The sequence below is a fragment of the Triticum urartu genome, chromosome 7, assembly GCF_003073215.2.
Source record: "Triticum urartu cultivar G1812 chromosome 7, Tu2.1, whole genome shotgun sequence".
Classification (NCBI taxonomy): Eukaryota; Viridiplantae; Streptophyta; class Magnoliopsida; order Poales; family Poaceae; genus Triticum; species Triticum urartu.
In genome coordinates this window covers 50535866-50607954 of record NC_053028.1, presented here as the reverse complement: position 1 = coordinate 50607954, position 72089 = coordinate 50535866, and the positions used below count along the sequence as shown (strand labels likewise).

General features: G+C 46.4%; 4 protein-coding genes across 4 annotated transcripts in view; 2 read left to right on the top strand and 2 right to left on the bottom strand.

Moving 5' to 3' along the window:
- The first annotated feature begins 12890 nt into the window (after positions 1 to 12890).
- LOC125518323 (wall-associated receptor kinase 2-like) lies at positions 12891 to 21080 on the top strand. The gene is made up of 3 exons (XM_048683201.1): positions 12891 to 13809; positions 13926 to 14069; positions 19823 to 21080. Exons 1-3 carry the CDS (start codon positions 12891 to 12893, stop codon positions 21034 to 21036), a joined length of 2277 nt encoding a protein of 758 aa, XP_048539158.1. The 3' UTR covers positions 21037 to 21080.
- A 17357-nt stretch (positions 21081 to 38437) lies between these two features.
- Positions 38438 to 40364, top strand: LOC125524916 (putative UDP-rhamnose:rhamnosyltransferase 1). The gene is made up of 2 exons (XM_048689944.1): positions 38438 to 38956; positions 39040 to 40364. Exons 1-2 carry the CDS (start codon positions 38525 to 38527, stop codon positions 40081 to 40083), a joined length of 1476 nt encoding a protein of 491 aa, XP_048545901.1. The 5' UTR covers positions 38438 to 38524; the 3' UTR covers positions 40084 to 40364.
- Positions 40365 to 48830: 8466 nt separating this feature from the next.
- Positions 48831 to 50877, bottom strand: LOC125521830 (4-hydroxyphenylacetaldehyde oxime monooxygenase-like). Its single transcript, XM_048686892.1, has 3 exons — positions 50332 to 50877; positions 49717 to 50163; positions 48831 to 49621 (listed from the first exon to the last, which is right to left on the bottom strand). The coding sequence occupies exons 1-3, from the start codon at positions 50815 to 50817 to the stop codon at positions 48998 to 49000; spliced, it is 1557 nt and encodes a 518-aa protein (XP_048542849.1). The 5' UTR covers positions 50818 to 50877; the 3' UTR covers positions 48831 to 48997.
- Positions 50878 to 71147: 20270 nt separating this feature from the next.
- LOC125523482 (hexose carrier protein HEX6-like) overlaps positions 71148 to 72089 on the bottom strand; it is a 1935-nt gene continuing 993 nt past the window's right edge. Inside the window, exon 1 of the mRNA XM_048688517.1 lies at positions 71148 to 72089. This exon is cut by the window's right edge and continues 993 nt beyond it. Coding sequence (XP_048544474.1) covers positions 71389 to 72089 — 701 coding nt within the window. The 3' untranslated portion in view covers positions 71148 to 71388.

Here is a 72089-nt window from a genome sequence, read left to right as displayed (position 1 = left end):
GATTCGATCGTCGGTATCCAATACCTAGTTCAATCTCGTTACCAGCAAGTCTGTTTACTCGTTCTGTAATACATCATCCCGCAACTAACTCATTAGTTGCAATGCTTGCAACGCTTAAGTGATGTGCATTACCGAGAGGGCCCAGAGATACCTCTCCGACGATCGGAGTGACAAATCCTAATCTCGAAATACGTCAACCCAACATGTACCTTTGGAGACACCTGTAGAGCACCTTTATAATCACCCAGTTACGTTGTGACATTTGGTAGCACACAAAGTGTTCCTCCGGCACACGGGAGTTACATAATCTCATAGTCATAGGAACATGTATAAGTCATGAAGAAAGCAATAGGAACATACTAAACGATCGGGTGCTGAGCTAATGGAATGGGTCATGTCAATCAGATCATTCGACTAATGATGTGATCCCGTTAATCAAATAACAACTCTTTGTTCATGGTCAGGAAACATAACCATCTTTGATTAATGAGCTAGTCAAGTAGAGGCATACTAGTGACACTCTGTTTGTCTATGTATTCACACATGTATTATGTTTCCAGTCAATACAATTCTAGCATGAATAATAAACTTTTATCATGTTATAAGGAAATAAATAATAACTTTATTATTGCCTCTAGGGCATATTTCCTTCATCCTCACCACCGCCCTGTTGTCCAGAGGCGCCGCAATGGAGTCAGGTGTGTCAGGATGTAACTTCAGATACGCTTCGGAGTAGGCCTTCTTCCTCCCCGCGGTCTTCTTGCCGTAGTACTTGGGCTCGCCAGGCTTGGGGTCCTTCCGCGTATGGGCGATCCCCCACGCCTGCATGTGTGAGAGCGGCCGCTTCAGTTTCTCCTCCTACACCACCAAACAGAGGTTAGTCATACATAAGAAAGTGATGGTAAATAGAAGAAGAAGAATGTTTATTGGGGTTAGTCATACATTAACTGCCTTGTGGAGATAGTGGTTTCGGTTTCCCTGAGCATGTACTCCCTCCGTCCCTCGGTTAGCCTTATTTTTGGTTCTCATAGCCGCCCAGGCTCCATCCTCATCACACCAAAGATCCACCAACGCCACCCAGGACTCGTCTTTTCCATAACACCAATTTGGACACACCTACATAATAAAAGCATAATGGCATGTAGGTATGTCCAAATTGGTGTTATGGAAGCATAAAGCATAAAGCATAATGTACCACAAGGTAATGAAAGCATAATGAAAGCATAATATATGAAAGCATAATGAAAAATCTTTTATACTTACCGCCAAGAACTCGGGCCTCTCCAAGGTAATGCCCATCCTCCGCGCTTCTTCCTTGGTCATCTTCACACTAAGAACGTCGTGGTAGTATGTGGAGATAGCCACATAGCGCACCTCGTACTGCATCTGGCGGGCCTTCTTCTTGCATTGGCGCAGCATGATCTGGTCCGCTCTAGCCCTGTGCTCCGGAAGAACTCGATAGAATTTCTACAATCATGCATGAAACAAGAATGGAAGAAGCCATGAGTTAAATCATTCATGAAACTAGAATGGACTTGTGCTTCTGAAGAGAACTCACCCAGAAAGTAGTGATCACGGCCTTGGCATGGGTCTCATGGTCCGCGTGGCGGGCCGCTTCCCAGTGGTCCCAGCTCGTGGCCAAAACCCGACGGTCCGGCTGCCTGACTGGATCTGGACAGTACAACCCCGGCCAATATAACTTCAGCAAGACGGTGATGACGCCATTAGGAATACGGACCCCTTTAGAATATATCCAGTTGCTGCAAAAGAATGAACTATTAGCATGTGACAAGCAAAATAAATAACAACCGGAATAAGCATGTGACAGCCAAAATAATGAACCACTTACTCTTTTCCCGTGGGCTCAATGAGCCACTTCTTCTCCTCAGTAGCAGAAACCTGCTTTGGTAGCTTTGCGTTGCCACGCAGCCACCCCTTGTTGTCAACCCCCTTCCCGTCACCACCATCGTCCCCGCCACCACCCTCCTCCTCGCCTGCCTCCCCCTCCCCAACCTCCTCCCCAACCTCTTTCTCCTCCTCCTCCTCCTCCTCGCCTGCCTCCTCCTCCACCTCCTCCTCCTCCTCCCTAGAGTGTACCTCACTAGAGGAGGGTACCTCACTAGAGGAGGGCCTCGAAGACAACACCCCTAAGTCGGTGAGGGTGCGCTCTTTCTGTCCGCGACCCCCTGTAGTGGCTCTCCCCCCAGCACCTCGTCCTCTAAAGGCTCTCCCCCCGCCCCCTCCTCCTCTAGGGGCACCTCTCCCTCGACAGCACCTCCCCGCTGTTCTCCAGATACACGTCTCGGCAAATAGCCGAGAGAATGCGCTCCGGAGAACAATGGGAGGCGCCGCCAAAATTCTGTCTCGGAACGGGGTAGAACATGGAGAACATATCCAATCTACACATCCTCGGGCTGTCCATGGAAAACGCTGGACAATCCGAAAGAGTTGCGGTGATAAATATGCAATTGAATGCATATTAATCGATGCAACCCTTTCGGACGGGAGACGCCTAGGTTATGCCAGTTGACTTGAGAATGAAATCTAGTGATATGAAAAAATGGAGGAGATGGACTTGTAGCTCACCCTCGGCTGTAGAGGAAGTAGTCGAACAGCAGAGGGATGCTCAGGGGGACCAACGCATCGTACAACGGTCACTCCGATGAAATGCGACACCACAAATCCTGCAAACTCCACCGCGACAAAAAATTTAGAACATCACAATCATCATCATCATCTCAAAAATCATCGAAGCATAAAAAAAATATCATCATCTATCATCCACATCATCATCTAACAATCATCTATCATCGGTCATCATCATCATCTCAAAATCATTGAAGCATAAAAAATCATCATTATCTCTCCTCATCTAACAATCATAATCATCTAAAAGAAATCCATATGAACAAGTTATGAACATCACCATTTTTCTCAAATAAGTATTCTTTAGCAAGACCATTAAGTGAAAATAAATATTTCATCATTGATTTGTAGCAACACCATCATGATCAAAATACCACCGTGCAAAAAGTATATAATCACACATCACATAACAACATTCACACTTCAACTTAAAAAAAACTCATATTGCTAATAACATCCATTGATCAATATTTTGCAAACTAACTACATCTAACAAATATGACATAGATTCCATCATCTATGCATTCATCCACCTAAAAACAGTACCAAAACACTAAAAAGGAAGAAAAAAACTCACGTAGAGGGCCGGCTGGTCGGGTCGGAGGAGAGGGGCGGCGGTGGTTGGGGCGGTGATGAGCTGCAGCACAGGGAGGGCCGGTTGCTCCAACCGGCCGGGAAGGGGGCGCCGGACCCGCGGCCAGAGTCGAGCCCTTGCGGGCCGGTGCGGGCGCGGACGGCGGCGACACAGGGCGGGTGCGGACGGGGCGGCGCGGGGCGAGGAGGCGCGGGGCGGGGACGACGTCGGGGCGGGGAGGACGTCGGGGCGGCACGGGGGCGGGGAGGACTGCGGGGAGGCGCAGGTCGGGAGGACGGCGGCGCGGGTCAGGGCGGGGACGACGGTGGCGCGGCACGGGGAGAGGGTGGCGGCGACGGTTGGGGGAGAGAAACGAGTGGGGGAGAGGAGACGTGCAGCGAGTGGAGGAGAGGAGGGCGTGTAGCGACTGGATAAGGTTGGACCTAAGCCGACGGCTTAGCCGTCGGCATAGGCTTGGTCCCACCTGCCAGCGACAGAGCCGAGTGGATAAGGTATGAGATATGCCGACGGCCTAGCCGTCGGCATAGGTACTTTGCATTTTTTTTATTACGACATTTTTTTAAAAGAATTACGGCATATTTGTTTTTTGTAAATTCAATTATTACTATTTTTCAGTTTCCAATACTAATTTCATTAACTTAAATGTACAGAAAACATATATCGATTGCCCCCCACACGGGCCTTCTTCCGTCGTGTCACGGAGAGGTTAGACGGGACGGGGTACCTGTGGGGGGTAGCAATGCCGCCAGGTGTTGCGGTGGGCCCTCCTACGGTTGTGGAAATGTGTAGGCAGGCGCAGGCACGCGTCTCCGGGGTGTGCCCCCTCCCCCCTCACGGGCGTCAATGTCGTCGTGCCCCGGAGGGGGGAAACGGCCATGTCGGGCCGACGCTGAGGGAATCTTGGGGTGGGTTGTGCCGGGACTGTGTTGGGGGGTGTAGCTATGGCTGGGCTATGACAACAAGGTGAAAAGGTCCACCGGTCAAACTACGTCCAGCGAAAGTCAAAGGGATAGACCCGGCGGTTGTTTGTGTCAGGGTTAGACGGGACGGGGTACCTGGGGGTAGCAATGCCGCTAGGTGTTGCGGTGGCCCTCCTACGGTTGTAGAAGCATGGTGGCAGGCGTAGGCACCCGGCACACGGCTAGTATGAGGTCCCGGAGCGACGCTCCGGTGGCATTGCTACCCCCCTAGGGCCCCCGTCCCGCCTAACCCTGTAGTGTTTGACCACGGGATCTACCCCTTTGACTTTGCACGGACGGGCTTTGAGCAGTAGACGTATCCACTCGGTTGTGTAAGGTCAGCCCATAGGAACACTTTGGAGCAACATCCGGGCCAGACCCACGGCAAGATCCCCTCCGTGTGGACCCGACACGTCCGTTTCCCCCCCTCTAGGTGTCGGCAGCGGCGGCGTCATCCGTGAGGGGGGGGCACACCCCGGAGATGCGTGCCGCCTCTTCGGACATGCCACCACACCACCCCACATGTATGAGGGCCCGGTGCGACGCTCCGGTGGCATTGCTACCCCCAGTGCCCCCGTCCCGCCTAACCCTGTAGCGTTTGACCACGGGATCTAGCCCCTTGAGTTTGCACGGACAGGCTTTGACCAGTGGACCTCCCCACCCGGTTGTGTTAGGTCAGCCCATATGAACACTTTGGAGCAACATCCGGGCCAGACCCACAACAAGATCCCCTCCGTGTAGACCCGACGCGTCTATTTCCCCCCTCCAGGTGCCAGCGGCGGCGCCGTCCGTGAGGGGGGGCACACCCCGGACACGTGTGTCGGGCGTTTCCAACCGCCACAACACTTCCAGACTTGTGAGAGGCCGCCTACGCAAGATTTGGCAGCATGCTAGCCCCCGGAGGCCGCCGGCCACAGCGGTAGACGCGCGAAGGGCAATCCGCGTAGAGGGAATTTCTCGGATACTTCTCCATCCCCCAAAATTATGAAAAAATACCATCGTTCCTATAGCACATGTGCCCATGTCGTGCAAAAAAACTCATGATTTTATCGCGCTCTGAGTATTTAGTAATATTGATGCCGCATCGTTACCACAGAACGTCTACTACCGTGTCATGGCCGTCCGTGAGGGGGGGGGGCACGCCCCGGAGAGGCGTCCCGCCTCTTCGGACATGCCACACACCACCCCGCATGTATGAGGGCCTAGTGCGACGCTCTGGTGGCATTGCTACCCCCCAGTGCCCCCGTCCCGCCTAACCCTGTAGCGTTTGACCACGGGATCTAGCCCTTTGACTTTGCACGGACGGGCTTTGACCAGTGGACCTCCCCACCCGGTTGTGTTAGGTCAGCCCATAGGAACACTTTGGAGCAACATCCGGGCCAGAGCCACAGCAAGATCCCCTCCGTGTAGACCCGACGCGTCCGTTTCCCCCCTCCAGGTGCCGGCGGCGGCGCCGTCTGTGAGGGGGGGCACACCCCGGACACGCGTGCCGGGCGTTTGCAACCGCCACAACACTTCCAGACTTGTGAGAGGCCGCCCACGCAAGATTTGGCGGCATGCTAGCCCCCGGAGGCCGCTGGCCATAGCCGTAGACGCGCGAAGGGCAATCCGCGTAGAGGGAATTTTTCGGATACTTCTCCATCACCAAAAATTATGAAAAAATACCATCGTTCCTATAGCACATGTCCCACGTCATGCAAAAAAACTCATGATTTTATCGCACTCCGAGTATTTAGTAATATTGACGCCACATCGTTACCGCGGAACGTCTACTACCGTGTCATCGCCGTCCGTGAGGGGGGGCCACGCCCCGGAGACGCGTCCCGCCTATTCGGACATGCCACCACACCACCCCGCATGTATGAGGGCCCGGTGCGACGCTCTGGTGGCATTGCTACCCCCAGTGCCCCCGTCCCGCCTAACCCTGTAGCGTTTGACCACGGGATCTAGCCCTTTGACTTTGCACGGACGGGCTTTGACCAGTGGACCTCCCCACCCGGTTGTGTTAGGTCAGCCCATACGAATACTTTGGAGCAACATCCGGGCCAGAGCCACAGCAAGATCCCCTCCGTGTAGACCCGACGCGTCCGTTCCCTCCCTCCAGGTGCCGGCGGCGGCGCCGTCCATGAGGGGGGCACACCCCGGACACGCGTGCCGGGCGTTTGCAACCACCACAACACTTCCAGACTTGTGAGAGGCCGCCTACGCAAGATTTGGCAGCATGCTAGCCCCCGGAGGCCGCCGGCCACAGCGGTAGACGCGCGAAGGGCAATCCGCGAAGAGGGAATTTTTCGGATTCTTCTCCATCACCAAAAATTATGAAAAAATAGCATCGTTCCTATAGAACATGTGCCTACGTCGTGCAAAAAAACTCATGATTTTATCGTGCTCCGAGTATTTAGTAATATTGACGCCGCATCGGTACCGCAGAATGTCTACTACCGTGTCATCGCCGTCCGTGAGGGGGGGGGGCATGCCCCGGAGACATGTACCGCCTCTTCAGACATGCCACCACACCACCCCGCATGTATAAGGGCCCGGTGCGAAGCTCTGGTGGCATTGCAACCCCCCAGTGCCTCCGTCCCGCCTAACCTTGTAGCGTTTGACCACGGGATCTAGCCCTTTGACTTTGCACGGACGGGCTTTGACCAGTGGACCTCCCCACCCGGTTGTGTTAGGTCAGCCCATAGGAACACTTGGGAGCAACATCCGGGCCAGACCCACAGCAAGATCCCCTCCGTGTAGACCCGACGCGTCCGTTTCCCCCCTCCAGGTGCCGGCGGCAGCGCCGTCCGTGAGGGGGGGCACACCCCGGACACGCGTGTCGGGCGTTTGCAACCGCCACAACACTTCCAAACTTGTGAGAGGCCGCCTACACAAGATTGGGCGGCATGCTAGCCCCCGGAGGCCGCCGGCCACAGCCGTAGACACGCGAAGGGCAATCCGCGTAGGGGGAATTTTTCGGATAGTTCTCCATCACCAAAAATGATGAAAAAATATCATCGTTCCTATAGCACATGTGCCCACGTCGTGCAAAAAACCTCATGATTTTATCGCGCTCCGAGTATTTAGTAATATTGACGCCGCATTGTTACCGCAGAACGTCTACTACCGTGTCATCGCTGTCCGTGAGGGGGGGCCACACCCCGGAGACGCGTCCCGCCTCTTCGGACATTCCACCACACCACCCCGCATGTATGAGGGCCCGGTGCGACGCTCCGGTGGCACTGCTACTCCCCGAGTGCCCCCGTCCGGCCTAACCCTGTAGCGTTTGACCACGGGATCTAGCCCTTTGACTTTGCACGGACGGGCTTTGACCAGTGGACCTCCCCACCCGGTTGTGTTAGGTCAGCCCATAGAACACTTTGGAGCAACATCCGGGCCAGACCCACAGCAAGATCCCGTCCGTGTAGACCCGACACCTCCGTTTCCCCCCTCCAGGTGCCGGCGGCGGCGCCGTCCGTGAGGGGGGGGGCACACCCCGGACACGCGTGCCGGGCGTTTGCAACCACCATAAGACTTCCAGACTTGTGAGAGGCTGCCTACGCAAGATTTGGCGGCATGCTAGCCCCCGGAGGCCGCCGGCCACAGCCGTAGACGCGCGAAGGGCAATCCGCGTAGAGGGAATTTTTTGGATACTTCTCCATCACCAAAAATTATGAAAAAATACCATCGTTCCTATAGAACATGTGCCTACGTCGTGTAAAAAAACTCATGATTTTATCGCGCTCCGAGTATTTAGTAATATTGACGCCGCATCCGTACCGCAGAACGTCTACTACCGTGTCATCGCCGTTCGTGAGGGGGGGCCATGCCCCGGAGACGCGTACCGCCTCTTCGGACATGCCACCACACCACCCCGCATGTATAAGGGCCCGGTGCGAAGCTCTGGTGGCATTGCAACCCCCCAGTGCCTCCGTCCCGCCTAACCTTGTAGCGTTTGACCACGGGATCTAGCCCTTTGACTTTGCACGGACGGGCTTTGACCAGTGGACCTCCCCACCCGGTTGTGTTAGGTCAGCCCATAGGAACACTTTGGAGCAACATCCGGGCCAGACCCACAGCAAGATCCCCTCCGTGTAGACCCGACGCGTCCGTTTCCCCCCTCCAGGTGCCGGCGGCGGCGCCGTCCGTGAGGGGGGGCACACCCCGGACACACGTGTCGGGCGTTTGCAACCGCCACAACACTTCCAGACTTGTGAGAGGCCGCCTACGCAAGATTTGGCGGCATGCTAGCCCCCGGAGGCCGCCGGCCACAGCCGTCAACGCGCGAAGGGCAATCCGTGTAGAGGGAATTTTTCGGATACTTCTCCATCACCAAAAATTATGAAAAAATATCATCGTTCCTATAGCACATGTGCCCACGTCGTGCAAAAAAAACTCATGATTTTATCGCGCTCCGAGTATTTAGTAATACTGACGCCGCATCGTTACCGCAGAACGTCTACTACCGTGTCATCGCTGTCCGTGAGGGGGGGGCCACGCCCCGGAGACGCGTCCCGCCTCTTCAGACATGCCACCACACCACCCCGCATGTATGAGGGCCCGGTGCGACGCTCCGGTGGCATTGCTACTCCCCGAGTACCCCCGTCCCGCCTAACCCTGTAGCGTTTGACCACGGGATCTAGCCCTTTGACTTTGCACGGACGGGCTTTGACCAGTGGACCTCCCCACCCGGTTGTGTTAGGTCAGCCCATAGAACACTTTGGAGCAACATCCGGGCCAGACCACAGCAAGATCCCCTCCGTGTAGACCCGACGCGTCCGTTTCCCCCCTCCAGGTGCCGGCGGCGGCGCCGTCCGTGAGGGGGGGCACACCCCGGACTCGCGTGCCGGGCGTTTGCAATCGCCACAACACTTCCAGACTTGTGAGAGGCCGCCTACGCAAGATTTGGCGGCATGCTAGCCCCCGGAGGCCGCCGGCCACAGCCGTAGACGCGCAAAGGGCAATCCGCGTAGAGGAAATTTTTCGGATACTTCTCCATCACCAAAAATTATGAAAAAATACCATCATTCCTATAGCACATGTGCCCACGTCGTGCAAAAAAAACTCATGATTTTATCGCGCTCCGAGTATTTAGTAATATTGACGCCGCATCGTTACCGCAGAACGTCAACTACCGTGTCATCGCCGTCCGTGAGGGGGGGCCACGTCCCGGAGACGCGTCCCGCCTCTTCGGACATGCCACCACACCACCCCGCATGTATGAGGGCCCGGTGCGATGCTCCGGTGGCATTGCTACCCCCCAGTGCCCCCGTCCCGCCTAACCCTGTAGTGTTTGACCACGGGATCTAGCCCTTTGACTTTGCTCGGACGGGCTTTGACCAGTGGACCTCCCCACCCGTTTGTGTTAGGTCAGCCCATAGGAACACTTTGGAGCAACATCCGGGCTAGACCCACAGCAAGATCCCCTCCGTGTAGACCCGACGCGTCCGTTTCCCCCCTCCAGGTGCCGGCGGCGGCGCCGTCCGTGAGGGGGGGCACACCCCGGACACGCGTGTCGGGCGTTTGCAACCGCCACAACACTTCCAGACTTGTGAGAGGCCGCCTACGCAAGATTTGGCGGCATGCTAGCCCCCGAAGGCCACCGGCCACAGCCGTAGACGCGCGTAGGGCAATCCGCGTAGAGGGAATTTTTCGGATACTTCTCCATCACCAAAAATTATGAAAAAATACCATCGTTCCTATAGCACATGTGCCCACGTCGTGCAAAAAAACTCATGATTTTATCGCGTTCCGAGTATTTAGTAATATTGACGCCGCATCGTTACCGTAGAACGTGTACTACCGTGTCATCGCCGTCCGTGAGGGCGGGGGCATGCCCCGGAGATGCGTCCCGCTTCTTCGGACATGCCACCACACCACCCCGCATGTATGAGGGCCCGGTGCGACGCTCCGGTGGCATTGCTACCCCCCCAGTGCCCCCGTCCCACCTAACCCTGTAGCGTTTGACCACGGGATCTAGCCCTTTGACTTTGCACGGACGGGCTTTGACTAGTGGACCTCCCCACCCGGTTGTGTTAGGTCAGCCCATAGGAACACTTTGGAGCAACATCCGGGCCAGACCCACAGCAAGATCCCCTCCGTGTAGACCCGACGCGTCCGTTTCCCCCCCCCCCAGGTGCTAGCGGCAGCGCCGTCCGTGAGGGGGGGGCACACCCCGGAGCCCCAAGACGGCCGTCTACGCATGCATGAACACTTTCACATATGCATCGGGACCCGTGCGATGTTTCGGTGACATGGCTACACCCCGAATCCCCCCACCAATCAGAATTCCTTCCGTGTCGACCGTTTCCCCCCTCCGTGACACGGCGATAGCGACGTTCGTAACGGATGGTAGGATCGCAAATCTTAGAATCTTCACTACCAGGATCGTAGAAACGTAGATTCTATGAACTAAAATCGTAGAATCAGAGGGGTTAGTTTGGATTGTAAAGTCGTAGAATCGTATAATAGAATCGCGATTCTGACAACCTTGGGCGTAGGCATACCTCTGCCACAGATAACCAAAGTAAAAATAAAAAAATTAAGTAAAATAAACGTATGCCGACGGCAAGGCCGTCGGCATATCTGTGCACACACGGAGGTTGTCCCACGGATCGATGACGTGGCATGGCACATGGATCGATGACATGGCAGAGGGGCCTATGCCGACGGCTATGCCATAGGCATACCTCTGCCACAGATATGCCGACGGCCGCCGTTACCGCCCGTCGGCGTAGGGTCAACGCCGTCAAATGGTCAGCGCTGACCGGGCAGGGGGCCCGGGCTATGCCGACGGCCTTTCCTATGCCGACGGGCCCCGTAGGCGTATCTCGGGCGGTCCCGACGGCCTCGTCTATGCCGACGGCCCCGTCGGCATAGATGGATGTATGCCGGCGGCTATTCTACGCCTACGGCCTATCCTTGGCCGTCGGCATAGGTCCATAGATGCCGACGGGGGCCGTCGGCATAGGTTTGGCCGTCGGCAACCCCAGTTTTTCTGGTAGTGAAGAGAGAAGGAGAATAGGAGAGATAGATGAAGAAGATGGAGATGACATGTAGGCCTGGGTTGTCAGTGAGGGAAACGAATGATTTCGACCGGGATTGTGCTTCCAAACAGGTCTAGGCTTCGTTTAGGGTTGAAAACGATCGGGATTAGAGAGGACATGGTGTAAACTTCAGGGACTTAGAGGTGAGGGTTCATTTGCAACGAGCTCTATAAACTCGAGGTTTAAATCAGACTTCACTTGCCAGACAGTTGTCGCGATGGCCAGCCAGACGGCCACCAGGTCTATCCGGACAAGGGTAGCCATACCACAAGGCCGGTCACGTGGTCTCACTCGGTGCCAGCAGGGTTGTTTTGCTCGCGCGAGTCAGGCACAAGGCCTGGCGGGTTTGATCCCTGAGGGTTTTTTCGGGGACCTTCCACATCTCGGGTCATGGCAGTGTCAGGATTCTTCATGGGCATTTATTTCTTTTCCTCGAGGTTGTTCTGTTTTCATATAAGTTCGTTGTGTTATGCTGCACCTTCGTTAGTGCCTTTCTCTCGCTTTGTTTCGGTACCACCGGTGTCAAACGCAGCCTCAAGTTTGACGCTCTCCGGCGTAACGGTGGCCAGACGCAGGGCCTCAAGGATGTATAGGAGGTTATCACCGTGAAGCCTGGTGAGGCTGGTGTGTGTCGCGCCGCCTGGTCGCGTGGGCTGGAGCTTGTCCAGGAAGGTGATGGCGTCCTCCTCGTACCAAGGTCTAAGCTGGCGTGGAGGATGTGGCACGGACGAAGCCTTCTCATCCTGCCGACTGCCAGCAACATTCAGAGGTGCTCCTCGGTGACATGTCGCAGGCCCCTGGCCTTTTTCCTGTTTTTTCTTTTTTGTTGTTCTTTAGGCAGTTGTGATATCTAATGTATCGGAAAGAGTGAAGTGCATCCTAGGTCCTTGAACTATTTTTGTGGTGTCACGTAGGTCCTCAAAATATGAAAAGTGTCATCTAGGTCTTAAAAAATTGATGTATGAATAATTTCGATCACAAATATTATCATACATGAACAGACGTATCCTTTGAGGACCTACGTGACATCTAGGTCCTAAATAAGGGGACCTACGTGACACCTCTGAATGACGATGTCTGCTCCAAATATTATCATTTGATGTATGAATAATTTCGGTCACAATCATCCAAAGATCATAGTATCATCGTTGAATCGTTCGCCTTGGCCTGCAGTCCGGGATTGTTAAAATATGTTCACGGACCAATGCAAGTTACTTCCGAGTTAGGTAATGAGGTCAAGTATAGAATAGAACTAGAAATGTATCATTGTCTCGGAGACTTCCGAGTTTGGAAGCCACGTCCGTAGATAGCAACCCGCAGAATTCAGCCCGTAGCGTTTAGCATTTTCGAATTTAAGTCCTCCCTCGATGGCAACAAGCTATATATCAACTCCCTGCTGTACGTAGTTAATAAAATATACGTTATGATTGCAAATTTTTGGATGAACATGACATGTTGATTTCTGGGTGGAGTACATGTCACTGTTTTCGGGTTTTTTTCAGAAGAGAAATACAATTTTCAATTTACCCAGTTGCTAATGGTAAGTGCAGGGCTCCCCCTTTGTGTATTTAATAGAGTGTAGAGTGTACAGAGGCTTAACCACCAATATTGAACGAACAAACAAGCAAAGCTGTAGATTATCAACAAACAATGGTGGCCATGGCATGGTTGTTGGTTCTCTTGCCATTAGCTGCATGGGCATCCACTGCATCTAGCTCCCTGGCGAAGGCAGGCTGCCCGGCGCGATGCGGCGGCGTCGACATCCCCTACCCGTTTGGCATCGGGGCTGGCTGCTTCCGCCCGGGCTTTGAGATCACCTGCGACAACATGACACCATTTCTGCCGGATGCCACCGTCGGCCAGTCGCGCCCCGAGCCCGTGCCCGTGCTCAATCTGACCGTCATGCCGCAAGCGCAGGTCCGGGTGCTGCTGCCTGTGGCGCACCAGTGCTTCGACGCCGCCGGCAACGAGACGACCGGCAGCTTCGACCGCAGGCTGACGGTCAACCCGGTCGGCGTGTACCGCATCTCCAGCACCGCCAATGAGCTCTTTGTCCTGGGCTGCAGTACCTTCATATACGCCGGAAGAGGGAGGCCGGCGCTCCGGCGAAAGAACGTGACAACCTATGCCTACTTCAGCGGGTGCGTGGCCTACTGTGACAGCGCCAAGAGCGCGCGGGATGGCATATGTGACAGCATCGGATGCTGCCGCGTCAACATCCCGCTGGCGCTCACCAACACTAGGATGAGGTTCGGCAAGTGGCCGCACGCCGGCGTGGAGTTCAGCCCTTGCAACTACGCCTTCATCGTCGAGAGGGGCCACTACGTCTTCAAGGCCGCTGACCTGAGGAGGAACCCAGAGTCAGACCCAGCCAGGCGCTGGACCATGCCGCTTTGGCTTGACTGGGCCATCCGCAACCACAGTAACTCCCTGTCGTGCCCCCGGGCGAAAGAGACGCTGGGATACGCTTGCGTGAGTAAGTCCAGCGAGTGCGCGAATTCAACCAATGGGATGGGATATTTCTGCATATGCACGAAAGGCTACCAGGGGAACCCATACCTTCATAGTGGATGCACAGGTAAGGGACACGGACCGACCCAATGTTATTGCTATCAAAGGGTTATTCATATTCATCGCATAAAAAGTATATATTTCTATGCCCAACTTGGCTTAATGCTTCTGTGTTTTATGTAGATATCGATGAGTGCAAACAGCCACAATTATATCCATGTTTCGGCAAATGTACCAACATGGATGGATCTTTCGAGTGTAGGTGCCCACGAGGATACAACGGCGATGCCAGTGAACCTAATGGATGTGTGAAGTCCATAAACACAAGTGAGCACCATAACAACTGAGTAGCTTTTACCTTCTTTAGGATCAGATCAGAATGCATATAAACTCTCTTAATGTCAAGCACAACTGGCTTAAAGCAAGTTGCCATTTTCGTTCCAAAATGCTACTCCCGCTTTACCAAAATGTAAGACGTTTTTTGGTTTTGCACAAGACATCAAAAACATCTTACATTTTGTTATGGAGCAAATATTTGTTTTTTTCCTTAGTAAAACATCTATGAGTCTGACCAAGTCTATAAAAAATAGACCAATATCTATAACAACAAATTAGCTCCATCACAACAACTATGAAATAGGCTAACATGGTGTATTTATTTTGTGTCAAAGATGCTGGTATATTTCTCAATAGCCATGGTAAACAGCAAGTAACATTTTTTGTGACAATATTTGTTTCTTCTCAATCCTATTTATAGACTCCTTTGTTGTTGTAAACGTGATCAATGTGCTCACATGATTTAGCTCCATATGAGTATATTGCATGAAAAAAAATCTAATCTGTTATGCAATATAGATTGTTATGAAATTAAATTTTAAATATGTTATTGCAAGTGCCAACAATCCCTAAATAAACCATCCTGCCACACAATCTTTTATATCTCAATAGCTAAGTTACACTAACATATTTATCTCAACATGCAAGCATGTCACATCAATGCTCAACTTGTATAGGAAAAGGCTGACCTCAACATGCAACCATGCATAAGAAAAGGCCACCTCAACATGGAACATGCATGGGAATTTTCATTCTGCTATGATATTTATATTATACAATAATCAAACAGAATAAATCATTTGTTATTACTTCAAATATTCATGTTCCGTTCAAAAAATTTCATTGCAATATTCTGCAAAACATTTTTGCGACAGTGTGTGTGGTATCACCTAGTTATATAAGAATGGAATTCCACCATCTTATGTAGAAAAAAATGAAATAAGAAGAGGATCCAAGATAAATAAGCAGGTTTTTCGGATCAATATAGAAGAAACAAACATAGGTACTATAATATATGTATGATTAAATATGCCACAACAATATACAAAATTCATGTCCAAATTTTTGAAATAGAACTCGACACTTCCTTTCGCATGCCACGCCCTTATTTGCATCCTTTCTCTTGTGATCTACCTATTATTTTGGTGACTCGTTGGTTATCAGAATATGAGATAAATTTAGCTCATTCTTTCGAAATTTATCAATTAGAATTCAGTATAGCCAATTCACTATTATTGTACTGGGCTACTTGGTGCTACAATTGTCACACTAGATAGCAACCGTTGGGCCCCAAGTACAAGGGTTTGAAGTACGCAACATGTTTTCCCTCAATTAAGAAACCAATATTATCAATCTATGAAACAAAGGTTTTTGATTCAATGACTAGCCCTTCCACACAATTAATACCTTATTTCTGTCTCTAATGGTTTCGGTGAGGTTGTTAATGTTCCAAGTTTTGCTAGTTGCAACAAGTTATGAGTGTCTCATATGTTTGGAAGTGTTTTTTTTTCTGGAACAAAAAAATTAGAAAGTACAATTGCATGTATATTAAATTGATGCTTTTTATGATGAAGACTGGAATGGGGTTCAGAGGTTCACTAATAACATCTGCCCGAGTAAAAACATTGTAAAAATGTAAGCATAATTATGTGTAGTGAATGATTGATAGAAATATGTCAAATCCTAAGATATAGTGTGACGATATTGTATAGGTAGCGTGTCTATAGACCGACATCCGTCTGCAAACATGTATAGCTAATATTCCACTATTTGATCCAGATGTCTACGCACAATACAACTATTAAATAGTCTACAACAAGTAAGATCAATTAGCAATCTATTATATATTAAAACAGAAGACATATTAGTCATCATATTGTTCCACATAGGCTAAATTATCTAATCCGCTAAATCTCCGTTAACCAATGAAATTAACAGTCGAGATTTAGAACTAGATCTGTATAAAATACATTTAGTTTGGACAAACACACACATATTGGCTCGGACAAGTACAGAAACAGGGTGCACCAACAAGGTGGCTTTCCAAAGGTGCTACATATACATGCCTTTTGAAAAACACTCCACTTTTGGACGTACATGCTTTGTTTTCTTTAACACAATACAGACGCAAGCGCTCATAAATACGTGCATACACTCACCCTATGAATGCACACACGCTCACCCTACCCCTATGAGCACCTTCGATAGACTGAGCCGACATATTATCTTGAGATTTTACGAAGTCACCGTAGGCACCTCGTAGTCGACTGAAATGTCTCCTCCCACTAAACGCGCATCGCCGGAAATCCTGAAATAAATATAGGATAAATGTGAGCACCAGTACTTTAACCCTGGTGTGCTGGCGAAACCACTATCCTTCTAACCATCCAACCACAGATTGGTTCGCGCACATGCTTTGTTTTGGAAGGGAAAAATCAATACCGCTTAATGTATATGTGTTGATCAAAGGCAATTGCTCCAAAGAAATTGGACCCGGTATTCTGGCGAACATCAGATATTTAGGCATGGAAAATTGACGTTTTTATGAAAAATTATGTTTGCTGAAGGCAGCAGGCTTAGTTGATGAGCATGGCGAATCCACACCGGTTTATTTTTTTTGTCAGAAAATCGCCGTGCTTGTCTACTAAATTTGCCGTCCTCATCCAACATAAATTGCAATGAAAAATGTTTGATTTTCCATGCCTAAAAAACTGATGTCGATTTTTTAGCATTTCCGAGGAAATTTTCTCTTTAAATTGATTGGACAGTCCTGATGGGCCATTTCTAAGTTAGTGTCTCCCTTAAAGAGAGCCTCTCTTAAAACTTCACTACACATACGTCCTTGCATTGATCTAAAAAAAGACATATGTCCTTGCACTAATATAAAAAGAATATCACCCAGACTATTCTAGAAGAATAATATCGGTTGGACTGGACACCAGTAATACAGACATATATGTTTTGCTGGAAAAATAGATACATGTACAAAATATTTTACAATGTGTCTAATTAGAATGATTGAGATTAAAAGATGAAAATACATATAACATCTGTCGCGTCAAATAAGCCTTATGATTACGTACATCATCCGTCCAGCTGCATGGAGCCGAATGCACAAGGTATGTTTGACATGTGTACGTATTTTCTCATCTTTCTAAAAAGATGCTTCTGAAAGTAAGAATTAGCTTCAAAACAAGGAAGTAGAACTTTTATAAGATTGTTTTAAACTATATTTTCACTATGTAAACGTGTAAGCATGCACTTCACACACACAAAAAGAACGATTTCATGAATATTACTGAAGGTTAGAATCAAACAAAAGCAAGTTAATATAGCTAGGTGGAACCAAGCATATTTGAACAATGGATCTGACACACACAGGACATTATATATATATATATATATATATATATATATATATATATATATATATATATATATATTCCATCTCTTACACATCTATGGCTACATACATACTTATGAATGCTTCCGTACTTCCTTATTTCTAGCCTTCCGGCCTATTTATCTTGCGTATGCACATCCACATGCACATCATCATTCAATACAAACATGTCAGAAGAGTGAATGAAATATAATATTTGAGGATTTTTAAATATAGATATTCCATTTGACTTAGATAGCTAAGCAACAAAGCTCATCTTAAGAAGATGATCACAGTGAAAAGTACGCTTGCCATGAAATAGAATAAATAAAATCCATGAGTACAATACGGCAAATGAGGATAGTGTTGGAGAACACAGGAAAACAAGGTTTATGTACAAACTAAAAATTGTATGACTTAGAAGAAGAAAATAGTAAGATTTAACTTGTGCTGAAAATCTCCTAATAAAATGTCTACAGAAAGAACTCAATGAATGAGTGGAAGAGACATAAAGGCACTCCCTCAGTTTCACCATATTTTTCCTCATGCCACCCTGGACATAGACCAAGGAACCAAAAAATAGGCATTTAGCTCAATCACAAGGTGTTTTCTTCCGATTCATACAATATGTGGCATGATTGATACACGTTAGTAACTTTAGTAAAGTAGTAATAAATGAAAAAATGGAGAAGGATAGGACAAGATAAATTTAATGCTGATAAATAATTTCAGTGAATAAAATTATTATAACTTTTAGGCAATTTATAATAGTCAAATGAAGAAAAAATAAATAATTTTAGTAATGTACATAAGTGTTTCATTTTCTCCATTCAGTAATAATTGTCCCGATCTTCTGTATTTCTTTTATTAAGATGCTAACTTGGGAAACAATAGGTCGAGGTTCAAAAGTGGATTCCTAATTCAACTAATACATTTGTGTGGGTTCAGTAACCAACTAAGAAGTCATGCAGAATAAGTTATGCATCATATACTTATAATGTAAACTTCCCTATAATAGTCAATGTCTAACTAAATAATGTACTACTGATGTAGACACGAGTAAAAGAGAACATATGAATACACAAGGCTTTCTGCTATATTTTCTGCCTAAACAACAAATCATGAGTTCGCCAGCTATGCATGTTGGCTATTTTTTAACAGTTAAACTTAAATCTGGTTGTGGTACTAAAAAGCTGAAGATTTAACTCCATAGAAAAATAAAATCAATTAATAAGTAGATGGGAGACAAACACAATTGACATGAGATAATTAACATAATATATGGTAATACATGACAGATCTAGCCGCGCGAATGCGCTAGTCACCATGCGACCTCACCTTCAGCTCATGACCGAGAAAACAATTCAACTATGTTACACCCTTAGTGCCGCGAAGACAATTATAAACCTTTTCTCTAGTACCGTTACCAAAATACTTTACTTATAAAGATTTACCCCATATGATGCACACAACGTCTACTATTGATCTTTAATCTAAACTAGGCAATGATTATACTAACAAATTGAAGAGTAAATATGGATCTATAAGCCTTGCAAAACACCACAGATAATATGATCATAAAGTAATAATTTCTCTCGTATCATAGGTAATTGCAAGAACTATGTCAGATTGATCAGAATCAATCATGTAAGGTGGCTCATGTGATATTTATATTGAACAACAAGGGAGAGATTGGTTCATATCTATTAATGCAAACCCATAGTTTAGAGGGTGGAAAACTCCCACATCATCATGGGAGAAGCAAATATTGATGGAGATGGCTAAGGCAATAGTTCCCGCCTCCAGCAACAGTTTTCGCCTCGAGTCACGAAGTGGCGGCGACTAAAATTGTGATATTATTATGACAGACTTTTTGGGTATATATAAGCCAGTGGGAAGAAATTATTAGAGGGAGGACCTAATGGCCCCACAAGCTTGGCTCAGGTACTACATACCCATGGCACCTGGCGAGGACATTTGGGCCCCTCGGACCATTCTCAAGTGCCTCTTTCTAGTGAATATGTGCTTTCAACCTAAAAATCTGTCCCGATTTATCATATTTTTCTAAATTACGGAAACTACTTGTCTCCCTTAAATCCACAAAGAAGAAAGTTTCCTTCCCAGCACTTGGTAGATATGTTAGTCCAAAAATAAAAATAAAACATGCACATTTAAAAAGATTATAACATGAAACATGTAAAAAATTATACACATATTTAGTAGGTATCATGACCCCACAACTGTATCTCTCCCGTTACCAAGAATTTAAGCCGTAAATTCAACCTTGTATCTTTACCCTCATCTATTTGAGTTATGTCATATGAGACCCTAATTTCCTACCAAATTGATCTATTTCTTGCAGGTTTAATAATTGGTCTATCAGTTTCTAGTGGCCCAGCTATTATACTTTTGTTTATCAGCTCAAAGATAATAATCAGCAAGCTTAAGCGTCAAAAGGAACAAAAAGTGAGGAAAAAGTTCTTCCATCAAAATCGTGGACAATTGTTGCAAAAATTGGTATCTCATAGGTCAGACATTGCAGAGAGGATGATTATTCCTTTAAAGGAGCTGGAAAAGGCTACAAACAACTTTCATCCAACTCGTAAACTTGGTGGTGGAGGGCATGGTACCGTGTACAAAGGGATTTTGTCAGACTTGCATGTTGTGGCCATCAAAAAGTCAAATATTGTGGTCAAGAGTGAGATTAAAGATTTTATAAATGAAGTTGCTATGCTTTCACAGATCAACCATAGGAACATCGTAAAGCTTTTTGGATGTTGTCTTGAGACAGAAGTCCCGTTGTTGGCTTATGAGTTCATTTCTAATGGAACCTTATGTGATTATCTTCACAAGAAACCACTAAGATCAATACCTTGGAAAGACATATTAAGGATTGCAACTGAAATTGGCAAAGCTATTGCTTACCTTCACTCAGGTGTTTCTGTCCCTGTAATACACAGAGATATCAAGTCTACTAATATACTTCTTGATGATGCTTTGACTACAAAGGTGTCTGACTTTGGAGCTTCAAGACACATCCCTAAGGATCTAATGGGGATAACAACAGCGGTGCAAGGAACTTTAGGATATTTAGACCCTACATACTTTTATTGTGGCCGGCTAACAGAAAAAAGTGATGTTTATAGCTTTGGAGTAATTCTTGTTGAGTTGCTAACGAGGAAGATGCCAATTATATATAGGTCCCCCAAAGATGACGGGCTTGTTGCACATTTCATTGAACTACTTGGAGAAGGTAAATTGGTAGAAATACTAGATCAGCGTGTCATGGAGGAGGGAGGGAGCCAAGTGGAAGAATTAGCTGCTCTAGCTGTATCATGCACAAAACTTAGAGCAGAGGAGCGACCGACCATGACATTAGTAGAGATGACACTAGAAGCCCTCCGAGGACCTAACGAGTATGTTCGGGTTAGGGATGATCTACCAGTAGAAACACATGAGGGGAGTTATTCCACAAAAAGATATTCATATCCTATAAGAAGATCAAGCTTGGAGAACGCGAGCAGGCAATATACCCAGGAAGAAGAGGTCATGTTCTCTGCGAGCTACCCCCGATAGTCATGCTTGTAGTCTATACATGATAGAATTGTTCTGCAATCTGCTTGTTGTTTAACAAATGCATGTACGTTAAATAGTTCTCACATCAATTTGTGGGTGCTTTTGTTGGTTCCTTAGTTTTTATGTCCACTTAATAAATTTCCTTTAGTTCCTCGACTTATTGTTTCAGCACTGAACAACTAGTACAACTGCCTTCATCATGCGGAGACTTGTCATATGTTACATGTATATGTATTCTTATTTTCAAGCTAGGTTGCCCATTTTCCATTACTCACATTTTAAATGATCATCTCCAATTGAGAGGATGCATCGACAAATTTCCTTCTAGAAATGCCAGTTAGACTTTTTTTCCTTATTGGGCTACTCGGTGCTCGGCCACACAGAAGACGTGGACAATTTTTTTACCATTTATGGGAAAATATTTTCACAAACTATACTAAAAGTTATTTTAGAAAAATATTTTTATTTTACTATATATAGAAAATGTTGAAGGTTTATTTCATAAATGTTCATCATGTGTTTATACAATTATTATCATGTATTAAAATAATTTTACCATGCATTTAAAAAAATATTATTGTTTACCTAAATATATTCAATGTTTAACAAAAAAATCAACATTTATTTAGAAAGATGTGGCATATTTCAAAATAAAATTAACAGTAATTTAAAAGATGTGCAACTTAAAAATGTTCATCTTATGTTTAGAAAATTTTCAACGTGCATTTATGTATTAAAAATGTGCGATGTCTATCTAATAGAGTTCAACGTGCATATTTTGAAGTTGAAAAAAGTTATAAAAATATTTTATTGTTCACCATGTATTTAGGAAGTGCCTAACGTATATTTAACAATTTTTCAAAACTTACTTTGGAAAATGTCCAACATATATTTAGAAAAGGAAAAAAAAATAGAGAATAGTAGAAACAATAAACAAAAGGAAACACAAAAGGGTAAAAGTAAAAATAATATGGACTACAAACATAACAGAAAAAAACAAAAGAAGAAGTAAATAAATAAGGAAAGGAAAGGAAAGCGGCAAAATTTAACATGGAAAATTGAAAAAATACAAGAAAAAGAGAAATAAAATAAATATAAAATAGAAAAAAGTGCAAGGAAGAGGGGAAAATAATATTAAAACTATAAAAATAAAAATAAGAAAGTGAAGTAAAAGAGACGAAAATGAAAGTGAAAAATGGGCATGCTCGACCAGTCTAAGGAGCAAGTCTCGTACAAAAATGACCAAGAAAAAACTTCATGGACACAAAAATACCGACAAATGGTACATCGAGGTGAGGGTGTACGGTATAGGAGGTGAGGGATGTCATTGCCGATAGAGGAGCGGCAAGTTGGCGGCTCGTTCCGGGAGCAATAGTGATCGAGCGGGAAGTCTCAATTTAATTTTTAATATATTTGAGAAGCTTTCTATTTTCCGGTTAATTTTGATAATAGATCTGAAGCTTTTCATAAAATAAATGACCAACATATGATACATCGAGGTGAGGGTGCATAGTATAAAAGATCAGGGCTCCTATATCGGGAGCGCCACTTGGAGGAACACTGCGCCTCCGTGCTGAGCCAGCACATGTAAGGCGAGTGCTCGGTTTCCCCTACTCAACCGCAATTTCACCGGGCCCGTTTGACCAATTGACCGGTGAATTGCTGACTTTAAAAGATATGGTAAGAGTGAGAAAAAGGAAATTCAAAAGAAAAAGGAAACCATGAATTCAAAAAAGTTCATGGATTTTGAAAAAAAATGTTCGCAAACTTCAGCAAAGTTAATGATTTTTTAAAATCATCAATTCTGAATAAAATTTCATCAAACTTGAAATAAAGTTCATTAAATTTGAAAAAGGTTCATCAAATTTGATAAAATGTTCACTGATTCAGGAAAAATCTCATCAAATTACAAAATGGTTCATCTAACTTTAAAAAGTTCATGAATTTGAAAAAGTTCATAAAATTTGAAAAAACAGCATTGATTTTGAGAAAAATTCAAACATTTTAAAAAAATCACCAAATTTTTAAAAAGTTCATTGATTTTGAAAAAAAATCATGCATTTTGAGAAAAGAAAATAAAATAAAAGGAAAAGAAAGGAATAGAGTAGAAAAAGAAAGAAAAATAAATAACACCGGTCCAAAAAAACAGATCAAAAAAAGGAAAAGAAACCGGTTAGGAACATAGCTTCTGGCGAACTGAATAAATAATAAAAGGGAGAAACAAAGTAAATAGGCACAAACCGCTAGCTGGCCTTGTTGTTACTGGTGATGTCCTTGATAAGGTCTGGAGTTTGAATCCTTCGGCTGCACCCTTTCTTGAAAATTAACAGAGAAGGTAAATGGAAATAGCATTTATGAAAGGTAGGGGGTGTGTCCCCGTTTGCGGGTGCCTATAACGGGCACAACGGGCGCCATATAGGAAACACCCCTATGTCGATCTACTAAAGCAAGGCGCTATAAGATAAGTGACATATAGGCATGCCCGAGTGACCGGGCTATTTTTATTTTTGTATGGGAGGGAGAGTCGCAAAAGAGTGAGGTTGTTGGGCTGACCCACCTAACAAAACTCATGATCTGACTTTTTATCAAGTGAAAAATCATATGTAAACTTATTGTCTTTAATATTGGTGTATCCTGTCTATAAACACAGGATTTAGCGTTCCATCACAATGCATATTCAATCCTACACATCTCTAATATTCCAATCATACCTATAACCCAAAGTGGGTCTTTGGTTTTCTCTTTCGCGCCCCGTTCCTCCACGAGCTAGCACTACCAATGGGCGAGGATCTAGGGAAGGCGGCACCACCAATGAGATGGTGGGGGATGGAGAGAAATGGATCGGTGGCCACTAGTAGAGTCTGTAGGGCAAAGGTCGCCATCTTCAGATTTGTAGCCTGGTGCAACCGGGGGAGGAAGGGCTTGGAAGCTAGTGGCTGAGCATGAGCCATCGATGCCAAGAGCAACAACACAGGGAGAGGGCACCTGTGTGAAATGTGTGAAGGGCCCATCAGGGCTAGCGAACAATTGTTTTCGCCAGTGCATAACGAGAGAGTTGTTCTTGTCTTGATATATCTCGGAAGATTTATAATCATCAAAAGAATGTTTTTCCTATCATTCATGTCCCATACAAAAGGTTTTGCTTGGTTCTAACGTGGACCCGTAGTAAATTATTTATTCGTCCCATTTGCGCGCAACACAAGCAAATACTTATTTGAAACTTATAAGTAGCAAACTTATAAAAACAATTGGGCTGCAGCCATCGTATCTCGAATTAGTCAACACAAAATCTTTGGAGGATTGTAACATCGTAGCAACATGCATGTCATGGATATCTTATTGTTGCCACTAGAAGCCTTGTAGGTACCGACTGTGAAGGAAAGCCCTCATCTATAGTGAAACACATACGAGATCGACGGTTGCAACCGTGCCATCAAATGACATACTAAGATGGAGGCAACTGGTGTTTTGGAAACTGGAGAGAAAAGGCCCCGCTCATGAACCAATCAGAGTGTGAAATCATCTGCCAACTCATGAGACACCCAGTGCACCTTGCCATATGCCCTGAGCGGTGAGCCATGACGAGGTCAGATCCATCCTCTCCAATGATGAGTCAAAGTTTTATGGTTTTTCGTGAGCCAAAGGTGATAGCCAAACACTACAGGCATCACCAATCCAACCTATGATGTGCCTCATGCAACAGATCATTGAGTTTTAGATGACTCTCAAGCTCATAGCGTGGTAACATTTTTGGCTCCCATCCAAATATTGGTCAAGATATGGTGATTAATTTTAGCTTTTTTCCTTCCTCATATCCTCTCTCGCACTAGACTCACTCTTGCCTATGGCAAGCCAACTTTTATACTCGTACCGTTATTGGGTTGGGTGTGAGTTTATAGCTGATTTGAAGGTCCACCACTATTTTTCATAGCCCTCTATTTAAAACATTGCACATAAGTAGTTTGAACTTCTTATGGCGATCTTGATCATTATTGCGTTCTAGTGTGAATTTGCAAACCCGAATTTTGCTAAACGATTATACATGATCCAAGCTCCAAAAAGGCAAGCCATGCACAAATAAGGAAATAAATAGTTATTTGTAACTAGGGTTTAATTAGATCATAATCCCACCGTCGCCGCTTTTACATTTGGCTAGACAGGATGAGTCCTCAACGGTTCAGAATCATGTCGTACACAATAGCATGATTACAGCCACCGCATATATTCCCTGTGCCGCCTCGACCTCTCCAGGTAAATGTTCTACCCAATCAGCCGGAACACAAGACGCCATAGAGGCACAAGAATCAGCACCAGCACAAGCCAACATGCATGAATAGGAAGAAGATAAAGGAAAAACAAGGAGCAGTAGTATCACGAATGGTGGGGAGCCACGACCAATTGCTACACTCCGCTGCCCAAGCCAGTGGATCCAGCAATCCCCTCCGCGAAAGCCTAGGTTGAATCAATATGCTCCGGCGGTGCAACGTGCCACATCTTGGCTCCATTGCAGGGTGACGAGATGACAACATTGTCCTCTTTGCGAGCACCAAATCCGTCCTAAGTTGTCGTCCTAAGTTGTCACAATCCAGATTCTAGCTTTAGCTTCGGCTACAAGACCATCACCGGCACCGTCTCCACAACCTCGCCGACGGGAGATTTACATTTTCTAGATGGAATTTCTGATAACTGACTGGTTACCAGAAATCTTGTTGTCCCTTGGAAACCATGGTACCGTTAAGAAAATCAGGAAGAATTTGTATTTAAATGTGGAGATAGTGTCAAAATGAAGAAAAACGACCTTGGTGTGGTGGAAAGTCGCTTACCTACCTTAGCTCAGCGAGCTCGTCACTTGACCTAGTATTGTACAAGTTATGTTAAACTAGCAAAATGGCCCGTGCGTTGCAACGGGAACAAAATATTATTTAATAATACCCCTAACTCAATAAACTAATTTAAATAATGCCCTAATTTTGTAGAATGCATCGAAATGCATTGACTAAACAGTAATCCAAATATTTAAATTTTATTATAGAAAAACAAAAGGATGTATTGTTTACCATCCAGCAGGTAGGGATGTTAATAAAGCTCGGACTTCACAAACTGTTCAAGATCAAGTTCTGCCAAAAAGCTTTGCTGGAAGAACAGGAAGGAAACACTGAATTAATCTAGTTGTTAAACAACTCAAGAAAATCAATGACGCTATACATACGAATTTATTCATCGGATATTTGTACAAGGTTCAAGATCAAACCATCCACACCTAGCAACAAAATAGATACAACATTGGATTCATAGTCAAACTAACGTCAGACTAAAAGTAGGGAATGTGTAGTAATTTCGGAAGAAAAACTTAGTCGTTAAGATAAGTCTTTTGTGAGCTCAAAAAATGTAGATGCTATTTTCCGTCATTGCTTTTTCACCGTCTACATGTTATGTATGATAAGCTTGTCGTTCTATATAATGTGGCAACAACATGTGTTATCATGCAATATGTCAGATATACAACCTTCTCAATCAAGGTGCTCAATCCAACTCAGGTGGCCTACATTGAGAAAAGAAAGAAGATGCATTAGAATCTTCCAAGATGTACACATAATGTAATCTCCATTGTTTAAACCATAATTTCCATACTCAGAGAAATATAAAATGTTCTCACAAGAAAAAAAACACCACTATAGCATGCTATAAGTTTCCATGGTGCAAATAATTTGTTTACTTTTACAGGGTAAAATCACTATTCTTGAAAACAAAATACTATGCTTTCAAAAGGCAATACTTTTATGGGCTTGGTCGCAGCCCTCCAATAGCTAGTGCAACAGGTACTCATCGCTCCCAGTCTGCTCCTTCAATCTCAGCACGAATGCAGGAAAACGCCCCCACCGCGCTGCTGATCCCCGTCTCACTGCATCATACCAACATGGTCCGGCTGGGCGCCGCCCAGCGAACCATGCGACACCATAAAGTTATATTTTGGCTGTCTGGAACAATGAGATTTAAGTAAAACTATATATAGTAATCAAAGACAGTCAATCTTCAATCAATCAAGCAAAGCGGCGAGTACCTCTCCAAGACAGAGTTACGTACAACTCCAGCTTTTGACTGTTGGCCGAGCATGATCTCTATGTCCATACCTAGAGTCATCATTGCCATAGCTAGTTTGTATGTGCATTCCTTGAAAACAAAACCTTGCTAGCGTCTGCGCTCTTCTTCTCCAATTTCTTATGTCATTTCATACTCATCACACCAGGCCTTGGAAAGTTGTGAATGCACGGTTTGATGGAGTGTAATACATCCATGAACACGCCGTAAGCCACCCTAGTCCAACACAGAGACATCTGGGGCTCGCCTCAACATCGGTCTACTACGAAGACTAAGTTGGGCAGTGCGCCGCCAGCACAGTGTCCGTCCGAGCCTGGTGGTTTACCCAATCAGCTTGGAAAAGGCCGGTCGCTGCATGCCCAACGTGGTCTCGAGGGAAGCGACCTTATCCAGGAGCGCGGAGATCTGCGCCTCCGGTCAGAGAGTGACTTGGACTCACCGGCACGGGATGCCAAGGTCGCCGAAAGCTTCGAAACCTTGATGGAGAGGCGAGAGTGAGGACCAGGGCTGCACAATGGACGGAAACTTGGCGGAGATCCGCTTGGAGCCTATGAGGTGAGTATGGAGGAGACGACGACGCCGGCCTTGGCCTGCAGCGCCTGGAGCGCACGCGGAGGACAGGGGCCGATTGGCGGCGTGTTGGCACTTGGAAGAGGGATACGGTTTGGGTCGGGAGTCTTTCGTGGGCTGCCGAGACTTTGTTGGCTGGTTTGCTCTACGGGTTAGATTTTTCAGATCTTTGTACATACAAAAACGGAGCATGAGGCGTGGCCCAAACTGGACATGAAACGTATTCGTGCATGTGTGCACGCACGCTTTTGTTTTCGATTTTCTTCTCGTATTGCAAGAGGAGAAGTGTATTTTTTTTCCAATCTATTACATAGATCTACTTTTAAATCTCGGCCATCAATCTTTATGATTAACATAAAATTAACGGATATAAAAAAGTGACGTATGGAGAACTATGAAAGCTTATGTCCTTTATTATTAGGTAAAGATTAGTGTGGTGGGTCACTTCTCTTTTCTTTTACGGTTATCATACAAGTATCTATATTTATTTAATCATCAAGACATACTTGAAGTTGGACAAATAAGACACATTGCGCACCCAGCCATCTACCTCCGAGTGATGTTCCATGGTGAGAGCGGATTCATTAGCCACACTATGTTATAAGGCATTCTAACAGATTATTAGTACTAGTCGCCAACCCGTGCATTTGCACGGGCTAGTATAAATTCGAAATGAAATTGTAATATTATTACTGCAAGTTAGCTGAATGCCTTCAATTTTTTGGAGGGAAGGGGGTTATAATGCCTTCATTCTTATTCAATTGTATGAAATTGTTTTCATGTGCATGTTCGATGGGCAAAAAACTATTTATAGATGGGAAAACCAAATACCTAATTTCATGGAAATATAATCAATAATGTTGCGATACCAACCTTACATGAATGATCTTGCTAACTATTGTATTTAGGGAACTGCATAATTTTCTTGTGAGAATACAACTTTGTTTCAAAACCAAACTGCTTTTAGCATGATGGAAACTTTTGAAAAGATGTATTAACACAAATTGGATATCAATATTTGAAAAGATATATAATATGAGAGAATACAAAATAAGGAGAACCATTTGAAAAGATGTATTAACACAAATTGGATCTCAATATTTTAGGCTTTTGTAATTTCAAATTTCTGATGTTTTAAATTATGAGAACCCTCTCTTCATAGGGACTCCACACAACCGGATCTCCGCCTTTATACATGTGTGGTCAGGCCAAAGTTGAAAATTATGAGGTGTCAGATTTACCCTCAATAATACATGCTGCATATGCGCATGTGATTCAATGAGATTGCGCTTAAAGTAGAACAAATGAACAAACCAAAGCATTAATAACCACTGATTACGGGAAGATAAATGTGGACAGGAAAAAACCATGTTATTAACACATTATTATACACTCCAATATATAATTTGGGAAAAAGAGGTAGCACCATAGTAAGTAAAGAGCAGGATTATTTACCAAGCAAATGATGTAGATCAAGAGTCAGGTCAAATACTTTTTCTAGCTGGTCAAGCATTGTCAGTTTCTCACATGAGTGTGACAGAGTAATAGTTCAGCCGTGTGTATATGGAAACAGTATATTGTAACACCAAGATTAAATCTGTGAACTTTCATAGGCTGTCGGCATTACAGTGGCATCAACTCTAGCCATTTGCACATACATATCAAGGTGTTTTCATCGTGCGTGATGAAGTAAAATTATTGCAGTCGGAGAATTGTGTCACCCTCTATCTGCTATCGCAGTATGCTCGTTACTCGTATGAATAAAACCAGCCGACCAAGCAAGCGCCCCTGCTTTACTACATCAGTAGCCATTATAAAAGTAGCCAAATATATGACCGCGGTTGAGAGTTAAGAAGTACATAGAAAATTCACAGATTAAAAACTAAGTCATCCAGACTTTAAAATGAAATGATTTACTCTAGGTCCATTCAAATTAAAATCCACCAAAAAAGTATTAATAGATGATTCAGTTAATGTGGGAAGTTGATTGTGTAATGTGCAGACGGCTTGAATTATTGTTATTAGCATGTAGATAGAGACATGAAAAAAAATCACATACCATCTTGCAGTGACATGATATACCACGGATTAACCTCAATAAAATGCAAAAAAAAAACTAGCATAAAAGATCAACAATTTTATTTTCTTATAAAGAGATGTATAATTTCATGATTGCCTCCATGCTATTTGCATAAACCATGAACAGTATATTGTAACACCAAGATTAAATCAGTGACCTTTCATGGGCTGTCGGCATTACAGTGGCATCAACTCTAGACATTAGCACATACATATGAAGTTGTTTGCATCGTGCATGATGAAGTAAAATTATTGCAGTCGGAGAATTGCGTCACCCTCTATCTGCTATCGCAGTATGCCGGTTAATCATATGAGTAAAACCAGCCGACCAAGCGAGCGCCCCTGCTTCACTACATCAGTAGCCATTAAACTAAGGATCAAGGTGCAGAGTAAAAATTAATTAGTCAGACATGACAAAAGAAGCATCTATGGAGTTCTACGGGATTTCAGTTAGGAACAAACGATCCCTTTACCATTGATACTCTGCTGTAAACACTACCATCAGCACAACATGAATACAAACTCAAAAGAATTATTGAAGCAACCAATTCCCAATAGATAGAGATGTACCTTGCATAAGCGAGTTTTCTTGGAGCACATTAATTAGAGGATTGTACATACAAAACTTGTACATGAATTGCCATTAGAAGGTTATATATGAAAGGTCTCTTGTTTTGATATAAGTACCAATGGTCTAAGAAGTGACACGCTTCTACATATATATTGAATAATAACAAAAGACATGTGAATCCAGCCTCCCTTCATAAAAAGGTTGTTACCTTTAGTTTGTGTAGCAACAGGTAGTGAGGCGCATCTCCTTCACTTTTTTTGAGGAATCACCAGGTGGAATCCCCACCTGTATGTATATTGCTAAAAATGGCCCAACGACCAAGGTGTTACAGAGAGTTTACAGGGTCACAAAGATGCGTGAAGAGAGATAATCACGCCAAGGCAGGTGGTTATTTTATCGCCAGTCTAGAGCTCAAAGTCCCTACATAATCTACTAATAACTACATATGGGCTATGATTTTCGCTCCTAAATGCAGCTGCATTTTTTGCTTCCCAAATTTTCCAAAGTATAGGTAGTAGAATCTCAGGCCAGACTGAAGAATGATGTTGTACCGGAGTGGGGATTGTCCACAGGTGTTGGAACCATGGTAAAGGGGGAGATGGCGAGACGTTGCCAAATTGCAGCAGCTGCAGGGCAGCCAATGAAGAGGTTCTGGGTGTCTTCAGAGAGGGCACTGCACCGTATACCAATGTATGGAAAGAGGTAAAACATTGTTTATGAATCCCAATGTTGCAGGCATCCTAACTGAAAGTTACTGAACTGATTATTCTCTTCACGTGCTACTTGTGACATATGTCACGTATCTCAAGGAAACTTAATGGATCGATACACTTCTGTAGATAGGTCAAAGGAATAATTTTATTGACCTTTTGGACTAACTTTTGCTGGTTAAAACAGCTACATCTGGAGACATTCAACAGTTATTGGCTTCATTCTTACCCTAATTCTTTGGACATATTTATGGTCAGAACAACATTCAGGTTAGGTAAACAAAGACTGATTACCATTTTTACGAATAAATAAATAGTTAAGAGATCAAAGGAAAGGTGAAAAAATAATGTAGTGTAAGGAAATAACAAAAATATTTTGCTAGAGAAAAGCAAGGTATGAGGATAAAATAATGCATTCCCACGGTTACGTGCTTGAGGTGCTGCCATCAATCTATCAGTAGAAAAAATCTTCCTATCCTCCTACAGTAGAGAACTTAGTTTGCATGTAACTATTGTCTAACACAAACGCATCTTCAGACCCAACCAATAACTCAGCCGACTTCAATCTAGAGCCCAGCGGTACAATACAGGAATACATGGTTGACTGAAACAACACAAAAATAGAGGATTTCAGTCTAAACCGGGTGATGGAATACCATTTAGTTCCTGCGGCCAAACCAGATGCCATGGTGGAGAGGATGCTTAGCGTGAGGTGGCTAGCATGACAATGTTCCACGGAGGGTGCCGACGCTGACGGAGATCCGTTCTACTGTGGACGATGCTGCCGGAGATCAACAATGCTAGCAATGACAGTACGTCAGTACCACATAGAAACAAAATTGATTTCATGTCAAATTGAAATCCAAGAATGTCCCTAAAAAGGTCTGGGTGATCAATACTCATGTAATTAAATTCCATCGATCATCAATTCATCACTAAAAGAATTTATGATCTTGACTTTTCCAGATTGAATCAACACATGGAAATATCACGTTGCTTACCTGAGAATTAGTGCAACTGATTCAGAGCAGAGTACATGCATGGTTCCAGCCAACTCTACGGATGAAGGCTGCATGAATCGGACATGGATGGCGCAAACACTACTTGGTTTAGTGGATCCGCAGAGCTGCAAAGCCTAGATGACGCGGCCGAGACCCAAGTGGCCATGTGGAGGCAGAAGCGGCTCCTCCATCATGCACTGCCAGATTAAATCAGAGACTTGGTTGCCGGTTTCACCTTTGGTCGCCAAATCTAGGAGGCAATCATGCTCAGATTTTGCTCTCGAGGGAAAAAGAGAGAGACCAAGGGAGGACCTCCGTCTCAATATAGAAGGAGATGTCGCTCAGATTTTTTTTCCCTTAGAGTAAGAGAGAGCAAGGGGAGGACGATTCACATCCAGGTGAGATAGGAGACCAGGTCTCTTCCTTAACTGGAATAATTATGTCGGTGGATCTATACCGTAATAATTCAGATGAACGGCTAGTAAATTCTAATTAACGTGGTAATTACTTGGGAGTCTATAATTAGTATAGGTATAGAGATATAGAGGTATAGATAGATAGATAGATAGATAGATAGATAGATAGATAGAATAGAGGTATAGATAGATAGATAGATAGATAGATAGATATAGATATAAATAGATAGATATCAACTTCTAACCTTAGTATCAGTTGATACACACTGCCCATTATTTGGCCAAGATAATACTAATTTTGCGCAATCATGAAGCATGCCTAAAGGTGATAGCTAGATACTACATCATTTTGCCACTAACAGATTATTAGTGGATCATACAAGAAGCCGGCAAGTGATCATTGAGTTCCCGATGCCCTTCAAGTTGACAGTTTGGTAATATTATTTGCCACAAAGAAATAAATATTTAGAACATCGCGACAAACTTCTGTCTCTCTTTGATCGTTACTTCCTCTCGTGCGGCAGCCTCCCTCTTTTTGACACCAAGCTACCTTTAGATGACATTGTTTGGTTTAGTGCATGTGTACAATGTTTCACATAATAAACATAATTGAATGTGGAATCTAAATAGCTGACATATGTTGATTCTGTCATGATCGAGCAAGTACATCCTCTTTTTAATAAAAACACTAACACCCATATGTATAGCAACATTGTAACTCGCCCACACGTCTGAATCACCGTCCAGTTAAGTTTACACGAATCTTAATACATCGAGGCAGTTTTCGCGTGCCACGTAGGACAAAGCCGGTGTGTGGGCGTTGGAGAGGTCGCCCACACGCGCCACAACACGCGGTTGCCAGCTGCGCTGTGTGGGTGAACTAGCTTCTGCCCACACAGCCACCACCTAGTCCACGTGCGTGTGGGCGAACTACTTTTCGCCCACACGACAGTCGTACGTTGTTGGATGGCAACTGCAGGTGCGCGTACATGACAACTAGGTAAACACACATGACAACTATGATTGGTTTGCTAGACGGCAACTGCACTTGCGCGTACGTGGCAATCAGGTGAACATACATAGCAACTGTGATTAACCACACGTGGCAACTAGGTAAACACACATGTCAACTATTGTTTGACCATATGTGGCAAGTAGTTAATCACACACGACAACTATGGTTTGACTACACGCAGCAACTACCTTAAATTAGACATGGCAACTATAGTTAACCAAAACAGAGAGAGTTGCCATATTTTTACAACCATATTTTCCATCCCAGATAACAACATCTGCCATTCCGGATGGCAACTAAATTGTCATCCCGCGGGTATCTATTGTAGCTGTCAGGACATGTGGGCATATTTTCTTGGTGCCACACGTGCGGAATGGGGATGAGTAGTACTTGTTGCGTGTGTGGCACGAAGTAGCTACACCCATACGTGTGAGCAATTCTACTGTTCGCCCACACACAGCCCGTGTGAGTTGCTCCCTGCTCATGCCACACAAGGTGTGTGGGCGAATGCCTATTACCAAAAAAGGGTTTCCCCCCGCTTTATATTCCAAAGCAACCAACCAACATAGTACACAACTCGACGCTGGGGCGAGCAGCACAACAAGCCCAAAGACAAAAAAGAAGAAGAAACATAATGCCAACAATGGCAGCTCGACAAAGCGCGGAAGGCCCGCCACCGCAGTGCCCTCCGGAAACACCCCACCACAGCCCGAGACTCCGAGTGCCGCATACCAAGCAGCACCTCCAAGAAGGTATGCGACGCTGACGACACTGCTGCCCAGACAACTCCTAGGGTTTCCCCCGGTATGCGGAGGAAAGTAGGAGATGGCTACCACCGACGTCCTTCAAGAAGGAATGGTGGCACCCGCCGGTGTCACCGCATCGGCGCCAGACAAGCCGGCAAGGGATTTCTCCCGCTCACCAAACACCACCGCCCATCCGGAGCCAACCAACCAAACAACCACCCAATGCGCCACCGCGATTGCGCTGCCGCCCACGCCATCTCACTACGAGCACCACCACGAGGCCGAGAAAGACTGGAGAGAAGCGCCACGCGACGAGAGCAGTAGCACCAAGGCCGAGCGAAAGGGAACCACCTCCACCGCCGTCGTGCGAGAAGCCGTGCCTCCGGCACTGTCAGGGTAGCCGACCGGACACGGCAGCAGGGCATACCAGGCCACCCCTGGCCCGGCCAGGCCCAAAACAGGCCCGCTAAGCCCCGCCGGCCGTGCTGCAGCAAGCTGACGTCGGTGCCGCTAGCCCCCGTCGGGCGACGTCGCTCCCCTGCATCCCGGGAATCACGCCGCCAACCAGCCCCGCCGGCGGCCTGCCCAGGCCCAGATGGGCCCCGTAGGGCCTAGATCTGGGCCGAGCGCCGCCGCCAGGATGAGCCACAACGCCACCCTGCCGCCAACGACGGCGCCACCGCCCAGCCGCCCGCCCGCTCTGCGACAAGGAACCCCGCCACCAGCAGGACCGCCGCCGCCTAGGAGCAGCCCCCGGTGCAACTCCGCCCCGCGCCGGAGCCACGGGGAGGGGAAGGGCAGGAGGGCCGCCGCCACCAGCGACCCCGGGGCCAGGCCGGCCGCGGGTGGCAGCGACAGCGGCGGGGAGGAAGGGGAGAGGGGGTCTGGAGGCGGAAGAGGAAGGTGCGCGGCCGGCCGCCCGCAGGGGGGGGGGGGGGGGGGGGGCCGGGGGGGGGGGGGGGACGCGGTCACGAGAGAGGAGGAGGAAAAGGAAAAGTGTACATCCTCTAATAAACAAGGCTAATGGATCAATGCCTATTATGTCACACATGTGGTAGATATCGGTGTCCTTTTTTAAAGGGGTACAACTTCTAATCTTGGTATCAGTTAATGCAGACTGCCCATTATTTACTACCAAACTACATCTTTAATCCTACCATTGCCTCACGCGCCCTGCTATCGCCCATCGAAATGACTCTCAATTTTTCTAGTGTTTGTCTTTCATATCTCTTCACTGCATTCCACGTCACAGTGCAGATATAAGCTGCTCGGTGGCGTGTGTGGCAACTTGACAGTAGCGTAGCTCGAATGTTCATCCAATGATGGTGTTGGCCACTCACTTGCATGTGACCGAAAAATGGCGGAGCATCATGATGATTTATCCGGTGTTTTGTGGCGTATTGAGCCTCATGCGCGTGAACCAAGCGTCGTGCATTCTGGGCAGGTTGGCAGCATCCACCGCGACCCTCCCGGGATATACAACATAGCCTGCAAGTTATCACCGAGTTCTTGATGTCTCGCAAGCTCATGAATTGTTAACATTCTTTGGTCCTCGTCCTAATAAAGTACAAAATAGCGGACACGGAGGAATTGATCCCGGGCATCAGTGATCTCGGATGAACAGTAAAATACGAAAAAATAGTAAAACAATTCAAAAAAAACTGAAATTATTTTTCAAGAAACTTTGATGTTTTTTCTACATGCGTACCAATTTTCATAATGAAATGACATTTGTGGAGGTCCCGGCAAAAAAAACAAAATCATGCTCCAAAAAAACTGTTTTTGGATACATTTTGGAGCATCGATTTTGTCTTTTTTTCCGAGACCTGCATGAATGTCATTTTTTCATGAAATTTTGCACGCATGTGAAAAAGATATCAATGTTTGTTGCAAAAAAATTCAGATTTTTTTGAACTATTTAAATATATTTTTTCGTGTGTACTGTAGCAAAGGGAGCCTGTGAGCTCGAGCTCACAATAGCACTTTCGCAAAATAGCGATAAACATATGTCTCTCTCCCTTCCTTGCTTCTTCGCTCACAATTGACTCCCTGTTGCTTTCCCCAAGCTGCCTTTTATAGCACTGTTCGGTCGAGTGCTACCGTATAATGTTTCACAAAATAAAGCCAATTGAATATTCAAGCTCAAGTAATAAAAAGGGTAACTGCTATTGACAGTGGTTCTATTGTTTTCCATATGGCAGAGAGAGCACATGGTTGATTGCTTATTTTCTCTTATAAAGTCTGTACTCAAGTACCTATATATGTTTTTCTTTCCCTTAAAGATAATTTTGCAGGTCCAAATAATAACAACTTATTCTCAAGACCTGAAGCTTCACATGGTAGAATTACTAGTCATATCATACGCGAGTTGAGAACTAACTCAAACTTTGCCAAGCTCAACAAGTTAACTATGTATGGGCTGGATCTAACACAACTTGTGCTATCATAGGACGCCTATGTACAACTCATAAGTACATCGGACTGGATGTACTAACATACATGCGCTTATGCTATCCCGAAGATATTCCAGACGATGACCTACTACGGATCCACCTAACCATCGATTATTTACCCCGAGGTGTGGATTACATGAAGCAAGTGTAATACCAGGTGTAGCATTTACCCTTATGGGCCACTTGTGCCCACGCCCACGGCAGCTCCATTCAACCCATTCTTTCTAGGGAATTTCTCTTTATTCATAGATCGTCAATTATAAAAGTTGATGTCTAAGGCAGCGTACTCTTTCAACCTAAGAATACACAAATTCAACTACATGCACTATTAGATTTACTATTACTGGTAAGTATGGACTTCTAGCAAAAGCATGTGCAAAATGCGGACACATCAACTAATGGCTATATTCAGACAACTGCACATCGAAGAAACAGCAATGCTGAAGACCATGTCTGGAAACAATACACTCGGCAGGATCCAACATATTGCATCATCGATTCGACATCCAAGGCGGATAGTTTCTGATTTTCTTCTTGTGAGATTGATGTGTGTGCTTGTTGTCAGATCCGGAGTGACATCCAAGCAGATAGTTTCTGATTTTTCGTCATTTGAGATTGATGCGTGTAGCTTGTTGTCAGATCTGGCAGTTTGTGCTCGTGTGGTGGACTGTGAGACCTTGTTTTTTTTTTTTGAGCTTAGACCTTGTTTCTTTTAAGACATCTGAGACCTTCCTTGTTATGTTTATCGGTTTCAAATTGTGCTTGGATCAACAACAAAAAGTCCCCGATATTTCCCCCGTCTGGGCCTGTAGTCTGCAAGGCCCACTCTTACGATGTTTACGCTCGGAATTAATGCCGTGGTCCAGGCCTGTAGTCTGCAAGGCCCACTCCACTCTCGTCCCGAGGAAATTGACTATTTATTACTAAGTTCATCGGACTTTGATTATAACTACAAAGTTGATTTCTTCTTGACAAAAAATGCCTAGGGACTAGATTATGAGAGATGATTAGTGCTAATGAAAAAGAAGAAGATCCCGCGTACACACGTGTTATACATGTACCAAGTATAAGGATGGTGATCGGCCCATAACTATCTACATCGCTCCGCGCCTCCATCTATACCTAGCCGTCGCAACTCATCAGTTCATCAGGCAGCTCCACCGCCTCCTCAACCCTAGGCGCCGAATTCATCATCTGGTGCCCCGGCCGCCAGCCGCCAGCAAGTCAGGTCCTAATGTTCAGCGAACATCCGGCTAGCCGCTCACGATTCTCCGACGCTGTTTCTAATCTCACCATTGTCAATAGTAAAAAGAACACAATGAAAATCGTTGCGCCTAAGAAAGGATCGTAGCAAATCCTACAGAAAAATAGGATCGCAACATCTAACACCTAAGAAAGGATCGTAACACATTTTTTTTCGTTTCCTGCTCCATGCTTTTTTTCTCTCTTGGAGTGATCGATCAGTATCTGTTCTGTGTGTAGCAATCGATCTGTTACGACTTGTGTACACGTGGGGGATCTTTTTCATTTTCCCCTAGCACTAATCATCCCTTACGCTCCAGTCCCTGGTTAACGTTTTGTCAAGAAAAAATAAACTTTGTAGTTATAATCAAATTCCAACGAACTTAATAATAAATAGTCAATTTCCTCGTCCCTGTCACCCCTCTGGAGGTTTCCTCGTGGGTAGCCCACTCAGCTCCCACGCTCCATTATTTGGTTATCAGCTCGTGTTGCTCTTTTTTTTTACTGTTAGTTAGCTCGTGCCCATCAGGGCAACAGCGACACCAAGCCTCTGTTTTGTTATACTCCATCGGCCCATTGCGAGCAGATGGAAATGGCAGAGGCGGCTGCCGGCGCCGGTACGGGCGGGCTGGAGGTGGCGGTGTTCCCGTGGCTGGCGTTCGGGCACATGATCCCGTTCCTGGAGCTCTCCAAGCGCCTCGCCGCGAGGGGCCACGCCGTCGCCTTCGTGTCCACTCCGCGGAACCTCTCCAGGCTGCCGCCCGTGCCGCCGCACCTGTCCGCGCACATCCGCTTCGTGCCGCTGCCGCTGCCGGCCGTGGAGGGCTTGCCGGAGGGCGCCGAGGCCACGTCTGACCTGCCTCCCGACAAGGTCGGGCTGCTCAAGAAGGCCATGGACGGCCTCGCCGGCCCGCTCGCGTCGTTCCTCGCGGACGCCGTAGCCGCCGGCAGGAGGCCCGACTGGATCATCCTCGACTTCTGCCACCACTGGGTCCCGCCCATCGCCGACCAGCACAAGGTACGACGCTGTCCTCCATCTTCGCCTACGACGCACGCATATGCTGGTCATGTTTGACAGCAGATGATCGATCGTATGTGCAGGTGCCATGCGCCGCGTTCCTGATCTTCCATGCCGCCTTTATGGCCTTTATTGGGCCGCGGTGGGCGAACAGCGTGCACCCGCGGACGAATCCAGAGGACTTCACCGAGCCGCCCAAGTGGATCCCCTTCCCGTCCACCACCGTCTTCCTCCACCACGAGGCCCGGCGGATGCTCGCGGACAACTTCGGTGAGAACGCGTCAGGCAAGTCGGACACTGACCGTTTGTGGGACGTGTTCGAGCGTTGCCGCCTCACCATCCACCGCAGCTGTCGCGAGCTGGAGCCTCGAATGTTCACCCTCCTCTCGGATCTCTTGCGGAAGCCCGCCGTCCCCGCCGGGATCCTGCTGCCGGGGGCGCCTGACGACCGTGACGAGGACCACCGGCACAGCAGCTCTGGCGGCGCCGACAGTCACCAGGTCCTACGTTGGCTCGACGACCAACCACCCAAGTCTGTCATCTACGTCGGGCTGGGTAGCGAGGCGCCACTGACTCTAGAGAACATCCATGAACTCGCGCTCGGACTGGAGCTCGCCGGGGTGCACTTCCTTTGGGCGCTACGCAAGCCGGCCGGCACAAACAACAAGCAGGAGCTGTTGCCGGCCGGGTTCGAGGAGCGGACGCAGGACCGTGGGGTGGTCTGCACAGGGTGGGTGCCTCAGGTGAAGGTGCTCGCTCACGGCGCCACGGCCGCGTTCCTGACGCACTGTGGTTGGGGCTCCACCATCGAGAGCTTCGGCTTCGGGCTTTCGCTGGTCATGCTCCCTTTCCTCACCGACACGCCTATGATCGCGCGGGCGATGGCGGAGAGAGGAATTGGTGTGCTGGTGCCAAGGGACGGCAGTGACGGCTCATTTGACAGGGACGGTGTCGTGGTGGCCGTGCGGCGCGTCATGTCGGAGCATGAGGGGAAGGTGTTCGCGACCAACGCCAAGAAGCTGAAGGAGCTTGTCGTGGACGAGAGGCGCCAGGAGCAGTACATCCACGAGCTCGAGGAGCATCTGAGACGCTACAAAGACGACAGGGGCAGTACAGCGGCGAGTTGATTTGATCGCTTATCTAATAATTACATCGATGCTTTTTTCTTTTCTTATCGAGGGCGATCGATTATGTTGATACTAGCTAGCACAACTGAACACTCCAACAACAAGCTGTGAACCCCCGCAAAAAAAAAAAAAAAAAAAAAAAAAAGCTGTGAAGTGCTAGCTGCAGACGTCATGATTGCACACAACAAACTAAGGTCCCATATTCTGTGCGCATGCCTATGTTCTTAGAAAATATGAAGTGTATCCTTTTAAGTTGTTTCTATTTAAGGGTATTTAGGCCATGTTCGTCAACACTCCACTCCTTCAAATTCTCAACTCTGCTCCTCACTTCTCAACTCTTAACTCCAGTAGCACATTTCAGATTTTGAAGGTATGTTCGGCTGTCAACTCCAACTCCTCAAAACAAGTTTCAGAAAAGAATTTCCATCCATCACCGGCTGGGACAGGTGCTGCGAGTTGGGTAGAAAAAATAGAGGTGCTGATGTGATGCCCTCGGCTTGCCGGACGTGTAGAAGGACGAGGACGGCCAGCGGCGCTGGTGCTCGCTGAAGAAACGGACGCGCAGGGGCTTGGTGAACTGGATGGAGGGAGGCACCGGGGAGCCGGACATGGAGGAGGATGAGGATGGCCGGCAGCGTCAGTGACGTCTGTGTAGGGGCTCGGTGATGGCTGGCGGCATTGGATCACGACCAAAGTGAAGGCGGCGGGTTGTTAGGCAAGACGGGCCAGCACTGGCGAGTGGCGCAGTGGGAGGCGGAGGTTTACGGCCACAGGGGTGGTGCGTCGGGGTGGCGACCATGTCCGTGCGGCGGCAGCTCGGCAGCTAGGCTTTGAGGCGAGGGCAATCAGGACTGGCCGAGGTCGGGGACGAGACGCTCTTTTTTCAGGAGTAGTTTCTTGCCGGAGCCGGGCTGGAGTTCGCGGAGCATCACTTTTGCTACTCCGAAACAATGAACTATGTGCCGCTCCACTCCGAGATTAAAGACTCGCGGAGTCGAGGTGTTCGGTGCCGCTCAGCCCGCTCCCGGAGTGGAGTTGCGGAGCAGAGGGCTTCCGAACAGGTCCTTAAACTTCCATTTTATTTGTTCATTATGTTTAAGATCACATAAAAACATTTTAGTGCATTTTAGTGTGTATGGACTACTTTGATTCCCATAGGAGGGGGGGGGGGGGCACTAGCCCCCTACTTTCTTTAGAGTACGCCTCATCTAAATTTCTTTCCGTCCTCCGCCATTGGTGCCAAACGTGTGATGCTGGTAGGCGCTGTTTTCTGTGAGCTCCGCATGTGTGGTTTTCAGAAGAACCAGCCCCATTTTAGATGGTTGCCGGGATTTTTTATGTAAAAATTGATGATCCAGTTACTGTGTGCACGGTCCCAATTTTTCTGTTGGTTCTTCACCTCGTGCTTGTCTGATGTATGAACAGTGTGAGAGTGGGTGTGAATCCAACAGAGCGTGTGCCATGCGCAAACCGCATGAGGGCTCCCGACAAGCCGATCAGAGGTTTTGCGGAAAGGACTAGCAAAAAGTTAAATACGGCAAGCGTGTGAGTGGTAACCAGGGGAGAAGTAGTGAGTCTAGATCAGACAATGGGTACTAATTTTTTTTTTGCGGGATAGACAATGTGTACTATGCAGTGTTAAATAAATTAGTGTAAAAACGCTCTTATATTATAGGATGAAGGGAGTATTTGTTAAGTTAATGGAAATTTTAGGATTTTTTTCCAGACTGTGTTGTACGAAAACTGGAATTGCCACTATATGCTGGAATGCTTTGGATGGTAGTAACTGCTCGTTCTTGTTAGCTGGTGCCATGTGTGCATCATGCATGTATGGTGCGTGCTTGTATACTTGAATTCAAAAATTGAAATGGGCGGGGAGGGACAAGGGGTCGCTGTTTGCAATCTATTTATAACCTGGGAGACTGGGGGAGGTGGTGGGAGTGGAATGAGAACTGTTGGACTCGTGAAGCCCGCGCGTCGTTAAAGTAGTCTTGTCTGGCTTCGGGCGCACGACTGCGAAATTGGTACAGTACCGATCCCAACCGGATCAACAAAAATGGCAAACGCCTAGACTGTAAATATATAAATATGGATATAGATATATAGATAGATTAATAGATATAGATAGATAGATAGACAGATTTCGATCCAAATCCAGAGTACAATTTTCCTGGTGCAGGTGCGCAGCAAGGCATGTAACATGTCCCTGCCTGTCTATATATATGCATTCGTTTGCTTTCATCAGCCACACACCAAGGGATATCAACAAAATAAACCTTACACAACATCATCTGAGAGATATCAGAGAGAGGCTATCATAGAGCACTGACAGTTGACGATGGCGCTGGCCAAGACCATTATGCTGTTGCTCTTCCTCATAGGCACGGCGGGAGCCGCATTCGGACGTGCACACAGGTTCCTGCTGGGCTATATCGTCTGTGGTGCCATTGAGGGGCTACACAAGATCCAAACTGGAAGACTTGTCAGGCTGTCGAGCCAGCAGATATTCGACTGCTCCAACAGAAGCTAGAATTGTAGATTGGAAACTTATATGATGTAAAGTAGACCCGGGGGTCATAGGTTTCACTAATGGCTTCTCTCAAGATAGCATGTATTATGGTGGATGAAGAAATTACTGACAAGCAATTGATAGAAAAGCGCATAGTTATGATGATATCTAAGGCAATGATCATGAATATAGGCATCACGTTCAAGTCAAGTAGACCGAAACGATTCTGCATCTACTACTATTACTCCACACATCGACCGCTATCCAGCATGCATCTAGAGTATTAAGTTCATAAGAACGGAGTAACACATTAGGCAAGATGACATGATGTAGAGGGATAAACTCAAGCAATATGATATAAACCCCATCTTTTTATCCTCGATGGCAACAATACAATACGTGTCATTTTCCTTTCTGTCACTGGGATCGAGCACCGCAAGATTGAACCCAAAGCTAAGCACTTCTCCCATTGCAAGAAAGATCAATCTAGTAGGCCAAACCAAACCGATAATTCGAAAATACTTGCAAAGATATCAAATCATGCTTATAAGAATTCAGAGAAGAATCAAATAAATTCATAGATAATCAAGTTCTTAAACCCACAATTCATCGGATCTCGGCAAATACACCGCAAAAAGAGTTACATCGAATAGATCTCCAAGAAGATCGAGGAGAACTTTGTATTGAGATCCAAAGAAAGAGAAGAATCCATCTAGCTAATAACTATGGACCCGAAGGTCTGTGGTAAACTACTCACACATCATCGAAGAGCCTATGGTGTTGATGTAGAAACCCTCCGTGATCAAATCCCCCTCTGGCAGATCGTCGGAAAAGGCCCCAAGATGGGATCTCATGGGTACAGAAGGTTGCGGTGGTGGAAAAGGTGTTTCGTGGCTCTCCCTGAAGGTTTCACGGTATAAGAGTATATATATGCGAAAGAAGTAGCTCGGTGGAGCTGCGAGGGGCCCACGAGGGTGGGGCGCGCCTGGCCCCCCTGGGCGCGCCCTCCTGCCTCGTGGCTTCCTTGCTGCTTTCTTGACCTCCACTCCATGTCTCCTTGATAGCGTTTGTTCCAAAAACAATCCTCGCGAAGGTTTCATTCCGTTTTGATTCCGTTTGATATTCCTTTTCTGCGAAACACTGAAATAGGCAAAAAAAACAGCAATTTGCACTGGGCTTTCGGTTAATTGGTTAGTCCCAAAAATAATATAAAAATGTATAATAAAGCCCATTAAACATCCAAAACAGATAATATAACAGCATGAAACAATAAAAAATTGTAGATATGTTGGAGACGTATCATGTGGTGCCGAGCTTTGTGTTGCCATCTTCGCAATTGGAGTACAACCCTTTTTTATGATCCTCTAACATGCAATCAAACTTCAATTTTGCCTTTTTCACTTTCGCATTGTCTCTTTGCATCAACAATGACCCGGCAAAGATCATCATCGGGCACATCGTCTGGTTCCTCTTGATCTTCAGCTTCCCCCGTTGCAGCATCACCGTATTTAGGAGGCACATAGTTGTCATCATCCTCTTCTTCTTCATTGTCTTCCATCATAACCCCTCTTTCTCCGTGCTTGGTCCAAACATTATAGTGTGGCATGAAACTCCTATGAAGCAGGTGGGTGTGAAGGATTTTCCGGTCAGAGTAAGACTCCCTTTTCTGGTCAAAGTTTGATGAAGTTTGTAAGGGAAAACTATCAATAATTACAATACTAACTAGATACTTACAATATTAAAATATGTCTTATTGTGAAGTTAGTGATACTTACTTACAATATAAATAAAATGGTGCATGTTATAAGGTGGTTTGGTTGGGTGAGGATGTAAAAAGATTCACTAAATAAATTTAATTCACTAGGTAAATGCCCGTGCATTGCAACGGGGCATACTATTCTAATAGTTTAACAACAATAATGAGGCACTACTCTTCTCTTCTTATTTTTTTTTGTCCACCGCCTTCATGTCTCTGCCTTCCTAATTCAAACTCATCATCTGTCAATGGCGCATCCGGCTCACAATCCCTCTCCCGCAACCACGTTTCAAACATACAATTTATTTTCCTTGGATAACAGCGACTCATATTCAGCTTCTATCATTGGGCATCCATTCTAATCACCCTAACCATCCAACCACAGGTTAGCTCGCATTTGACCTAACTTTGTTTAGTAGACTATTATTTTCAAGAGAACAAAAATATGTGTACACTATCATGGCATGCTTCAAGAAAGATTTAACAAATAAATTTGTACACTATCATGGCATGCTTCAAGAAAGATTTAACAGATATTACTAAAATCATGTAATGAATGTAGATTCATTCCGGGGATCGAAAATCAAAATGTAGAACCATATAAAGTATGATAGAGTTAGCAAAGTTATACATGGTGTTGACATAAGCATTAGTTGTCTATATGGAGGCAGCCACATAATCCAATATTTGTGAGGAGAGCTGTATTGTGAGGATTGCACAATGTTGTCAAGTTTCTTACCGGTGAAGACCTTGGCTTGACCATTCTTCTCAGTTTTAGATGTTACTTTGCACATTTGTTCGCAACAACAAAGCACTACTGAACTCTCTCCCTCCCTCCCTCCCTCCCTGAGTGACAAAAAATAGCAAAAACAACATCCGTGCAGCATAATATATCTCATCTCATCTCTCTTCTAGCTGGGATCAATCTCTTGCACTTCCTAAACTATCTTATATGTGAGTACCATCAAGCAAATAAGCATAGAAAATGTCATCTCATCTCTCTCTCATCCCTGCTAGCAGTAGTAGTTGGACGCGCAACAACACGTCAGTGTAGCCAAGACAATCTCTCTCTCATCTCTCACCGGTCTCCAGCGCTGCGGCGCTCTTGGCCCGCTACATCATCGTCTCTCCTGCCCCAGGGGCGCCCTGTCTCCCTTGCCAATCCCCACTCCAACACCGCCCACTATCCCTACGTTCCCCGCCGCCACCGTTTGGCACCTCACGTGCACGAGCAAAGGAGTGAAGGATACCAGCACCCCGTCTAGGTAGGTCTCCTGCCGAGGGAGGCAAGTTTGGGTACGGAGGGAAGAAACAAGGTGGCATCCTCATTCAGCGCTGCCGATGGCAGCACGAAGGCGGGGCGACTACCTCATCTAGGGCACCGGTTGGAGGCGGGGCGGCTCGACTGGGGGAACACGCGTGCTCGACTCTGCACGGGCCTTTGTCTTGGGCCTTTCTGGGCCTGCAGATGTTGGCCACGCGGACAAGAGAACGAGCGCAACGAGCGAAGGCTGGACGAAGATCGTCATCGTGAGCGACATAAGACGGGAAACGGAATATTCCGTTTCTTTTAGGTAATAGAGATCAGGGTTTTGGTTACGGCTCAAAATTTCAAGATTTACCATCATTACCACATATTTTGGCCCCCCTTGATTAATGGTCATTTCAAGCAAAAAAAATATCAAATTTTTTGAATTCAAATGCTCAATGTATAGTAAATTATGGCAGCACCTCACAGCACTCGCGTACACAACGTTCCATTGAGCTAGTAGCTTTGCTATGATAAATATAAGTTCAAGTGCTATCTATATCTATTTTGAAAGAATTTGAATTCAAAGTTGAATTATAAATTTTGTTCAAAATTTGCTTGAAATTTCATGGTAACCGTGGTAACCACGTTTACCGGCCCCCCTTGGTAAAAATGCCCCATTCGGTAACCAAAACCTTGGTAGAGATTAGTGAAGTCCAAATAAGAAACAGTTAACCACTTTTGATTTTACTATGTTGTTGTCATGATATAGGAATATGGAACAGAAGCATGTGGTTTAAATCATTTCTCTTATCCCTTATTTATTTTTATGAAAGTATATGTATAATTTTCTTTTCCCAATGTTTGGAAAAATAGAAGTGATTCTCAACACTTCAGTATGACTGGGATTCAGACTTTCGGAGACATAGTAGAATTGCTATTGGGGCAGGACAAACATGGCTCAAGCGAAAGCATTTAGTTTAGTTAGGATTACAAAGTGGTGATCAAGTGCATTGATTCGATAATTACGTGATGGCACAACCTACAATGTGGCTGATTCTGATAATGGAGTAGCCTTGGAAATACTTCAACCATTCAATTCAGCTGCAAGCATAGAGTGAAAAGTACATTAATCCCATAATTCAAGTCATACCCAAATTCAAGGTTTATATATACTATATGTGGGGCCGGGCCTCTTTATATGAGATGATCAGCGACACTCTCAGATGCCACATAGGCACTTGTACCGGATAGGCGCACCCCAACCAAACTCAAAATCTTTAGCAATTAATAGTTGGTACTTCAACTTCCACGCTAAAGAATATTGCATCATTGCAAATCAAAGTTTCTAAACATCTATGACAATAGACTGAGTGCAAGTCATGCGATCGTTTACTTTGTGTGGTTTAAAACTTTTAGTTTCTAGTTCTACAAATGTCCACTTTAACACACGGTGTGTTATCTGGTAAGAGTAAGATGTGTTATATCATAAATATTGTGACAAAGCATGTCTAAAGGCAGTACCCAAGACTACATCATCCACTACTAACACACTTGTGGCGTGTCATCTACAAGTGACAGTCGAGTTTCCGATATCTCTCAAGCTCACAACTTGGTAACATTTTGGCCCCGTGCAAATGATTGTTGAAACACAATGATAAGTTTGGGCCTCTCTTTCCTTCCTTGCTTTCTCTCTGCTCAATCTTGTCTGCGCAAATCCACCTTGGGTGTCAATATATAATATCTTACAAAATAAACACAATTGAATTTTGAAGCTCATAATGCCTTGTTGAACTATAAAAGGACTTCCATAATAGTGTTAAGGTTTTCTTGTCAATTGTGCTCTATGTCACACTATAGGTTTCATGTATTCACCGTGGAACTGTACTCCGATCTATTTGCCAAGCACATGCAAATTAGTACCGGAAACATGTCATGGATGGAGCTTGTTGAACAAAAAATAGAATCGTGATCGGATAGCAGAAAGACATAAACCACTTTTTTTCATGTTCTTTCTATAGGGCCTCACATGTGCTCAAGGAGTAAAATTTCTTGTGAATCAAGTTAACAAACTCATTAAAGATCAAGACGTCAAGTTTCTAAATTTACTGAGCAATAGACATCATGATCAGCAACGTTAGTGGGTCAAGAGCAACCATACTGATTGCCTATCTACAACATGGGGGTTGCTGGTGATTGCTGGGAAGGTGCAGTGAGAAGGAGCGCACCATGGTGATAGGAGCATCAATGTTGTCCCATTGGATCGCGCCCGCACTAGAAGCTAGATGCTCGAACTGGGTCAAAAAAAAAGGATACCTCTAGTCTCAAAGTTTACACGGGTGGAGCTTGGTATTGGGGAGCTCTAACTGAAGTTGTTGTCCAATTCAGAAAGAACTGGATCTACATCTCCTATTCGTTTTCCTTGTGCATCCAAACAACAGAACTGTGCCATATTTAATTCAAGTTCGAGGACTTGAAACATAACTTAAACATCCAAATGAGGTTTAAGCTTCATGGGGGTCTACTTTTCTTTTACCAAAGCCACAAATTGCACACATAATTGACATTGCCGTGCTTCGAGGCATTTCTGTGATTTGCAAGGCCCACCCATGTCGCCACATTGAGAGCAAACCTTGGTCGAGCTATGGATGTTTCCTAATGGATCTCACCCTCCTTCATCTCAAAAAGAAAAAAAAATGTCAGCATCCATTACTTGATTATTAGTTGGGGGTCAGCTCTCAACCTCCACTAGTTGATTCAGTTGGAGGTTACCTCCCACCAGCACAACGGCTCTGTTGTACTCACTCACTCTATCCGTTCCATATTCGTGTGATTCAAAGAACAATATGTGCCCTTTTTTCCCTAAATGCTGGCTGTGCCTACTTGACGTGCCCAAATAGCAAAAAATGCAACCTCATTTCTTGGCTACTCTGAGCCAATGAAATGCCTCACCAGTAAGAACGCTGAAATATTAAGATATAATATGGACAAGTGTAATGGCTCTGGGTTTTCTTTATTAGGTCTATGAATAAATATGTGTGTGTCCTGGGAAATGTGTATACGCCGCATATGCAATATTGTATGATAAGGCTGCCGTGTACCCAAAGCCATAAATATGCGTGTGTCCTGAAAAAGTAGCAGGGATAATTCGATTTGGTTTCAGAACATTCAGAGTAATTCAAGTGACAAAACAATATATCTAGGTGTCATTGTAGATTTGGCGGCAGTAAATATATGTGAGTAAATTCAGTTTTTATAAGATAACAAAAAAGGTCCACTTTACTCCCACTTTTACACGAAATAAGAAAATTGGCCAACTTGTGCATACGGCACTTTAGTGAGACACTAGTCCAGGATGTTTCCATCTTTATTAGGTCGCATATGGCATGGTGGTGGCACTCTATTCAAGGTCGTGGTGGTATGCAGCGGGAACGAGTACGAGTGGCTCCTTTCGGTGCAAGATGAGCCTTCCTTCTTCCTCCATGTTCACATCATCCGTTGTCGTCCCCTTTGGGAGCGCCCACTCAAAACTGAAGAGCAGATTGGCAAGCGTAAACTCGATGGTGGCCATGGCCATGGAGATGCCTGGGCATATCCGCCGTCCCGCGCCAAACGGCATTAGCTCTGGATGCTCGCCTTTGAAGTCTATATCATTTACTTCAAACCTATCAGGGTTGAACTCATCTGGGTCATTAGACCAGCTTATCGGGTCTCTGCCGATCGCCCATGCATTCACATAGATCCGTGTCTTGGCCGGCACGTCATACCCACCGATCTTGATGTCTCGCATGGTCTCCCTTGGCAGTAGAAGTGGTGCTGCCGGGTGCAACCGCAAGGTCTCCTTCACCACCATCCTGAGGTAGCTGAGTTTGGGCATGTCTTCTGGTTTCACTCTCTTGTTGCCTCCCACCAAGGCCCTAATATGGTCCTGCACCTTCCTGAGCACGTGCGGCTTCCGGACCAGCTCCGACATCGCCCACATAATCGTTGCTGCACTAGTGTCAATGCCAGCAACGAACGTCGACTGCACATAATCAATGATTAATGTTATTACCAGCTTTCATTTCTTTTCTTAAGAATCTATGCATGGGCTGTAAGTGTTGAATTATTATGACTTACAAAGATTACGGCCTTGACGTGGTCCTTGGTGAAGCTAAATGTGCCACGTGGTTTCTTCCAGAGGTCGATGAGGATGTCAATGAGGTCGCCGCCATTCTGAGGCAGCACACGCTTAGGGTCCAGGTGATGCTGGATGACCATCTCAAAGAAGGCGTCTAACTGTGTGAATATTCGCTCACGGCGGGCTACGAATCCGGTAAGGCGGTCAACAAGGCGGCCAACGACTCCGGGGAGCAAGTCCTCGGCGGAGGAGCCGGAGCTGGATAGCATCTCCATAACATCGTCGAGTGCGGCCTGAAAACTGTTATTCTGGGAGAACTTATCACTGCCATAGATGTTGCCGAACGCTACCGTGCCGATGATACCGTCGGAGAGGCTCAAGATGTGCCCGTCCAGTGCCACTGGCTTTGCTTCTGCATGGCTCAGCGTGCTCATCAGTTTCTCCACCTAATCATGAATACAATATACAACATTTAAGTAACTAGCTAGACAGACTGTGCTCGTTTGACTGCCGATATCGGATGTAAACTCTACGTGGTTGTATCATCTTGATCGAGTCAATGAAGGGAAAATGGTGTACATTTTCGGTGCACCGTGACTAGGCATACGGCATACCTGCTCATGGCGTGCGTACCAAGCCGCCTTGACACGGCGCGTGCTGAGAAGCTCGACCGTGAGAAGCTTGCGCACCTCCCGCCAGTACGTGCCGTAGGGTGCGAACGCCACGTTCTTGAGATCGTAGGTCAGCCGCTTCGTCCCCGCAGTCACGGGCCGCGTGCAGCAGTCGAGGTCATGAGCCTTGAGCGCCTCCCATGCCGCCTCCGCCGACGACAGCACCACCGTCGGCGCCTTGCCGAGCTGCAGCTGCATCACCGGCCCGTGGACCCGCGCCAGGTCTCGCAGGGTCCGGTGCGGCATGGGGCCAAGCTGGTGCAGGTTGCCCAGGAGGGGCACCCTCGCAGGGCCTGGTGGCAGCTTGAGCCGTTTCCTGGACGAGCTCCTTCTCCACAGCAGGAGGGAAAGGATGGAGAGAAGTGCCAAGAGGACGGGCTGCCATTGTTGGGGTAGGGAGAGGAGTAGCGAGGTGAGTGGGGTCGCCATTTTCTGTTTGGTGAGAACTGACTACTTCAGCTAGCTGGTGTACGTGCGAACTTTACTCCCTCCGTTCGTTTTTTATAGGACGTTTTAGACAACTAGTTTTGAATTGTTTTGGGCACTGTCTGAATAGTCTAAAATGTTTTATAAAAATGAACAGAGGAAGTACCAAATATGCTGTGCAAAGGGACAAAACGAAGAAGAGACTTTGCATTGCCACATGTGGTCAGCTATCCCAAGTTTAGTTGATGAGTATTTGAAGGAGAAGATGAGACGACTTTGCATCACAACGACTTGAAACAGTCAATTCTTCTCCGGCTGCTAAGCTAAGTACTACTCTATGGTTGGTACTACCCTATGGCTGCGAAGTCAGCCCTTCCTGAACTTGATGGTTGTTACAACTCCTTGGTGCTCCTTTGGAAAGAAAAATATATGTACTAATGGATATGTCTGATTTGTCTCCTCTGCGCATGATACTTACTTTAGATCCATTTTGCTGTTTAGAAAGTATCTGTGTACACTTTGTGGAAACGAACTTTTGGCGGTTTCTCTAATAGAAATCCACGAGCGCCCCTCACAAACCCACTAGCTCAACATAACTCGTGTGAATTAGCAAATGAGCTAACTACTTCTGCTAGCTCATGTATGTGTTGTGTAAGTTATATACCAAGTATGTTGGATGGAGTCGACCGGCCACCTTCATTCGTGCGTCACTCTTTTCCCAACATTTCACCCCCTTCCCCTCAGTCGCTAGGGCAAACTCTCTCTTCCAGGCTTCATCGATGAGCCTGTGAATTCGCATCCACTATGCATGCCGCTCCGGCGGCCGGTGGCCAGAAGGGGTATCCGGGTGCCTCCTCTCTGGCTAGTAGTTTAGGTTAGATTTTTTTAGTTCTCGCAGGTGCGGCACTTGGGCCGATGGCGGTGTTTCTTCTTGAGTTTGTCTTCCGGGCTTCGATCCTCCACGAGATTGTCCGTCTGGACGTAGTCAGCGAAGCTCCGGCGTAGCCTCCTGCCATCTCCTTGATGGCGAGGTTCATCGTACGTGCGCAAGAACGAGATATGGTGTCAGGAGTTGTAGATCCTTTCATGGGTTCAAAGGCAACCACTGCGGCTCCGGACGCTGATCTTTGGGGGCACGTGTACGGAGACTTCACATATGTCATCAATAAGATGGAGCCGGCTCCAGTAATTTATCTATAAAGCGGGACAAGAGCCTATTTCGAGAGCAAGGTAGTGGAGATAACTGCTCGTTTTGATGGCAGCAGGGGTCATATGATGGTCTAAGGATTTTGATGTAATTTTTATTATGTTGATGTGCTTTGTACTTCATATGAATTTTTATAATAGATCCGGATCCTTTTCGCACAAAATAAAATATATACTCAAATATGTTGAGCACTGAGGAACCAAGAAGACGTGGGGAGTACTCATCACATGGTTATTACTCAATATAAAAGGCACGTTTGAAGACGTCCTACACGGCACGTCAAACACAAGGAATTGAAACTTGAAAGTCTTTAGTCTTCTATACGGCTGGTCGACGTACCGATTGCATTCTGCCAGTGACAAACTCACAAGTCAACATAATTGGTGTACATAATTCGGTCACTCGAGACTGCAGCGCAGCTAAAATGGCCTGATACTAAACCCATAATCCATGCCAAATTAGTCCATGAGTAGGTAGGTAGTAGGTTCGGGGAAGGACGCAACTCACGCCAGCCACATACAAGAGTTTTCACCATGCAAAAAAAAAAGGAAACATACAAGAGTTTTCTGTTGATCGCATTACTCAAAGATAAAAACAAAGGTGTTTCCTGCACAAATCCAAATCAGTAGTCAAGTACCGCAGAATCAGGGCGTTTCTTGCGAACCTGCAACGTGCGGGGAAATTGATGCAGAGGCCAAGCCTCTCGAGCATTGCCCTCGTGGCTGCCGATCCGGATCTCGTGGCCACTGTCCGCGGCAGTGATGATAGTCAATGGTCCAGCATTTCGCCAGCAATAGCTTTGCGCTTTGAGGGCCTCGTGGCCACTGTCCGCGGCAGTGATGATAGTCAATGGCCTCACTAGAGTTGATGTACTAATGGAAGGAACCCTCACTAGAGTTCCGGGAGATCGAGGCGCAGCTGAAAGAGATTTGTGCAAGGGAAGACCTGCTATACAGAGAGAGATCAAAGGTAGACTGGTTATGAGCTGGAGTTCAAAATACAAAGTATTTTCAGAACTAGGCATCCCACCGTAAGAGGAGGAATATGACCAGGGCATTACGGAGGGATGATGGGACGAAGTGCACCGATGATGAGGAGATGAGAGAAGTGGCAGTACGGTTTTATGAGAAACTTTTCACATCGGAAGGGTCTATCGATGCCCATGCTTTGTTGAAGAACATAGATCAGGTGTTCTCTGATGATATGAACGTTAAACTAACATCCCATATTTCAGATGAGGAAACTGAAGTTGCTCTCTTTCAGATGGGACCAACAAAAGCGCAAGGACCCGACAAGCTTCCTTCCCTCTTCTACCAACGACACTGGTCGTTGGTTAGAAGAGATGTATGCCGGGATGTCCGGGAGTTTCTTAATGGGGCCTTGACTCTGGATGCTTTTAATGCAGCAGTCAGTGTTATGATTACGAGAGTAAACTCACCGGAGTTACTTTTGCAGTTTTGGCCTATTAATCTTTGTAACATGTTGTACAAGATCGCTACTAAGGTGCTTGCAAATCGTCTAAAGGGCATCCCCCTATTCTTATTTCAGAGGAACAGAGCGCATTTGTTCGGGGATGGTTGATCACGGGTAATGTCTTGGTAGCATACGAGTGTGTACATGCAATACGAACCAGGAAGAGAAAGAAGAAGAGCTTGTGCATGGTGAAGGTGGATATGATGAAGACATATGACATGGTGGAGTGGATTTTTCTGGAATAGATGATGGCTTAGTTTGGTTTTGCCCCCTAGTGGGTCTCCATGATCATGCGATGTGTTACGTCGGCGAGATTTTCTGTTAAGCTTAAGGGGGGTAGTTCGAGGAACTTCTCACCTTCTCATGGTCTCAGACATGGCGATCCCTTGTCACCATATCTTTTTTTTATTTTGTGTGGAGGGCTTTTCGCACTGTTAAAGAAAGCACAACAAGACAAGCAAACTGAAGGTTTTATGTTTGGGAGCACTGGCCCCCATGTTAGTCATCTTTTGTTTGCGGATGACTGCATTGTTTTCCTCGATGGTTCAAGGGGAAACATGGAGACTCTCGAGCAGATCCTTGTCAAATATGAGAAATCTTCAGGACAAAAAGTAAACTTGCAGAAGTCGTCTATATTTTTTGGGAAGGGGAGCCAGAGTGAAATGAAGGAGCAAGTGAAGCAGGTGGTTGGTATTCAGTCTGAAGCTCTTAGTGAGCGCTATTTGGGACTTCTAACACTGGTTGGAAGGTCCAAGGATGACACTTTCAAGCATGTTACTGAATGTTCCAAAGGAACAGTCAGCGGATGAGTTGTTTTCACCTCTCTAAGAAGATGTGCCGGGACCTGACTTTGATCTCTTTGAAATTCTGGTGGGGTGGGGTGCAATGAATGATGAAAGAAAGGTTCATTGGATCGCGTGGAAGAAGATGTGTGCTAGCAAGAGCTAAATTTCGTGTTATTACACTTTTTTGAAACTTGATCGAGATCTGACCCTGCTTGGCAAAAAATTCGGGATCTGATCCTTTTCTTACCGTCAGAGTCCATGGCAGTAGGGTATAACAACCTACCGCCAAGGTCCATGGTGGTAGGGTTGCACACCCTACAGGAAAAAAAATTCTAAGTATGAAACACGGTGCATGCTCGCACCTACCGCCGGGCACCTTGGCGGTAGGGTTGTACAGGCTACCGCCAGCATGTTTGGTGGTAGGGTGTTTCCTACCGCCAAGGTCCCTGGTGGTAGGTTGTACAACCCTACCGCCAAGGTGCCCGGCGGTAGCAAAAGGGTCAGATCCCGATTTTTTTTACAAACTGGGGTCAGATCTCGATTAACTTTCAGAAAAGCGTGAAAACACGAAATTTGGCCACTATCAAGCGTGATGGTGGAATGGGGTTTCGGGACCCCGAAGCGTTCAACCAAGCCCTGTTGTCCAAGCAAGCATGGCACGTTTTACAAGTCCCTACTTCTCTGTGTGCGAGAGTGCTAAAAGAACGGTACTTCATGGATGATACAATCTTGTCTGCCACTTGTCCATCATCAGGGTCATCATACACTTTGTGGAGCATACTACATGGATGCGATTTGCTTAGGGAAGGATTGATTTGGGGGATTGGGAATGGAGCGCACATCAATATTCACCATGATCCCTGGATACCTCGCGCGGAAGCTCGCAACCTTAATTAAGGTAAGATTTACATATAGGGAATTACAGGCATTGTTGAGGAAATCGTTAACTGGTAGCTGCTCGGTTGGCTGGCGAGTAGGGGATTAATCGGTGAATCGGCAAGTTAATCGGCCATTTAATCAATTAATCGGACAATTTTTCAGTTTATCGGCTACTCGGTGACCCTACGAGCAGGGATTAATTGGCAAGTTAACTGGTTAATCGGATGAATTCTTGAACAAGGATTACAGGTCGTTGACCTTTTGAGTGATGATGGAATAATATGGAATGAGGAAAAAGTGGAGGCCGTGTTTACCCCAGCGGATGCTATAGATATCAAGCAAATCGCAATTGGAGGCCCGGGAGCTGATGAATTTTTAGCTTGGAACTTTACGAAGAACGGCATTTTCATGCTAAAATCTGCTTATCATTTGAGGATGTCTCTGAACAGAGCTAGAACCGGACAGCCGAAGGCATCTAGCTCGATCGGCATCCAAACATAAAGGGTACATGGCATGTGGGAAACTAGTGCACCAGCTAAGGTCAAGATTTATTTGTGGCGAATGATACGAAATGGTCTTGCCGTGGGAGCGGAGCTCCATCGTTGACGGATAAAGCTGAGTGTTTTTTGTGTTGCATGTGGCAGAGAGGAAACCATGGTTCACCGTTTCTGGGCATGCCAACATTCAGTCCTATTCTGGTAGCAGTTGTGCGAAGTGTTGGGAGTAATGGTGGCGATCCCACCATGTCACTTGAATTCTCAAGGCGCTCTTACCACCTGGCTGCTGGAATAGTTCGCCGGGGCCGGATGAGAAGGAGATCATGCTATAGGTGGCATATGGAATCAGCCACATGAAATATTAGCTATAGTGAAGGTGCATTTGACATATTGGAAAACCTGCGCATGAGACGAGGGCGCCACAACCGGAGCCGAAGACCATCCAAAAATGGGAGCCTCCTCAAGATGGATGGGTGAAGATCAACTCCGACGGCACGGTCTCGAAGCATGGAGATAATGGTGGCGGGGGTGCGGTGTTTAGGGATCACAATATGCAGCTTTCTTGGCCGGTATATGTCATTTCTTTCCATGTATTACTAATCCTGAGTATGCGGAAGTTTTGGCATGCAGAATGGCAATCCAGGTGGCGATCGATCTTTATATTCAGCGAGCACATCTAGAGCTGGACAAGAAGACACTGGTGCAGATGATTAATCAACCTGGGAAGAACCTATCCGCTGTTGGGCCATGGGTGCACGAGATCAAGGAGATGCTCAATTCGCTGTTGGAGGTTAAGGTGCCTCTGCTCCTATGTAGCGTTGTGGTTCTAAGTGCCAGTTCTTTTCCTAGCTTTTTTGGGCTTCCAGAATAAGTTGCCCCCTATCCAGATTATTCTAGAAGCTCAACAAAATTTTCATTTTAGAAGCCTACTAATCAAGTCTCAACTATTAGGCTTCTAAAAAAATAAATTTGATTGGACTTTTAGAATAGACTGGATAGGGGCAGTTTATTTCAGCTTATTCTAGAAGCCACCAAAAGAACTGGCCCTAAGTTTTTTTAAACTAGTGGCTCGCTGGAGGCACATTACAAACACTATAGCAGCATTTTAATTATAGACAAGAATAGATTTTTTTAGGGGATATAGACGAGAATAGCTACTAGGTCGCATTAAGATTCATAATTTTAGTCCTTAATATTTTACTTGGGCAGTTACATTTTTTTTAAAAAGGTACACAAAAGAAACAAAGATGTTCAAGTTTAAAAATAGTTATACATATAGATTTTTATGTGTGTATAGTTAGACATAATTTTTTGAGGTGTCATATTTGAAAAGTCAAAGTAAATCTTTTTGTTGGTAACATTTTTCTTGTTTATAAATTTATTTCAAAGTAACCTTTAATTCTAAGTCGACTATGCTATTGTTGGACCGATAAGTTTTGTTTTGCATGTAACAGTATTGTGCTTCCCTGGGCTTTTTACTTGGAAGAAGATACGCACGACAATTTTGTAAATTGTTTTTTATTGGGGTCTTTGTAATTTGGTTGGTACAATTAGGTCTGCTATTTTTTGAGCAAAATAATTGCTATTTTTCTTTGCGACGTTTTGAATAAGCAATAAAGGAGCAACTAACTAAGGAGTGCTCCTTCAGGAGCCTCCCCAAGAGTCACTTGGGATGGGCTGCTCTTACCCACCGCCACGTGTCGCGTTCTGGACGCTTCTATCGGAATTTTTTTTCGCACGCGCTTTCGCCCTTTTAGATGTTTTTTGGTTTTCCACCGGTCTTTCTTAGCTTTTGGACAAAAAAATCGAAAAAAACTTTTTTGCACGAAAAAACGCATTTTTTTTGCCCCGACTAAAAGCAAAACTGCGTTTTTTCCTTCCGCGGGAGGCATAGATTTACTTCTGCGAGAAGCACGGCCGTGCTTCTCATAAACCGGAAAAAATGTGTTTTTTTTCCTTTCACGAGAGGCATGATTTTGCTTTTGCGAGAGGCACGGATTTGCCTCTCGGAAACAAAAAATACACGCTTTCTTTTTTTCCTTCCGCAAGAGGCACAGATTTGCTTCCGCACTCGGAAACGGAAAAAAATGTGTTTCTTTTTTTTCTTCCACGAGAGGCACGGATTTGCTGCTGCGACAAGCACAGTCATGCCTCTTTCAAAAAAGGAAAAAAGTGCTCCCGTTTGGTCTTTTCGTCCAGGTTTTTTCATGACAAAAATTCGTTAAAACTTATCAACATGGGATCTAGTTTGAAGATCTCGATGCGAGAAATCCAGCGGTTTGAAAGTTGGATGCAGGGTTTAAGAGGTAAACCGTATTGAACGAACGGATCTACGAAAAAAGGGGAAACTCCCGGGTTGCAACAAGTAGGGCACATGCATTGCGCCAATTGTCGCAACCTGGAAGGTGGGAGTAAACCTTGCAAAGAGTGCTCCTTAATTAGTGATTTCGCAGTTATAGGCAATTTCGCTAACTAGTGCACAGCACCTCCCAACACTACATGACAAATGGGCCGGCCCATGAAGAGATTATTCCCATATTTTTTCGCATGTTTTTTTGGGTTTTTTTTCTTGTGCTTTTCCTTGTCATCAGGTTTACTCGGTTTTCTTTTTTCTATTTTTCTATTTTTATTTTTTTATTTTCCTTTTCCTTTCCTTTTATTTTTATTTATTTTTCAAATGCGTGAACTTTTGCAAACTCAAACATTTGCAAATTGATGATCTTTTCCCAAATTCAGGAGTGCTCTTTATCTTAGCTTGCGCCAAAGCCGCCAATTAGGAGGTGTCAGTGTCAAAACCGGCGGATCTCGGGTAGGGGGTCCCGAACTATGCGTCTAAAGCAGATGGTAACAGGAGGCAGTGGACATGATGTTTTACCCAGGTTCAGGCCCTCTTGATGGAGGTAATACCCTGCATCCTGCTTGATTGTTCTTGATAATATGAGTAGTACAAGAGTTGATCTACCACGAGATCGAAGAGGCTAAACCCTAGAAGCTAGCCTATGGTATGATTGTATGTTGTCCTACGGACTAAAACCCTCCGGTTGATATAGACACCGGAGGGGGCTAGGGTTACACAAGGTCGGTTACCAAGGAGGAGATATACATATCCATATTGCCTAGCTTGCCTTCTACGCCAAGTAAAGTCCCATCCGGACACGAGACGAAGTCTTCAATCTTGTATCTTCATAGTCCAACAGTCCGACCAAAGGATATAGTCCGGCTGTCCGGAGACCCCCTAATCCAGGACTCCCTCAGTAGCCCCTGAACCAGGCTTCAATGACGTCAAGTCCGACATGCAGTATTGTCTTCGGCATTGCAAGGCGGGTCCAAATTTTAAATGTTGGTTAAGTAGTGTCTGGCCCCATAAATGTTGGACTTCTTGGCTTCTGCGCCCCATAAGGGCTATCTTCCACGCGTCGAATGAATACGAGGAGCCAGGGCATTTTTACATTCACCCCCCTAGCCAGATAAATAAGTTGTCTATTAAAGGGATGTGGATTCTTAGATCCAATCCATACCATCCTCCCACAGCGAGAATCCATCGCGCGCGCTTCGGAAAAAATCCACTCCAACATGGCCGACCACCGCAGCTCCTCCTCTCGCCCCCGTATCCCTAAGCCCGGTGATTGGGAGAGGTGTTCTATCTCACACAGTCGATTAATCGAACTGCAGACTCAGGGATTTCTCCCTCTAGCATATATGGTTTCCGTCCGAGCCGGGCTCTCCACCTAGAATGGCGGGGAGAAAGCGGAGAGCTTACCCAGCCCCTCTACAGGGGAGCGGGTGTGCCTTGTCCCTTACTTATTAAGGGGACTCGGATTTCCAATTCATCCGTTCCTCCGCGGGCTCCTGGAGTTTTACGGCCTCCAACTGCACAATTTCACCCCTGCTTCCATATTACACATCGCCGGCTACGTTGCCCTTTGCGAGTTATTCCTGGGCTACGAGGCTTATTTCGAGCTGTGGAAAAGGTTATTTTGCCTCGTCCCCCGCACATAGAAGGGGTCACTTTACCAAGTGGGCGGAGCCGAAATATGGCGCATCGCCGAAACTGGATACCTGTCCGGTACTCCAAAGAAGATGTCCGAAGACTGGCCTTCAGAATGGTTTTATATGGAGGACATCCCCCTTCCGGACCCTGTTCAGCGGGGTTTTCCTGAGTTCAATAATGCTCCTCTGAAGAAACGCCGAAGTTGGCGCCCACGGAGTCCCCAGGAGGAAGACAACGGAGAAGTCCTTTACCTGATGAACCGGATTAAAACGCTGGCTCAATCAGGATTGACAGTAATCGAGGTTATGTCAATATGCATAATGTGGGGAGTGCAGCCACTTCAATATCAAGGGCACCCCCTGTGGTGTTTTAACGGGGAAGATGATGCCACCCGTTGCGGGCGTAAGGGACCGGACACCGCTGCTGCTTTAGCAAAAATTCTGACTGAGTTGTACAAGGGAGAGGAAGAGGAGTTCATCCGCATCAAGCCACGGGATGGATTCTCCATGTACAACCCTCCAAGCTGGGTGAGTTATACCTCCTTATTCCCATTCTTCCCGCATTCTTTGTCGTAGGTACTCACCTTGCCATTTTACGGCAGGAACTGCGAAGAGCCGTAAAGGAGGTCAACAGCCCATCTCCACAACCAGAGGACCCTGACCGGGCCCTCGGTCCTGGACTCAAAGAAGATTCGGACATATTCGTGGAGCTGATAGACAGGCAGTTCTATCAATTGAGCTGTGATGACGCCATGGTGGCCATTATGGCCGACTATCCCGGACTGCTCCCTGCGTCGCAAGTAAGAAAAACCAAAATCCCAACTCCAAAATCTAGGATCCCCTTTTAGACACTTCACCTACCATATACATATGGTGTTTTACAGGGAAGGCATTCGGGACGCCGTGCCGAACCCGTAGCAACTCGCCAATAAGAGGCACTGAGGCCGGGTAGGCCAAAAAGAAAGGCGGTCAGGACGGAGACGCCGGCGCAGAGGTATGACAAAAAACCCCGCTCCGTGGTTGTCGTCTTTCTCAAAATGTAATGACATCCATATTTCTTTAATAGAAAAAAATGCTCGCCGGAATATGTCCGGAGAGGATGCCGATCATGCTTCCACCAGTCGGGCTCCAGGGCCGGACATAGAGGCGGAAGCCGACATGGGGCGGACGCCGGATACTCCTCCTACAGAGGATGCGGATAGACTGTCCCCTACAAATTCGGAAGTGGAGAGCACCATGAATCATAGGCGTCGCCGGGCCGTACTCCGTGACGCTTTCTTCTCAACAAAGGCATTTGATGCCTTCAATTCTAGAGACGCGTACCTCCGTGCTGCTCAAAATGGTCTAGCCAGAGCCACGGACCAGTATGTAAGGGATGTACGGGTAAGCAAATCTAACGATTATATGTATCAGTAGCCCCTGAGACTTGAAACAGTTGGCACAACTGATTTAAGGATCATTTATTGTGCAGATTCTTACAGAGAAGAATACTCGACTGTCACAGGAGCTAGAGGAATGCAAGACTCAACTTCGGGCCGCCGTTGCCACATTGAAGGAACCTGAAAAGTCCCCAGCTGGTAACATTTGTTTCAAAGAATGATAGGTACCATGTAGTGTGCCGCATGGCTGCAAATCTAACAATAGATATTGCAGATGACTCCGGGGAGAATTCGGAGGACCAGCATGTCGTACAGCAGCTAAAGGCTGGCGAATGCATGCTGACTAAGGTCGTGCAGGAGAAAATCAATCTCCAAGACGCCAATACCAAGCTGAACGTGGAATTGAAAGATGTTCGAGCCCAGCTTGCGGACTCCGCGAAGGAGAATAAGCGGCTTCGACGCGGCATTTTCATTAAGTGCTTGAACGAACCCTTAAAAGAGTGCGGCAGAGAATTCGGCTGACAGACTTATGTCTGCAGGTATGCTGACGGGTCGTCCCATGGAGGAGATGCCCGGGTCTGCGAGTGACACTACTAGGAAAAGGGCTATAGATGGAATTGACATTAATGGCGCACCAGACATGTGGTGCACCATTACTATATACTAATGGCGCACCATGTGTTGGTGCGCCATTAGTGTGCAAATACTAATGGCGCACCACGTCCACGGTGCGCCATTAGTAAATTTTTTTAACTTTTTCAAAACTACTAATGGCGCACCGTGGGAGTGGTGCGCCATTACTAGTTGCAATTACTAGTTGAATTAGTAATGGCGCATCATGCCACGGTGCGCCATTAGTAACTTGGCCCAAATATTTGCACCCCCCCGGACCGCCTTTTCAGTTTCAAAAAAAAGAAAATGATAGAAATGTCAAAAAAAATAAAAGAAAATAAGATTCCCATGTGATATGTGGTCTAGTTGTTAGCAAAATTTACAAACATGAATTTTCGACTTTTTTGCAAAATCTCTCGAGAATTTGTAAAAATGGGCATAACTTTTGCGTAGGAACTCGGATGAAAAAGTTTTTTATATGAAAAATCATCTACTCGAAAAGTTACATCCGAATTTAATCGAGGGAACCCCGTTAAACATTTTCAAAATCCTCAAAAACCTAACAGAAAAAAGATACGGGGCTTTTAAGATATGGAGAGGCAAAAAAATTCAAACTTACTAATGGCGCACCTACCCATGATGCGCCATTAGTATCTTCCCTCCTTCAAAATTCAAAATAAGTCAAAAAAATAAAATAAAAATTACTAATGGCGCACCTGCCCATGCTGCGCCATTAGTATCTTCCGGCCTTCAAAATTCAAAATAAATCAAAAAAATAAAAAAAAGTTAGTAATGGCGCACCTGCCCACGGTGCGCCATTACTATGTCGTATATATGGCTGGGCGCACCTCCTCCATTCCACCTCTCCTCCACTCTCTCCTCTCCTCCACTCCATCTCCTCCTCTCCTCCACTCCATCTTCCCTTCTCTCCTCCACCATACTACCCTCCTCCTCTCCGGTGACCTCCTCCTCCTCCTCTCCGGCGACCTCCTCCTCCTCTCCGATGACCTCCTCCTCTCCGGGGACCTCCTCCTCCCTCCTCTCCTCTCCTCCCCTCCCCTCCCCTCACGGTTTCTCCTCCCTCCTCTCCTCCCATTCCCTCATGATTTCTACTTCCTCCTCTCCGATGCTTCGGTGAACTCCTCTCCGACGACCTCCTCCTCCTCTCCGGCGATGTAGGCGAGCGCCTCTCCAGTGACCTCCTCCTCCTCCTCTCCAGCGAACTCCTCTCCGGCAAAAGAACGTACAAGATCCAAAAACAGGAACAAAATTTGAAATAATATCGTGCCAAAAAACGAGCAAAAAAAACTAGCAAAAAATGGGCAAATAAATCACGATCCAGATCCAAATTCAAAATTCAAAAATAGCAATGGCGCACGGTGGGGGTTAGACGGTGCGCCACTACTATTTTCCCGCCTTCAAAATTCAAAAATACTAATGGCGCACCGTGGCCTATACTAATGGCGCACCAGTTGCCTATACTAATGGCGCACCGTGGCCTATACTAATGGCGCACCAGTGGTGCGCCATTAGTAAAAAATACTAGTGGCGTGATACTAATGGCGCACCAGTGATGCGCCATTAGTAGGCAAAACTGGTGCGCCATTAGTAGCCCTTTTCCTAGTAGTGTGATCTTCTACTCGAGCTCTCACAACTGCACGAACAAGTTCGGCAGGTGATGCAAGGTATTGCCCAGGCCTTGTGGCCATCCGTCTCCCTGCCAGCAGGCATTGCAGGGCTTGCGGAGAAGCTCAAGGGAGCATGGCGGCGCTTCCGATTATGGAAGATATCGGCCTGCCGTCAACGTGCTAGGGAAGCCTGGGCTATGGTGAAGACGTGGTTTACCAAGGCTGACCCAAACCACATGGCCGAGGTCGGACCTATGGGGCCCGATGGGAAAGAGATCCCCGTTAGCTTAGTGTATGGGCAAGTAGAATTAGCCGCAGAGTATTCCCAACAGGATTGTAGGCTAGACAGCCTGTTGGATGGTATAGAAGAGGAATTTAGTCAGTCTACATGACTATGTAATTAAAGTGACATGTATAATGTCTTCTAGCCGGATTGTAAATCATTTGTCATGGCGGACCTTTTCGCTTCAACCTCGGGACCCGATAGTCCGGAGTGTATTCAAATACCCGCTTAGTTATATAAGAACTGGGGTATGTGTGGAAACCAGGCGTAGGGATCATTAGTGCTTGAACAGACAAGTACCCAACTAGTTATGTTATATTACATGGGTAGTAAGAAACATCTTCCACGGAGAATAGTTCCGTTAAGGGTTCCTTTCCCTGGGTACGCATGCCCTAAAGTGCATGTCCGGACTGCGAGAGGAGATGTAGGCAAAAACATCTGGGGGCACATATGGAAAATAAATAAAAATCATCTTTTATTCACCGACCGAATATTCCCTTAAGAACGCTAGCTTTCGGCTTCACCCAGTCTGAGGTACACATCCGGCTAACCCGGCAGTAACAATCGCAGAGGTGCTCCCCTTATGCCCTAGCCGAATTAACGGGAACGTAGGGCATAAATACAAGAGCCAGGCAACCCAGCTTGGCCAAAACATAAGTCATATCGATGCATATAATGACGAAGAAAAGGTACACGCGGAAGAATAACACATGTGCGGGGCATGAAGCCCAGATAAATAATTAAGCTTCTGTGTAAGAAGCCCCCAGGTATAATGAGCGCGGTTAGCGCATCAATATTGTGCAAGCAAGGCACAAGTTGGACCTTGAAGGCCTTGAGAAAGAATAAAAGAAAGAAAGAGAAAAAAGACAGATAATGTATATGCAAAAAATGGACAGAGGAAGGAGACGAACATAGAAACCGGCACTAGGCGTAGAATCTTCGGAGCCTGGCTGCGTTCCATGGGTTTGGCTCAAGTCGATTATTTGATGCATCCCGTAGACGGTACGCTCCACCGGTCAGAACTTGGTCAATAATGAAGGGACCTTCCCATTTGGGCTCGAGCTTGGTCTTTTTCTTCTCCGGCAGGCGTAGAACTAGCTCGCCAACATTATAAGTTTTGGCCCGTACTTCTCTGCTTTGGTATCCGCGAGCCTGTTGCTGATAGAATGCGGAACGGGCTTTTGCCACGTTGCGCTCCTCCTCCAGGGTGTCCAGAATGTCCTGTCGATCGAGCTCGGCTTCTCTTTCTTCGTACATGCGCACTTGAGGTGAGTCATGTATTATATCGCAGGGCAGAACCACCTCTGCGACGTACACCATAAAGAAGGGTGTGTATCCGGTAGTACGATTCGGCGTGGTCTGCAGCCCCCAGAGTACGGAGTCGAGCTCCTCTACCCAGTGCGTGTTAGACTCCTTTAAGGACCACACTAATCTGGGTTTGATGTCGCTCATGATAAGACCATTTGCTCGCTCAACTTGGCCGTTAGTTTGTGGGTGATAGACAAAGGCATAATCGAGCTTAATGCCCATGTTGCTGCACCAGAGTTTTACCTCGTCAGCCGTGAAGTTCGTGCCGTTGTCAGTGATGATGCTGTGGGGGACGCCATAACGGTGTACAACCCCGGATATGAAGTCTATCACCGATCCGGATTCGGCCGTTTTAACAGGTTTGGCTTCTATCCATTTGGTGAATTTATCCACCATGAGCAGTAAGTATTTTTTCTTATGGGTTCCCCTTTAAGAGGTCCAACCATGTCAAGCCCCCAAACCGTGAAGGGCCAGGTAATGGGGATTGTTTGGAGGGCGGTGGGTGGCATGTGGCTTTGGTTTGCAAAAAGCTGGCAACCGACGCAGTGTTGGACCAAGTCATGTGCATCTACCCGGGCCGTCGGCCAATAAAAACCTATACGGAAGGCCTTGCTTACAAGGGCCCGGGCTGCGGCGTGATGGCCGCCGAGTCCGGCATGAATTTCCGCCAAAAGCTTCCGTCCTTCCTCTTCGGGGATACACATTTGAAGGACTCTGGTAGTGCTTTTTTATACAGCTCTCCCTCATGGACCGTGTAGTCTTTAGATCGCCGCACTATGTAGCATGCCTCATTTTGGTCCTTGGGAAGTTCCTGCCTAGTTAGGTAGGCCAGGAATGGTTCTATCCACGGGGCGATGATTGCCATTATTACGTGGGCTGAAGGTGTTATTTCGGTGGCAGAGCCTCCGATTATGTCAGAGTGTTCGGTATCGGGCATTTTGGCCGGGTCCGGACTATTGTTACCGGTGTCCCCCTCCCATACCACGGATGGCTTAAACAACCTCTCCAAGAAGATGTTGGGGGGACCGCATCGCGTTTTGCGTCGATGCGGGCGAGGATATCCGCCACCTGATTGTTTTCCCGAGCCACATGGTGAAATTCGAGCCCCTCGAACTGAGCTGACATCTTTAGGACGGTGTTGCGATAGGCCGCCATCTTCGGATCCTTGGCATCGAAGTCTCCATTTATTTGGGATATTGCGAGGTTTGAATCCCCACGCACCTCCAGGCGTTGAATGCCCATGGAAACTGCCATCCGAAGACCATGTAACAGGGCTTCATATTCGGCTGCGTTGTTAGAGTCTGTATACAGTATCTGTAGTATGTATTGAACTGTATCTCTGGTTGGGGACGTCAGGACGACGCCAGCCCCCAAACCAGCTAGCATTTTGGAGCCGTTGAAGTGCATGATCCAATTGGAGTATGCGCCAAACTCTTTAGGGAGTCCGGCTTCCGTCCATTCGGCGACAAAGTCGGCCAATACTTGCGATTTAATGGCTCGCCGGGATTTGTATGTTATGTCGAACGGGAGGAGCTCAATGGCCCATTTGGCAATCCGGCCTGTGGCGTCGCGGTTGTTTATAATATCATTAAGTGGCACTTCCGAGGCTAGTGTAATTGAACACTCTTGAAAGTAGTGTCGCAGCTTCCGGGATGCCATGAATACCGCATAGGCTATCTTTTGATAATGTGGGTACCGTGATTTGCATGGAGTGAGGACGGTAGATACATAATATACCGCCTTTTGAAGGGGGAATTTATGTCCGTCCGATTCTACTTTGACAACGAGCACTGCGCTTACAACCTGATGAGTTGCCGCAATGTACAAAAGCATTGGTTCGCCGATGTTTGGCGCAGCCAGGATTAGGTTGGTTGCCATTATGGCTTTTATTTCTTCCAATCCGGCTGTGGCAGCGTCCGTCCACTCGAAGTGTTGGGTGCGCCGAAGGAGGCGATAAAGGGGTAATGCCTTTTCTCCTAAGCGGGAGATAAAGCGGATTAGAGCCGCCACACATCCGGTTAATTTATGGATTTGTTTGAGGTCCATTGGGATAGCCAACTATGACAGAGCTCGGATTTTGGCCGGATTTGTTTCAATTCCTCTCTGGAGACAATGAAATCCAGGAGCTTTCCGGCTGGTACACCGAAAACGCATTTTTCCAGATTGAGCTTGATGTCTTATGTTCAGAGGTTGTCGAATGTGAGCCTCAAGTCGTCTATTAAAGAGTCGGCGTCTTTGGTTTTGACGACCACATCATCTACGTATGCCTCTACTGTTTTGCCGATCTGTTTCTCCAGACATGTCTGACTCATGCGTTGATATGTTGCGCCAGCGTTTTTGAGCCCAAAAGGCATTGTGTTGAAACAGAAGGGGCCGTATGGTGTGATAAATGCCATTGCGGCTTGGTCGGACTCCGCCATCTTGATTTGGTGGTAGCCGGAGTATGCGTCGAGGAAACACAATGAACCGTGTCCTGCGGTAGCATCGATAATTTGATCGATGCCGGGGAGGGGGAAGGGATCCTTTGGGCAAGCCTTGTTGAGGTCCTTGAAATCGACACATAGGCACCAGGATTTGTCCTTCTTTGGTACCATCACCAGGTTTGCTAGCCAGTCCGGGAGTTTTATTTCTCTAATGAATCCGGCCTCCAATAACTGGCTAGTTCCTCTCCCATAGCTTGTCTCTTAGGTTCGGAGAAACGCCGAAGGGTCTGCTTGACCGGCTTGAATCCCTTTAGAATATTAAGGCTGTGCTCGGCCAGCCTGCATGGGATTCCTGGCATGTCTGAGGGGTGCCAGGCGAATATGTCCCAATTCTCGCGCAAGAACGACTCTCGTAGTGCGGCGTCCACAACGGGGTTTAACTGTGCCCCGATGAAGGCTGTTTTTGTAGGGTCCATTGGGTGGACTTGGAATTTGACTATTTCATCCGCTGGTTGAAAAGAGGAGGACTTGGATCTCTTGTCAAGTATCACGTCATCCCTGTCCACTGTGGAGTGTAGCACAGTTAATTCCTCGGCCAAAAGGGCTTCAGATAGTGCCTCGAGTGCCAATGCGGCTGTTTTGTTTTCAGCGCGGAGTGCTGTGTCCGGATCACTAGCGAGAGTGATGATTCCGTTGGGCCCGGGCATTTTAAGCTTCATGTATCCATAATGGGGTATGGCTTGGAAGATCATGAACGCCTCCCGCCCTAAAAGGGCGTGGTATCCGCTACTGAATGGGGCCACTTGGAATGTAATTTCTTCGGACGTATAGTTCTCCGGCATGCCGAATACCACATCTAGTGTGATTTTCCCAGCACAGCGTGCTTCCCGACTGGGGATGATTCCTCTAGAGGTTGTGCTGCTTTGCTCAATGCGGTTCTAGTCTATTTCCATTTTTTGAAGAGTTTCCTCATAGATGAGGTTTAATCCACTGCCGCCGTCCATGAGTACTTTGGTGAGTCGAATGCCGTCCACAATTGGACTGAGGACCAGTGCAGCTGGTGCTCGAGCTGTTCAGAATTTAGGTTCGTCACTGGCATTGAAGGTAATAGTCGTGTCACTCCATGGATTTATTGCTGCCGCGTGGCAGATTTCGGCAAGGCTGCAGAGTGTTCGCTTGCGCTTATTATTTGATGCGAAGGTTTCAAAGACTGTTAATACCGTATTGTTATCCCTGGGATGGTGCTCTGTGGCATCCGGGATGAGAAGATCCTCGCCACTTTTGGCCACCTGCCGGAGTACCCAACATGCTCTAAGGCTGTGCGTTGGTATAGTATCTGCTGTACTATGAATTTTGCAGGGTCCGTTGAGCCATCCCTACAATACGGTTCCACGCCCTGTAGAGGGTTTTTTCTTCTTTGTAATTAACTCGGGCGTCTTATGATCGTGCACCCTTTTACTTCGGACTGGGTGTATATTTGGAGCCGGATTATCCCAAAATTTCGTTTCGGTTTTTCAGGAGCTTTCCATCGCACAGTACTTTCGTACTATGGACGCCAAGTCAGCGAAGCATGATATGTCACGGCGACTTATGGCGTTAAGAATTCCCTTGTCTGTGCAATTATTGCGGAAAAATGAGACTGCGTCTTCCTCGCAACAGTCCTTAACCTTGTTCATCACAAAGAGGAATCTGTCCCAATAATGATGTACTGTTTCCTGGAGCGCTTGCCTGATGTGGGAAAGATCGTTTATGTTTGGGTGGGTGGGTGGATTTAAGTCCGAACCCTTACCCGATCTGAGACCCGAGGGCCGAGGAGTTTCCAATCTTGGAAGTTCAGGTTCCGGGATGTTGCCCGATAAGTCTGGCCCGCCGCCTGACTCTAGGTTCAGGGCTTGGATGATGTCCTACGGTAAACGGGTATCCGGCTCGGAGAGCTCAGGAATCTGGACATAATTAGTCCTCAAGATAGAGGAAGAATCGCCGCATTGTTCCTCCACCACCGCAATATGATGGGTGACCGGTGGAGAGTTAATCTCCCCTTGATCGGATTTAAGCCCAATCCGATCATAGTCCCTAGCGACTCCCAATGCGGCGATGCGATCCAAGAGCTCGTTTAGGGATGAGAGCTCCATTGGATCCATCTCCTCGGCAAATTCCGAGCCGACGTGGAGGCTGTTTTTCGATGACCCGAGAAGTCATCGTCGGTGCAGCAGCCGAACGGGCGGTCATGATGAAACTGCCTAGCCGGAGGGTTTGGCCGACAGCCAGGGCTCCCCCGGCGGTAATGTTGTTTTTAACAACGAGACGAGGCATCCTTCCTTATGGTAACGGCACAGTGGAACTCTCAAAGAAAGCACCAATGTCGGTGTCAAAACCGGCGGATCTCGGGTAGGGGGTCCCGAACTGTGCGTCTAAGGCGGATGGTAATAGGAGGCAGGGTACACGATGTTTTACCCAGGTTCGGGCCCTCTTGATGTAGGTAATACCCTATGTCCTGCTTGATTGTTCTTGATAATATGAGTAGTACAAGAGTTGATCTACCACGAGATCGAAGAGCCTAAACCCTAGAAGCTAGCCTATGGTATGATTGTATGTTGTCCTACGGATCGACTAAAACCCTCTGGTTTATATAGACACCGGAGGGGGCTAGGGTTACACAAGGTCGGTTACCAAGGAGGAGATATACATATCTGTATTGCCTAGTTTGCCTTCTACGCCAAGTAAAGTCTCATCCGGACACAAGACAAAGTCTTGAATCTTGTATCTTCATAGTCCAACAGTCCGGGCAAAGGATATAGTCCGACTATCCGGAGACCCCTAATTCAGGACTTCCTCAGAAGGTCTCATCAATCGGACCAATGGCTGCTTGTGTAGAGTCATCAACTTGGATTCTTGTATCGACGATCCAAGATCATAACAACATTTTTTTTTACAAAAATGACAGACCATACTATATGTTATCCTCTATAACATTATGCTCCCTTGTTTTAAAGAGCTTACATTTAATTGTGATCTAAAATTGGAATTGAATCACCTGATTTTGACCATGTAAACAATTTCTCAAAGCTCGCTTATACTATATACTATGCTTCCTAATTTTTAAGGCCTCATAATTAATTGAGGTTGTTAATTTAAAACTGGGTCACCTGATTTTGACCGGGTCACCTAATTTTTTAATATTTTAATTCACTATGTTTTATAATTTTCAAGCCCTTTCATAATTGAGGTATTTAATTTTAGATTTAGTTTTCGATTTTGATCGAGCCAACAATTTTTCAAATCAATCAATAGCAACCGCGATATAAAACACATAACAATTCCGTCCACCCTCCCACCACCTAGAAAAAAGAAGCGCCGTCATGTGATACTGTAGCACCAATATACTGCATGCAGCCACCGGCATAGAAATGTTCCCACATAAAAATAGATTGGTTATTGGATAACACATAATCATACCACGACAGGCCACAAAATCACCGCATTATAAATAAAAATAAAACACATTGTACCACCCCGCCCCTACCAAACTAATTTTTTTCCATCAGTTGCAAAATATAAAGGATATTGGTTTTTTCGAAAGTCAAATTTCTTTAACTTTGATCAAGTTCAGAGCAAAAATATAGACATCCACAATATTAAACAAAAAAAGAATGAAAATTAATTTCATGATGAATTTAATCATACCGATTTGATATTATGAATTTTGATATATTTATCTACAAATTTGATCAAACTTGAAAGGTTTGACTTCTCAAAAAAATACACCCTATTTTAAAACAAGGTGAGTAATCTTTTTTAAGAAACCCAATAATACCAACGGCGCAGTAAAGTGCGCCCAACCCTTCTAGTAAGCGACTACGCGTAAAGGGTAATCTACAATGACTGCGCGTTCAGGGTAATCATTTTCTGAACTAATGCAGTATCGAGCAATAATGAAGAGCACTGCATACAGTGATCTACAATCTTTCATCTTCCATTTTGTGCGATCTCTGAAAATGTATGCTTACATATTTGATTTGATGGTTGGTATTTGTGCTGTCTGTTGTGTGCATGATGATTTATATCTCTGAAACTGCACTATGATCGACTCTGTTTCTCTCCTCCTCTCCTTCAGAGTTTCCCGCTCGCTGGCGCCTCCTCGGATCCCATTCCGAGGACCCTCCTCCAGAACCAGTGCTCGCGCCACACCCTGTCCACCTGCTCGATGGGCACCCCCCTCGTCTCCGGCAGCAGGAGGTACACGAACGCCGTCATGGCGGCCAGCCACGCCGCGAAGAAGAAGAATATGCCGGCCCTCATGTGGCACAGCATGGCCAGGAACGTCTGCGCCACGAACACCGTGAACACGAAGCTCGTCGCCACCGTCACGCCCTGCCCCGCCGACCGCACCTCCAGCGGGAAGATCTCGCTCGGCACCAGCCACCCCAGCGGCCCCCACGACCACCCGAACCCGGCCACGTACACCGCGATCAGGAAGATCAGCGCCGCCGCCCATGTCTTGCTCACGCCGCCGTCGTCGCCCAGTTTCGCCGCCATGATGGCCCCGATTAGCAGCTGCGACGCGAGCATCTGCGTGCCGCCGGCGAGGAATAGCGTGCGGCGGCCAAACCGGTCGACGAGGAACATAGAGAGGAGGGTGGACGCCGCGCCGACGACCCCCGTGACCACCGCGGACAGGAGCGACGCGCTCTCGCCCATGCCGATCGTGCGCAGCAGCACCGGCGCGTAGAAGGCGATCGCGTTGATCCCCGTCACCTGCTGGAAGAAGGGGATCGCCACGGCCATCACCAGCTGCGGCCGGTACTGGCGCT

Bases quoted from the DNA above. Each gene is read 5' to 3' on its own strand.
- LOC125518323 (XM_048683201.1), top strand. From the start codon at position 12,891: ATGGCATGGTTGTTGGTTCTCTTGCCATTAGCTGCATGGGCATCCACT. The intron at 13,810-13,925 runs GTAAGGGACACG...TGTTTTATGTAG, and splicing joins CCTTCATAGTGGATGCACAG to ATATCGATGAGTGCAAACAG. The intron at 14,070-19,822 runs GTGAGCACCATA...TATTTCTTGCAG, and splicing joins TGTGAAGTCCATAAACACAA to GTTTAATAATTGGTCTATCA.
- LOC125524916 (XM_048689944.1), top strand. From the start codon at position 38,525: ATGGAAATGGCAGAGGCGGCTGCCGGCGCCGGTACGGGCGGGCTGGAG. The intron at 38,957-39,039 runs GTACGACGCTGT...TCGTATGTGCAG, and splicing joins CCATCGCCGACCAGCACAAG to GTGCCATGCGCCGCGTTCCT.
- LOC125521830 (XM_048686892.1), bottom strand. From the start codon at position 50,817: ATGGCGACCCCACTCACCTCGCTACTCCTCTCCCTACCCCAACAATGG. The intron at 50,164-50,331 runs GTATGCCGTATG...ATTCATGATTAG, and splicing joins GGTACGCACGCCATGAGCAG to GTGGAGAAACTGATGAGCAC. The intron at 49,622-49,716 runs GTAAGTCATAAT...GATTATGTGCAG, and splicing joins ACGTCAAGGCCGTAATCTTT to TCGACGTTCGTTGCTGGCAT.